The 55,000-nt window shown below is 44.3% G+C and overlaps 1 protein-coding gene across 1 annotated transcript; it reads left to right on the forward strand.

The window, feature by feature from the left end:
* Positions 1-27,014: 27,014 nt before the first annotated feature.
* On the forward strand, positions 27,015-49,257 carry LOC311118712 (hatching enzyme 1.2-like; the record flags this gene model as incomplete). Its single annotated transcript, XM_084193496.1, has 2 exons — positions 27,015-27,178; positions 48,471-49,257. The coding sequence occupies 2 exons, from the start codon at positions 27,015-27,017 to the stop codon at positions 49,255-49,257; spliced, it is 951 nt and encodes a 316-aa protein (XP_084049622.1).
* Positions 49,258-55,000: the final 5,743 nt, after the last annotated feature.

Genomic DNA, 55,000 nt, shown 5'->3' on the forward strand with positions numbered 1-55,000 from the left:
TAGTTCGTTGGTGATGTGGACACCAAGGAACTTGAAGCTCTCAACCTGTTCCACTACAGCCCCGTCGATGAGAATGGGGGCGTGCTCAGTCCTCTTTTTTTTCCTGTAGTCCACAATCATCTCCTTTGTCTTGGTCACGTTGAGGGAGAGGTTGTTGTCCTGGCACCACACGGCCAGATCTCTGACCTCCTCCCTATAGGCTGTCTCATCGTTGTCGGTGATCAGGCCTACCACTGTTGTGTCGTCGGCAAACTTAATGATGGTGTTGGAGTCGTGCCTGGCCATGCAGTCATGGGTGAACAGAGAGTACAGGAGGGGACTGAGCACGCACCCCTGAGGGGCCCCCGTGTTGAGGATCAGTGTGGCAGATGTGTTGTTACCTACCCTTACCACCTGGGGGCGGCCCGTCAGGAAGTCCAGGATCCAGTTGCAGAGGGAGGTGTTTAGTGATTTGAATCTTGTTTGTAATTGTTGATTTTAATTTTCTTGATTTTATCTCTTATAATGTATGGCCAGTTCAAAGTTGTGGTGCTGGAAATGGTTCTTTCATGAGATTGACCACTCAGAAAATAAGCTCTTTTAATGGCACGAACCTGAGGTAGAAGACTACCATGTGACGATAAGAGACTATCCCATGGACTCTAAACTATTTATAATGGCTTCAATGCTGAAGATGGCTATCTATCTTTTAACACAATGGAGAATGTCTTTAAGCTGTTTTATGGAAACTTCATTACATCAGCCTAGAGTGAATTTCTTGTTTGTCTTGATGAAGTATATAAAAAAATATTTGCCTACTGAATATTCAAAATAACTGTGCTTTTGCAACAACAAAAAAACATCATCTTGATGTATCTATCCTTTGATTAAAATGAAAAGGGGGGGAAGAAAATATAACACATGGGGGGGGGGTAATAATTTCAGGATGTAAATTAATGTCGCATTTTTTCTTACTTGTTTCTTGATGTTAATATTGATGTAAATACAAATTTATATTTAAACATTACATGGTGTGTGTTGTGTTTTTCATAGTAAGTGTGTTTCTAAGTAACAAAATAGCTTGGCCAGAGAAAAGGGAATGACAACTTGGGTTAGAGGGTAAGGCACTGGACTAGATGATGAAGAATAGGGGCACTTATCATCTGGGTACAAATTATGTCTGGAGACTGGGGGTCTGCCAAAAATAACCTCCTTATGGAAAATCAAGAAACACTTTTAGCTGACTATTATAAAATTGGGAACATAAGCAACTTAATCTTCCACACAGACCATTCCACACATACTACCCCTCTGTTAAGAGGTGGGGGTGTTAGCGATGGGTGGAAACTCAGGATACTAGACAACGAGGACTCTGAGTCAGCCAATATAAATCTGTACAAGTCTGCAACAGTATTTGATACAGGGCAGCTGGACTTTCACCTAATCAAAGAAATAGCTCAGCAGGAGAAGCTCTTCCATGAGAAAGATTCCCCCACCCCGAGCAGGTCAGACCAGACCTCTTCATTATATAACCCCACAGACGAGCAACCCCAAGCAGAAAGTCAACCTCCCAGCTCAGAGTACTACTCCCTCATTGAAATGAAGGATACATTCACCCAGCTGGAGGTAAGGCAGGTGGAGCTGGAACAGCAGGTGAACACACTCCAGTCAGAACAAAAATATTCCAGCTCAACAACACCCCCTCAACCAGACCCGGAGAGCTGGAGGTGGAGAGCGACATATCTGCACTCTGGACTGTGGTGAGACAACATCAACAGGAGAAAGAGCGGGAGCAGGAGAAGAACAGAGCACTAGAGAAGAATATCAGAGTGCTGGAGGAGAAGGTGAGAACGATGACGGGTGACAGAGAACAACCCATTAGAGAGCTGGCCACCCCCGCAGAGAAGCCAGCAGAACAGCCCACCTCAGATCCTGATCATAGCCTCAACATCACAGCCAGACAAACAAATGAAGAACCCCAAGCCCAGGGGATCCCAACCCCTCTGAGCACCCCCCCTGTCAGCCACCCCGATAGCCCTCCTGACGAACCCCCCCCCCCCACCCACCCACTGAGGACATACACAAGCCACAGATTGTACTCCTTATGGACTCAAATGGGAAATACATACAAGAAAATAAACTTTTTCCCAAACACACAGTGTCTAAACTCTGGTGTCCAAACACCCAGCGCGCCCTAGACCTTCTGTCTGAGGACCGACTAGGATCACCCAGCCACATAATAAGACACACAGGCACAAACGACCTGAGAACACAGCAGGATAGGGTGAACACAGCACTCAAGGGAGTGATTGAAAAAGCTTCTTCTACTTTCTCCAACGCACAAGTGGTTATCTCCACCCTGCTACCACGAACACAAGTATTTCCCGTGAATGTGCCTCAAAACCAAATGTCTACCTGGCCCACCACTCCACCCTGGGCTTGAACAGCCTTTACGACCAGGTCCACCTATACAAAGCAGCAGTGCCCACCTTCGCCCGGAACCTAAAGGATATTGCCCTAAACCGCAGCCCCAACACCTCACACAGGATCAACATATCAACAGACACCTCGCCCAGACCAGTGAGACACTCTCCCAAACCTGCAGGACCCCATGCCCCCCCCCCCCCCCCCCCCCCCCCCCCCCCCCCACACCCCCACCCAATCAACACCCCCCCAAGTCAACCATGCCCACACCCCATTTAGGCCCCCTCAGATCAGACCTATGCCCCTCCTGCCCACCCCATGCCCCCCACTCCCGCAAAGAGGGCCTCAACATGAAAGTCACACATATGCCCAGGCCGTGAGCAGGCAAACAGGCCCAACACCCACTCTTACACTAGCCCAAGCCAATGGCATGTACCAGATGCTCAGCAGGCTCTGCTCACACTTACTGGTCAGAGGCCAAACCACACGACTAACAACATTGGACACTTTATGGAGCACAAAGCCTCATCCTGGAATATCCAAGGCTTGAGGTCATCTGCCTTTGGCCTAAAGAGCAGGAACCTGGACTTAACCAAATAAATCAGAAATACAGACATTGTCATCCTACAAGAAACATGGTATAGAGGAGATGGACCCACTGGTTGCCCTCTAGGTTACAGAGAGCTAACCTGAAAGGCCGCTCAGCAAGGAAGAAGCCACTGCTCCAAAACAGCCATAAAAAAGCCAGACTACGGTTTGCAACTGCACATCGTACTTTTTGGAGAAATGTCCTCTGGTCTGATGAAACAAAAATATAACTGTTTGGCCATAATGACCATCGTTATGTTTGGAGGAAAAGGGGGGAGCTCGCATGCTGAACAACACCATCCCAACCGTGAAGCATGTGGGCGGCAGCATCATGCTGTGGGGGTGCTTTGCTGCAGGAGGGACTGGTGCACTTCACAAAATAGATGGCATCATGAGGAAGGAAAATTATGTGGATATATTGAAGCAACATCTCAAGACATCAGTCAGGAAGTTAAAGCTTCGTCGCAAATGGAACAGTGAGAGACAGAATAGCAACAAAAAAATCCAGAAAAATGCATGTAAATTTTTTTATAAATTGATTTGCATTTTAATTAGGGAAATAAGTATTTGACCCCCTCTCAATCAGAAAGATTTCTGGCTCTCAGGTGTCTTTTATACAGCTAATGAGTTGAGATTAGGAGCACACTCTTAAAGGGAGTGCTCCTAATCTCAGTTTGTCCTTCTTCGCGAGGCATTGGAAAACCTCCCTGGTCTTTGTGGTTGAATCTGTGTTTGAAATTCACTGCTCGACTGAGGGACTTTACAGATAATTGTATGTGTGGGGTACAGAGATGAGGTAGTCATTCAAAAATCAAGTTAAACACTATTATTGCACACAGAGTGAGTCTATGCGTATAATGTGACTTGTTTCAAAGAACCAACGTTTTTGTAGAATTAAGATAGACTTTATTGCAAATAGACAAAGCCGAGGTGATTTGCAAAGCATCTCCTTGTCCACCTCCCAGCTCTCAGTTTATATAGTAATTTTCACATACATCTCCGCTTAAAGCCCCTCCCTCTTGGATTCCCCCACAACTATCCTCAGTTTCCCCCTCTCGACCGCTCCGCCCACTTCCTTAGTCTATGATAGCGGCTAAATTTGACTTTATTCAGTTTAGAAACAATAGTAGTACAATCACTGATGCCCTTGTCATGCAAAAATAATCATGTTCAGTTTAAACTTTGTTCAACCCCGGCTCACCCTGGCTTGACCTGGAGATTGATTGTTGGACATAACAGGTCCATACTCAGTCTCTCAAACATACCCAAACCCAACTCCTCTCTTCCCTCCCGTCATGCTGTATTTACTCATGTTTAGTCTGAACTCTGTTCAACTCTGGCTCTGCTCTCAGGACTTTGTTTGAGGAGAGAGGCAAAAGGCAATAGTCTGGTTTCAGGCTCTGATAAGGTAGGACAGCTGTGGATTAGGTAAGAGCAAGGAATTTGACCCGAGGTCAGATCCCCATTTCACACACACACAAACCCAGTGAAAGGAACCAATTAAGTTCTTGCCCAGCAACAGAGAGTACCCATGTTTAATTCTGACTCCATGTTCATCATATTTGTGATAAACTTTGTTTATCTCATAGTTTACTGAAAAATCCTCATCACAATCAGCCCCAATAAGTCCTGGCCGGAGGACCCGTCGAGACCTGGCACGTCCAGCAGAGGGACTGAATTTGAATTCCCTGCTTCGCGTGCATTAGTTTATTTACTAAACAGCTGCGAGCGCATGCAGGGCAGTGTGGTGTGCTTCATTAGAAGGTGGGGGAGCAAGTGACGAGGAAAACAAGGAGTGTGTGTGTGGGGGTGCTTAGATACAGCTCGATGTGAATGTCAGCATTCGTGGTCTCTCTTAATTAGATTTTTAATTAAGGGATGTGGCTCAATCGATGCAGGGCCGGCCCATCTACCTCTGGAATGACTGCAGTTGATTTGGTGGGAAAAGTGCATGTTGTGAAATGGGATAGGGTTAAGCAGTGTCTTGGTTGTAATTGCAGGTGCTGAAGGTCAAACGCTTTGCTGCATTCCAACGTCTTGTTAGAGAAAATATTCAAGTAGTGACTGTAATGTTATGGAGGAAAACAGCAGTGCAGATTTTTAGATTGAAGTGTGATTCTCATCTGATAAATGTAGGTTACATAGTATACTGTTTACAGTGTATACCAATGTGAAGTCTCCATTTGTCTGTCATTCCACTTGGAATATTCAAACAAAATGGGTTTGACTGTCAAAACAGACCACTGATCTCACTTTGCGGAGTCCCATGGCACACACTTTGCCTTGACATGCACTAAATCGATTTTTCAGACACCTGTCACTGGGGTTTACTTTGAGTTGTCTGCCAGGGACCGTCTCAAGTTGACTGTTTGAACAAGGCACACCAAGATCGTTACTTGTCATTCAGTGGCCCGACTGACAGAATGGAATTAATGGAAGTTTCCAAAGAATACAAAGACCGACAGGAAAGGTGAAAAGACTGGTAGAAATAGGACAAATGTTGATACCATGGTGATTACCAAAGAACTGTGGGAGAATTGAATTTAGCTTCCTCTGGAAAAAGTGTCTAAAAGGTAAATGATCAGAACAATTTGTCTCTCACTCTCAAAGGAAACTCAATGCATTTCATAAAGGGGTGGAATCTTACTCAACACATTTCTGAGAGGGGTGGTATCTATGAAAATCTATATTTCACACATCCAGCCTTACAGAGCTACAGTGGGGAAAAAAAGTATTTAGTCAGCCACCAATTGTGCAAGTTCTCCCACTTAAAAAGATGAGAGAGGCCTGTAATTTTCGTCATAGGTACATGTCAACTATGACAGAGAAAATGAGAAAAAAATATCCAGAAAATCACATTGTAGGATTTTTAATGAATTTATTTGCAATTTATGGTGGAAAATAAGTATTTGGTCCATAACAAAAGTTTCTCAATACTTTGTTATATACCCTTTGTTGGCAATGACACAGGTCAAACGTTTTCTGTAAGTCTTCACAAGGTTTTCACACACTGTTGCTGGTATTTTGGCCCATTCCTCCATGCAGATCTCCTCTAGAGCAGTGATGTTTTGGGGCTGTCGCTGGGCAACACAGACTTTCAACTCCCTCCAAAGATTTTCTATGGGGTTGAGATCTGGAGACTGGCTAGGCCACTCCAGGACCTTGAAATGCTTCTTACGAAGCCACTCCTTCGTTGCCCTAGAAGTTCCACTTCAGAAACCAAGTTGGAGCTATTACCATAGATCATATACCTATTGAATCCTTCCAGATCTACATGATGTGCTACAGTAGCTACGTTCATCACTGGCTAACGTGTCTGTCTTAGCTTCCTCACCAGCTGTAGAATGAACTAGTATCAACCAGCAGACAAGGCACAAAAATGTATGCACGCATGACTGTAAGTCGCTTTGGATAAAAGCGTCTGCTAAATGGCATATTATTATTATTATTATTATGATGAAAAACGCTAACATGCAAGTGATACAGTTAAATTAATGTTATAATGAACGTGTTATAACTGTTTTAACTGCATATTTTCATCATACCTGTTTGATATCCAGTTGATCACCATGGACCAGAAATCGACCCTTGCATTTCTAACACACTGACCCATTTCATTCCTTGAGGCCCCCACACCAGCCCATTTTTTTTTTCTAGGCTCCCACACCGCCCCATTCTTTCCTTGAGGCCCCTATTTTTAACCAAATAATGATCATTTTGCACAAAGAAATGCCTGAAATGCCAGATGGCCAGTCCAGCCCTGCTTACTAAAACACCAATGCACATTGATACAATTGAAAGGAATACAATGTATCATGGCTACTATATACAGTGGGGGGAAAAAAGTATTTAGTCAACCACCAATTGTGCAAGTTCTGCCACTTAAAAAGATGAGAGAGGCCTGTCATTTTCATCATAGGTACACGTCAACTATGACAGACAAAATTAGATTTTTTTTCTCTCCAGAAATCACATTGTAGGATTTTTTATGAATTTATTTGCAAATTATGGTGGAAAATAAGTATTTGGTCAATAACAAAAGTTTCTCAATACTTTGTTATATACCCTTTGTTGGCAATGACACAGGTCAAACGTTTTCTGTAAGTCTTCACAAGGTTTTCACACACTGTTGCTGGTATTTTGGCCCATTCCTCCATGCAGATCTCCTCTAGAGCAGTGATGTTTTGGGGCTGTCGCTGGGCAACACGGTCTTTCAACTCCCTCCAAAGATTTTCTATGGGGTTGAGATCTGGAGACTGGCTAGGCCACTCCAGGACCTTGAAATGCTTCTTACGAAGCCACTCCTTCGTTGCCCGGGCGGTGTGTTTGGGATCATTGTCATGCTGAAAGATGCAGATTCTGCCAGTTTCGGTGTGTGCTAAGTTGAGGATCTTAAAATTCGAGTGATAGACTCAATGTGAAGCACTAAGGACTGTCATTCAAATTTCGAATTTGGGGGTGGCATTTTGACAATTCACTGCCGCCCTCCCGCTCCCCTGATCGTCTGCTACACCGCCGACCGCACCCCAGCTACCAGCTCATGGAGGAACAGGGAGAAGACCATGCAGAGTAAAGGCATGCTGCCTACTGGCAGTTAATCTGTTCGCAGCATGGCACGCTTCGGCAGGGCCACAGAAATGTTATTCCAAGCTGTTGCGTGTGGCACATCAGAGACACTTTCCCTGACCCTTATGGCCAGTATAAAGGAATCACTCCTGGAAGACTGACCTAGAGAATTCAGTCCATGTATTTTGAACTGTTTTGTTTGTTTATTTTTGTGTATGTGTTCGCTAACTCTAACCCACTCTAAAACAACTGATGTTACAGACAAAGGTTGAAGTGCAAAATTATTTATTTGTTCTACAATAAAAAATATATGAAACAGAATCATAGAACAACTAATTTGAAGGTGTGTAACTACATATTTTTAGACATAAGACAACATTCATGAGTGACAAAGTATTCATAAGGAATATATTTACATTTTAGTCATTTAGCAGACGCTCTTATCCAGAGCGACTTACAGTTAGTGAATACATATATATATTTTTTTATACTGGCCCCCCGTGGGAATCGAACCCACAACCCTGGCGTTGCAAACGCCATGCTCTATCAACTGAGCTACATCCCTGCCGGCCATTCCCTCCCCTACCCTGGACCAATTGTGCGCCGCCCATGAGTCTCCCGGTCTCGGCCGGCTGCAACAGAGCCTAGATTCGAACCAGGATCTCTAGTTTCACAGTCAGCACTGCGATGCAGTGCCTTAGACCACTGCGCCACTCAGGAGACCATATATCAGGATCTTCTTTTAGAAAGTCAACCCCACTGTAAAATAATATGACACTTTTGTGTAGGTTACCACTGCATACAAGTTTAAAAAATAGGCTATTATTAGTTCGAAGTCATGCCATCTTACTTGACCGACACAGTCGAGCTTGAAGCAATGCCAATGCTAGACAGAGCATGCACTTAGAATGCTCCAATCTTTGGCAGGGGTGGATGTGGATGGACCTCTTAGTCCCTTCTGGTAACTATGAGGAAAATACTAAAGGTTTTGCCGCTGCAATATCAACCACATATTCTCAAAATTAGACACTATTTGGCTAACTTTCCTGGACTAAATGGGTTGCTCAATGTTTACATAACGTGAAATGAGTCTACTTCTCAATAACACAACTTACAGTTGACCGGGTCAGCTCTAGCAGGGCAGAAATTTGACAAACTGACTTATTGGAAAGGTGGCATCCTATGATGGTGCCGCGTTGAAAGTCACTGAGCTCTTCAGTACGTATATATAGTGTAAATTGTACCATAAAGGTACTTGTAGAAGTATTGTAGTATTTGGCATTGCAAAAGAACACAGACACTGGATAGAGGAAGATTGGAAAAAAGTGTTACGGACAGACAAATCGAAGTTTGAGGTGTTCAGATCACAAAGAAGAACATTTGTGAGACACAGACCAAATGAAAAGATGCTGGAGGAGTGCTTGATGCCATCTGTCAAGCATGGTGGAGGCAGCATTTCAAGGTCCTGGAGTGGCCTAGCCAGTCTCCAGATCTCAACCCCATAGAAAATCTTTGGAGGGAGTTGAAAGTCCGTGTTGCCCAGCGACAGCCCCAAAACATCACTGCTCTAGAGGAGATCTGCATGGAGGAATGGGCCAAAATACATTTACATTTACATTTACATTTACGTCATTTAGCAGACGCTCTTATCTGGAATCTCCCATTTGAAAGTGCTAGAAAGGCCACAATTATATCACAATATCTGAGAAGCAATATCTGTTAATCCAAATAGTTTCATTGATTTCATAAATTATTCTTTGTGTTGTCTCTTAAGCAAAAATGATTGAATACAACCAAAACATGCATGACGCAGCACTCTTGAGGTGTTATTTCAGACAAAATACAGCAGAGGGAGCTATTGTGGGACTGCTTTGTAGTTGTTTGAATCCCAGATTCCTTCTTGAAACCTTTTGTCATAGCATTTCAGACAACATGGTGTAACTTCTATTAGCCATTACCAAATGCTTCCAATTACAGCAATATAGTCCCCCCTCCCCTGTTGTGTTGTGTTCATCACTGATTGTCTAGTATAGCATCCATGATTTGTATCATCGATCGGACAGTCTATTTTGTTGATATGTTTTTTTATCGGAAATGACTAGCTGATTTGGTGGTTCTATTTCCATTGTATTTTTTAGATGCTACTCGTTGAGATAAACGTCAGCTTCAACTGAGAACAAGTGTTTTTTTAACATAACATTTGTAGAACGAGGATGGCGGAAAGTATTTCTACAATATTCCTACCTCCACCAGAGCAGTTCTTGCCTCATGCGGGCAAACCAACAATCCCATTGGACAGGTGGAAGTTGCCATTTGAGACGTACATGCTAGCTACCGGACTGGATGTGGTTAACCTTGAGAGGAAAAGGTCCATTCTTCTCCACTGTCTTGGCGCTGAGGGCCTGCGAATCTTCCAAATGCTCGGGGAAGCGCACACATATGATGCAGCTGTTGAAATTTTGGATGGACATTTCGCAAAGAAATAGAGTGTGCTTCTGAAGAGGCTGCATTTTCAGCAGCGCACACAGCGCGTGGGTGACTCAGTGACACAGTGCGTCACTGATCTTAGGGCTAGCGCAGTCATGTCCGTTTGCTTATCTTAGAAATTAAATGATCAGGGACCAGTTAATTGAAAGAACCTCAAGCTCACTCGTGCAGGAGAGGCTTCTACTTGAAGATGATGATCTGACTTTAGCAAAAGCTGTAGCTATAGCTTCCCAAGTAGAATATGCAGCTCACTGTGCAACTAAGATCTCTGAGGCACAGACATATGCTTCCAGTGCTGTTCAAGCTGTGCAGCAGTCTCAGTGCTCAGACTGTAGCTGTCACTCAGACAGTGACATGAGTGCCTCAGTGCAGTTGATGAGAACCCAGGCTCGTCAACAGTGTGCCAACTCCAAAAGACACAATTCACGTGCCCCTGACTGCCCCACTCGTGGACAGACATGTAGACGGTGTCAGAAAACAAACCATTTTGCAAAGTGGTGTAGGTCAGCTCCAGCCCAGGCCCCTGTGCACCAACGCTCACGCCCCATGGACACACCCGCTGCTGTCATTCACACTGTTGAATAAAACCCAGCTGGGTTTTACACTTGTGCTGTATACCTGGGTGACTCCTGCATTCCTCTTGTGCTAGACACAGGAGCAAAGGTGTCGCTCCTCAACATGGCTACCTACGAGCAGTGCTTGTTCCACCTGCCCCTTCAGCCGCCCAGCGCTCAGTGACTGATGTTGTCGGCTTTATACACTCACCTGTGCAGTATGGCAACAAGGCCCTCACTCAGTTCCCCTTCCACATCACACGGCAGGGCACTAATATCTTAGGTCTAGACCTGTTCACCAGCCTGGGGTTCTCTCTGTTGGACAACAGTGGCCAACAATTCTGCACGTCGCCTCCCCTTGGCAAGAGCAATGGCCCACCCTCTTCAACGGCGTAGGTGCCCTGACAGCATTCACACATAAGCCCCTCCTCAACCCTACGGTGACTCCAGTCATTCAACCTTTACGCCGTATTCCACTGGCTTTACGCAAGGAGGTCACTAAATCTACAGAAGCAGCTGGAAGATGTATTCATCGAGCCAGTGGATGCCTCCCAGGAGACAGGCCAGTACATCAGGAGACGTGGAGGAGGCCGTAGGAGGGCAACAACCCAGCAGCAGGACTGCTACCTCCGCCTTTCTGCAAGGAGGAGGAGCACTGCCAGAGCCCTGCAAAATGACCTCCAGCAGGCAACAAATGTGCATGTGTCTGCTCAAACGGTCAGAAACAGACTTACGCCGCCAGGGACTCAAATCCTGCAGTGCCAGACGTGTCCCCCTGCTTAAACCAGTACATGTCCAGGCCCGTCTGAAGTTTGCTAGAGTGCATTTGGATGATCCAGAAGAGGATTGGGAGAATGTCATATGGTCAGATGAAACCAAAATATAACTTTTTGGTAAAAACTCAACTCGTCGTGTTTGGAGGACAAAGAATGCTGAGTTGCATCCAAAGAACACCATACCTACTGTGAAGCATGGGGGTGGAAACACCATGCTTTGGGGCTGTTTTTCTGCAAAGGGACCAGGACGACTGATCCGTGTAAAGGAAAGAATGAATGGGGCCATGTACCGTGAGATTTTGAGTGAAAACCTCCTTCCATCAGCAAGGGCATTGAAGATGAAACGTGGCTGGGTCTTTCAGCATGACAATGATCCCAAACACACCGCCCGGGCAACGAAGGAGTGGCTTCGTAAGAAGCATTTCAAGGTCCTGGAGTGGCCTAGCCAGTCTCCAGATCTCAACCCCATAGAAAATCTTTGGAGGGAGTTGAAAGTCTGTGTTGGCCAGCGACAGCCCCAAAACATCACTGCTCTAGAGGAGATCTGCATGGAGGAATGGGCCAAAATACCAGCAACAGTGTGTGAAAACCTTGTGAAGAGTTACAGAAAACGTTTGACCTGTGTCATTGCCAACAAAGGGTATATAACAAAGTATTGAGAAACTTTTGTTATTGACCAAATACTTATTTTCCACCATAAATTGCAAATAAATTCATTAAAAATCCTACAATGTGATTTTCTGGAGAAAAAAAATCTCATTTTGTCTGTCATAGTTGACGTGTACCTATGATGAAAATGACAGGCCTCTCTCATCTTTTTAAGTGGGAGAACTTGCACAATTGGTGGCTGACTAAATACTTTTTTCCCCCACTGTATACACCTGTTCTGAAAGGCCCCATATTCTGCAACACCACTAAGCAAGGGGCACCACCAAGCAAGCGGCAACATGAAGACCAAGGAGCTCTCCAAACAGGTCAGGGACAAATTTGTGGAGAAGTACAGATCAGGGTTGGGTTATAAAGAAATATCTGAAACTTTGAACATCCCACGGAGCACCATTAAATCCATTATTAAAAAATTGAAAGAATATGGCACCACAACAAACCTGCCAAGAGAGGGCCGCCCACCAAAACTCACGGACCAGGCAAGGATGGCATTAATCAGAGAGGCAACAAAGAGACCAAAGATAACCCTGAAGGAGCTGCAAAGCTCCACAGCGGAGATTGGAGTATCTGTCCATAGGACCACTTTAAGCCGTACACTCCACAGAACAAAATAAAGAACACAGAACATAGAACACAGAACATAGAACACAGAACACAGAACACCAGTTGGAAAGAAAACCAGAGTAAAAACAACTGGCAGTTTCATTAAATAGTACCCACAAAACACCAGTCTCAACATCAACAGTGAACAGGCGACTCCGGAATGCTGACCTTCTAGGCAGAGTTGCAAAGAAAAAAACATATCTCAGACTGCCCATCTTAATCTTTTATTTTTATTGGCCAGTCTGAGATATGGCTTTTTCTTTGCAACTCTGCCTAGAAGGTCAGCATCCCGGAGACGCCTCTTCACTGTTGACGTTGAGACTGGTGTTTTGCGGGTACTATTTAATGAAGCTGCCAGTTGAGGACCTGTGAGGTGCCTGTTTCTCAAACTAGACACTAATGTATTTGTCCTCTTGCTCAGTTGTGCACCGGGTCCTCCCACTCCTCTTTCTATTCTGGTTAGAGCCAGTTTGCGCTGTTCTGTGAAGGGAGTAGTACACAGTGTTGTACGAGATCTTCAGTTTCTTGGCAATTTCTCGCATGGAATAGCCTTAGTTTCTCAGAACAAGAATAGACTGACGAGTTTCAGAAGAAAGTTCTTTGTTTCTGGCCATTTTTAGCCTGTAATCGAACCCACAATTGCTGATTCACCAGATACTGAACTAGTCTCAAGAAGGCCAGTTTTATTTGTTCTTTAATCAGCACAACTGTTTTCAGCTGTGCTAACATAATTGCACAAGGGTTTTGTAATGATCAACTTGGATTAGCAAATAAAACGTGCCTTTGGAACACAGGACTGATGGTTGCTGATAATGGGCCTCTGTACGCCTATGTAGATATTCCATTAAAAATCAGCCGTTTCCAGCTACAATAGCCATTTACAACATTAACAATGTATACACTGTATTTCTGATTTATTTTATTTTATTTGAATGGACCAAAAAATTGCTTTTCTTTCGAAAACAAGGACATTTCTAAGTGACCCCAAACTTTTGAACGGTAGTGTACATACATACACATACACATATATATACACACACATACATACATTGTTTTGGGTCATTGTCATGCTGGAATACCCATCCACGACCCATTTTCAATGCCCTGGCTGAGGGAAGGAGGTTCTCACCCAAGATTTGACGGTACATGGCCCCGTCCATCGTCCCTTTGATGCGGTGAAGTTGTCCTGTCCCCTTAGCAGAAAAACACCCCCAAAGCATAATGTTTCCACCTCCATGTTTGACGGTGGGGATGGTGTTCTTGGGGTCATAGGCAGCATTCCTCCTCCTCCAAACATGGCCAACTTATTGTGGGAAGCTTGTGGAAGGCTACTCGAAATGTTTGACCCAAATTAAACAATTTAAAGGCAATGCTACCAAATACTAATTGAGTGTATGTAAACTTCTGACCCACTGGGAATGTGATGAAATAAATAAAAGCTGAAATAAATCATTCTCTCTACTATTATTCTGACATTTCACATTCTTAAAATAAAGTGTTGATCCTAACTGACCTAAGACAGAATTTTTACAAGGATTAAATGTCAGGAATTGTGAAAAACTGAGTTTAAAGGTATTTGGCTAAGGTGTATGTAAACTTCCGACTTCAACTGTACATACTCCATCATGAATTTTCATTGAAAAAGTTTTTTATCCAACTCAACTCAGGGGTGACAAACCCAACAAGTTCATGCCCCATCAACCCATCTGACCCTATTGCCCCAAGCTGTTGACTTACCCACCTGCCCCCTACTTTATTGCAGTGCATTACCAATTCAACCACTGACTGTCCCATCAGACCCACTCAGTAACAACCCTGAGTCTAGAGTGCAGCCTGAGGACAGCGCTGACCTCACTGCAGTAAAACCCTAGTGAAAGTCGAACCTTCAGCTCCCTCCACACATTTTCTATGGGATTAAGGTCTGGAGACTGGCTAGGCCACTCCAGGACCTTAATGTGCTTCTTCTTGAGCCACACCTTTGTTGCCTTGGCCGTGTGTTTTGGGTCATTGTCATGCTGGAATACCCATCCACGACCCATTTTCAATGCCCTGGCTGAGGGAAGGAGGTTCTCACCCAAGATTTGACGGTACATGGCCTAGCTTTAGGGTCAATTAGGGCTGACCCAATTTAGTCGACTGGTCGACTGTTTGGTTGATAGGCTGTTGGTCGACCGAGATTTCTTTAGTTGAGCAGTAGCAAAAAATATGTATAAAAAATCATGGTGTAAAAGATACCGGTCTGATTGGTGCCTGCACTTTAACTCCTGGCGAATACCAGTGTTACAGACATAGAAATGGCACCCGTAACTTGGGTGATTTTGATGGCTGTAAGGAGATAATTAATGTGACTGATTTAGGAAGGAAGGAAAAAAATAATTAGGAACCTAACCATCCCTTTGACTGATGTGTGGTGGGCATGCACCCTTTCAGCAGGACAATAACCAAAAACACAAGGCCAAATATACCCTGAAGTTGCTCACCAATACGACTTTGAATGTTCCTGAGTGGCCTACTTAAAGTTCTGACTTAAATCGGCTTGAAAATCTATGGCAAGACGTAAAATGGCTGTCTAGCAATGATCAACAACCAACTTGACAGAGCTTGAATAATTTTAAAAATGAATAATTTGCTAATATTGCACAATCCATGTGTGCAAAGCTCTTAGAGACTTACCCAGAAAGACTGACAGCTGTAATCACTGCCAAAGGTGATTCTAACATGTATTGACTCAGTGGGTTGAATACTTATCTAATCAAGATGAGTGTTTTATTTTTCATAAAACATTTTCAAATGTTCCAATTTTATCTTCCAATTTGACATTAGTATTCTGTGTAGATCGTCGTTAAATCCATTTTAATTCCACTTTGTGACACAATAAAATTTGGAAAAAGTCAAGGGGTTCGAATACTTTCTGAAGTATGCTATTATAATAATATGCCATTTAGCAGACGCTTTTATCCAAAGCGACTTACAGTCATGCGTGCATACATATTTTATTTTTTTGTGTATGGGTGGTCCCGGGGATCGAACCCACTACCCTGGTGTTACAGGCGCCGTGCTCTACCAGCTGAGCTACAGAGGACCACCATACATCAGGGACAGGCAACCCTGCTCCTGGAGTACCGCAGACACTTCATGTTTTTTATTTAACCGACCTGGAAGACCAGGTGTGTTGTATTTAGTCAATCACTGAACTTATCAATTAGCTCAGTTGGTCTGGTCTGGTGCGGTGCCCAGTTGGAGCGAAATCCTGCGGCACTCCAGGAAAAGGGTTGCCTACCACTGGCCTCTATAGTACACTATAGGACTTGGGGCTCCAGTTGAAAGTAACGCACTATATAGGGACTGGGCTGCCATTTGGGTACCCTGCGTATGGCTCTGGGGCATGTATGGACTGATAAGGCCTTACTATATCCCCTAGCGCCCCTTTACCAGGCTCTGGCTGAGACAATGCTTCCTCTGTTACCAGGCTCTGGCTGAGACAATGCTTCCTGTTACCTGGCTCTGGCTGAGACAATGCTTCCTCTGTTACCAGGCTCTGGCTGAGACAATGCTTCCTGTTACCAGGCTCTGGCTGAGACAATGCTTCCTGTTACCTGGCTCTGGCTGAGACAATGCTTCCTGTTACCTGGCTCTGGCTGAGACAATGCTTCCTGTTACCAGGCTCTGGCTGAGACAATGCTTCCTCTGTTACCAGGCTCTGGCTGAGACAATGCTTCCTGTTACCAGGCTCTGGCTGAGACAATGCTTCCTCTGTTACCAGGCTCTGGCTGAGACAATGCTTCCTGTTACCAGGCTCTGGCTGAGACAATGCTTCCTGTTACCTGGCTCTGGCTGAGACAATGCTTCCTCTGTTACCTGGCTCTGGCTGAGACAATGCTTCCTGTTACCTGGCTCTGGCTGAGACAATGCTTCCTCTGTTACCTGGCTCTGGCTGAGACAATGCTTCCTCTGTTACCTGGCTCTGGCTGAGACAATGCTTCCTGTTACCTGGCTCTGGCTGAGACAATGCTTCCTGTTACCAGGCTCTGGCTGAGACAATGCTTCCTCTGTTACCAGGCTCTGGCTGAGACAATGCTTCCTCTGTTACCTGGCTCTGGCTGAGACAATGCTTCCTGTTACCTGGCTCTGGCTGAGACAATGCTTCCTGTTACCTGGCTCTGGCTGAGACAATGCTTCCTCTGTTACCAGGCTCTGGCTGAGACAATGCTTCCTGTTACCAGGCTCTGGCTGAGACAATGCTTCCTCTGTTACCTGGCTCTGGCTGAGACAATGCTTCCTGTTACCTGGCTCTGGCTGAGACAATGCTTCCTCTGTTACCAGGCTCTGGCTGAGACAATGCTTCCTGTTACCAGGCTCTGGCTGAGACAATGCTTCCTGTTACCTGGCTCTGGCTGAGACAATGCTTCCTGTTACCAGGCTCTGGCTGAGACAATGCTTCCTGTTACCTGGCTCTGGCTGAGACAATGCTTCCTGTTACCAGGCTCTGGCTGAGACAATGCTTCCTCTGTTACCAGGCTCTGGCTGAGACAATGCTTCCTGTTACCTGGCTCTGGCTGAGACAATGCTTCCTCTGTTACCAGGCTCTGGCTGAGACAATGCTTCCTCTGTTACCAGGCTCTGGCTGAGACAATGCTTCCTCTGTTACCAGGCTCTGGCTGAGACAATGCTTCCTCTGTTACCAGGCTCTGGCTGAGACAATGCTTCCTGTTACCTGGCTCTGGCTGAGACAATGCTTCCTGTTACCAGGCTCTGGCTGAGACAATGCTTCCTGTTACCAGGCTCTGGCTGAGACAATGCTTCCTCTGTTACCTGGCTCTGGCTGAGACAATGCTTCCTGTTACCAGGCTCTGGCTGAGACAATGCTTCCTCTGTTACCTGGCTCTGGCTGAGACAATGCTTCCTGTTACCTGGCTCTGGCTGAGACAATGCTTCCTCTGTTACCAGGCTCTGGCTGAGACAATGCTTCCTCTGTTACCAGGCTCTGGCTGAGACAATGCTTCCTCTGTTACCAGGCTCTGGCTGAGACAATGCTTCCTCTGTTACCTGGCTCTGGCTGAGACAATGCTTCCTGTTACCAGGCTCTGGCTGAGACAATGCTTCCTCTGTTACCAGGCTCTGGCTGAGACAATGCTTCCTCTGTTACCTGGCTCTGGCTGAGACAATGCTTCCTCTGTTACCAGGCTCTGGCTGAGACAATGCTTCCTGTTACCTGGCTCTGGCTGAGACAATGCTTCCTCTGTTACCAGGCTCTGGCTGAGACAATGCTTCCTCTGTTACCAGGCTCTGGCTGAGACAATGCTTCCTGTTACCAGGCTCTGGCTGAGACAATGCTTCCTCTGTTACCAGGCTCTGGCTGAGACAATGCTTCCTCTGTTACCAGGCTCTGGCTGAGACAATGCTTCCTCTGTTACCAGGCTCTGGCTGAGACAATGCTTCCTCTGTTACCAGGCTCTGGCTGAGACAATGCTTCCTCTGTTACCAGGCTCTGGCTGAGACAATGCTTCCTCTGTTACCAGGCTCTGGCTGAGACAATGCTTCCTCTGTTACCAGGCTCTGGCTGAGACAATGCTTCCTCTGTTACCTGGCTCTGGCTGAGACAATGCTTCCTGTTACCAGGCTCTGGCTGAGACAATGCTTCCTGTTACCAGGCTCTGGCTGAGACAATGCTTCCTGTTACCTGGCTCTGGCTGAGACAATGCTTCCTGTTACCTGGCTCTGGCTGAGACAATGCTTCCTCTGTTACCAGGCTCTGGCTGAGACAATGCTTCCTCTGTTACCAGGCTCTGGCTGAGACAATGCTTCCTCTGTTACCAGGCGGTGGCTGAGACAATGCTTCCTCTGTTACCTGGCAGTGGATGAGAGTTTGTATTCTTTACGCGGCGCCCAGCAGCTCACTCCAACCCCAACGCCCCCAGACAGGTATGTGGGGTCCAGGTAGGGTTGGTAGCAACAGGCAGCGTAGAGCTTGCAAGTACAGGCACAAGCAACTTTCCCGCTATTTCCAGACCCTAATAATAATAATAACCCTGGTGCCCCCACTGCGCATTGAGGCCCTTGCTATCCCTGCACCACAAGTCACTACTGACACGGTGATCCCAAATGGCACCCTATTCCCTATATAGTGCGCTACGTTTGATCAGGGCCCATAAGTATCTGGTCAAAAGTAGTGCACTACATAGGGAATAGGGTGCCATTTGGGATTCAGCTCTTAACCACCAAAACCCTCAACTGCATCTAAGCTCCAAGGCTAATTGAGTCTGTTGAAACCAAACCTCAGAGATTCCATGGGGACTTATCCTAACGTTATCTTTTTAAAAAAGGTTCCTGTCACAGGTAATATTCCCTACACAGTCAGCCGTATGGACCCTGGTCAAAAGTAGTGCACTACATAGGGAGCCATTTGGGACATACTCTGGTCTGGAAACTTTGATTCCCAACTTTCTTCCCTGAATAAATAGACAAGTGTGGCATATGCAACCAAAATCTACTTTATTTCTCATTGTTTCAATTCACGAGATAGAATGAAAGTGTGCGTCAGCCGTGAAACACTGAACTCTGCGATTCTTGAGCTTGTATGCTGCCATTGGCAGAATACGGGGTTCTTCTCCCTTACTTTTCTCCCTTTGTCTTTCCAACTATCTAAATAAATATCAAATATGAGAAAGAGAGGAGGGATTCGTATATCAATCTTTGTCAAAACAATCCCATCGATGCTCTCTGGAACATGGATCCCTGAACTTTTTTCCTAAGCCTTTATTCGTAGTTGCTGTATTTATATGATGTTACTCCCCAGGGTTTAAGAGTGACATCCAGGCCAGGGCATGCTTCCCATTCTATCCCCAGCCCTGGCTAATCACTGATGACAGGGCCTGAATGCCTGGCTGTGATTGAAAGAGCGACACCGCTCATACCACACGCCTGGTTCATGGCTGGGGCAGAGAGACAGGTGGACAATGGACAGAGGGACATGTAAACCTACAGGCTTACAGAGATGCTGGATTCACACTACTATAGGGCCAAGCTGTGCTGGCCTGGTTACAAATCCACCATAGTTGCTGGAACTGTGCTGGAAAGGACAATATTAAAATAAAATGTCTGCGCTAGCAGAGTACAGGTCGGGTTGGCCCTATAGTGTGAATCAAGCAGTACAGTAGAGGTAGAATGGGTTATGCACTAGGACCCAGACAGAAAGGGGTGCAGGTATATTCACTGTTGCTATCAAAGTCATTCCAAAAGGTAGGTTTAACAGAGCAAATGAAATACAACCATACTTTATTAATCATATATCATCAATGATGCTATTTAGGCCTATATAGCATTTGGGAAGTCATCAACAGCTATTGTTTAAATTCAACCCAGGATTCAACTAAAAATAAATACTGCACAACTTATTCACTGCTTGCATCTCAATCAGCACACCGGTTATGACAGCACACCAGTGTGGAGACAGATCCCAAAACTGTGCTAAAGTGACAATCAAAAGCCTAAATCAGAAAGGAATCACTTATTTTTCTCTGTCTGTGAATGAGGTTATATTCATAAATAAAATGTAACCAGTAGTCATAAACACTCTCTCATTGAAACATTCTGCTCTTGGGCAAATATCTAAGAAAATTAAAAAGAAGCAATACTTCATAAAAATGAATGTGGGGAACATTGCATTACATTTACATTTACATTTACGTCATTTAGCAGACGCTCTTATCCAGAGCGACTTACAGTTAGTGAATACATATTTTAATTTTTTTCATACTGGTCCCCCGTGGGAATCGAAACCACAACCCTGGCGTTGCAAACGCCATGCTCTATCAACTGAGCTACATCCCTGCCGGCCATTCCCTCCCCTACCCTGGACAACACTAGGCCAATTGTGCGCTGCCCATGAGTCTCCCGGTCGCGGCCGGCTGCGACAGAGCCTGGATTCGAACCAGGATCTCTAGTGGCACAGCTAGCACTGCAATGCAGTGCCTTAGACCACTGCGCCACTCAGGAGTGGCGACATTATTATGGAGTGATGACATTATTATGAGTTACTACATTATCTGTTAGTTATTACATGATCATTTGCTGGAGACTATGCCTCTCCTGGCTGGAGGTCAATGGCGCAGTCGTATGGCCGGTGAGGAGGAAGAGAAGTAGCTCTGTGTTTGCAGAAAACGGATGCCAGGTCATGATACACGTCAGGGACAGCAGAGAGATCCATGGACTCCAGTGGAGGTTGAGGAACAGTGCTGGCAGGGGTCTGAGCAGAACACAAACAGTTAACATGACAAAATGTGCTCCATGAAACAATTCTACCTGTCACCCAATCAATGTGTGGATTGTGTCTTCTGAGCCAGGGGATACCAAGGACCAGGGGGGTCTGTGGGCAGTCAATGATGTGAAACTGAATGTTCTCCTGATGATTACCCGACACTCTGAGACAAACAGGCACAGTCTGATGAGCAATACGGGTCAACAATTGTCCATTTAGACCCTTAGCCTGCAGCGGACGGTCCATAGGTACAGTTTCTAACTCTATTTGTTGAGCCAACTCTCGATCTAAAAAGCTTTCATCGGCACCAGAGTCAACCAGCGCACTAACAGGGAAATTCTGGGACTGCCACTGGAGGGATGCCTGGAGCAGAATGCGGAGAGAAGAGGAAGAATCCGCTGCTCGGCTCACCAAAACTTCTCCCATTAATGATGAGCCGGCCCTTTTCCCGGACGAACTGGGCAGGAAGGAACGAAATGACCAGCTTCTCCACAATACAGGCAGACACGAGCCTGAATTCGACGTGCACGCTCCTCTGAGGACAACCGTGCATGACCCACCTCCATGGCTTCGGGTTCAGTGCTCCTAGTATTGACTCGGGAAGACTCGGCCTTCTCCGTAGGGAAGAGGCGGGGAGGAGTTGGTTGACGACAGACAGGTTGCTTGGAACTAACACTCCTCTCACGGCGGCGCTCCCGAATCCGATTATCCAACCTGATGGTGAGTGAAATAAGATTATCCAGCGTAGGCGATTCATCATATGACACCAATTCATCTTTCAAAGTCTCAGACAAAGCATTAATGAACACTCCTTGTAATGCCTCGTCATTCCAACCACTCACTGCCGCTAAAGTCCGAAACTCCACTGCCATCTCCACCACACTGCGAGACCCCTGCCGAAGAGAAAACAACCGTTTAGCAGCCTCCTTGCCCCGTACGGGGTGGTCGAAAACCTTCCTCATCTCAGTGGTGAAGGCAATGTAAGAGTTGCAAACGTCCGACTGACTCTCCCAGACCGCTGATCCCCAAGAACGAGCGGAACCGCTAGTAGAGTCGATAAGGACAAAATGAGAATTTTTTTTCCAGAAAATCACATTGTAGGATTTGTAATGAATTTATTTGCAAATTATGGTGGAAAATAAGTATTTGGTCAATCACAAAAGTTTCTCAATACTTTGTTATATACCCTTTGTTGGCAATGACACAGGTCAAACGTTTTCTGTAAGTCTTCACAAGGTTTTCACACACTGTTGCTGGTATTTTGGCCCATTCCTCCATGCAGATCTCCTCTAGAGCAGTGATGTTTTGGGGCTGTCGCTGGGCAACACAGACTTTCAACTCCCTCCAAAGATTTTCTATGGGGTTGAGATCTGGAGACTGGCTAGGCCACTCCAGGACCTTGAAATGCTTCTTACGAAGCCACTCCTTCGTTGCCCGGGCGGTGTGTTTGGGATCATTGTCATGGTGAAAGACCCAGCCACGTTTCATCTTCAATGCCCTTGCTGATGGAAGGAGGTTTTCACTCAAAATCTCACGATACATGGCCCCATTCATTCTTTCCTTTACACGGATCAGTCGTCCTGGTCCCTTTGCAGAAAAACATGTTTCCACCCCCATGCTTCACAGTAGGTATGCACTTTAACTCTAACCACATGTACATATTCCTTCAAGTTTACTATTTTTCAAAAACGGAATCTATGGCATTATTTAGGATGCTTAAGACAGAAACTTATGCTATACAAAATAAAACAAATTAATTGAACAACAGTGCAGAAAGTGTGATTTCACATAAAACAATTTTCGAAATAGTGTGTCTTCAATGGTATTCGACCACATACCCTCCCGTCACTGTATGTTCCATATTTCCCTACTCTACCTCCTAAGCTAGTTCTCTCTAAATGTCATCTTAAATAATTCAAAGAAATTTTTGGCAGTGGTGTTAGTCGATTTAGGCTCTGGTGACGGTGTTAGGGAGGCAAAAGCTTCAACGTCAGGCTTCGTCAAGGGTTTAACTTCAGCAGAAGGGTTTAACCACGGTCTAGTGGGACTGAAGCAGTTTCTTGACGCCATAAGCTTTGCAGAAGTTCCAGCTTCAAAAGTAGGGCTGAAGCCGGATCTACTTTCTGTAGTAGGATCTGTGGAAGGTTGTGCATTAACGGTAGGCATGTTAGCCGGTTTAGGTTCAGGTGCAGGTTTTGTGAAGTCTCTAGTTTCCGTATTATTCCGTGTGAAGGGTTTAGCTTCGATAAAAGGGCTTAAGGCGGTTTCTCTTTCTATAGGCTTTGGGGAAGTTTGTATATTAACGGTAGGCTTGTTAGCTGGTTTAGGCTCTGGGGATGATTTAGCAAAGACTCTAGTTGCCATATTATGCTGTGTAAAGGGTTTTGCTTCAACAGTAGGGCTGAAGCAGGGTCTAGTTTCTGTGGTGGTTGTCGTCGAAGGCTGTACATTTACGTTAGGCTTATTAGTTGCGAGGCCAGGTTCTGTAACAGCTTTAGGTTCCGTAGGTGCTGTTGACCATGGTCTGTTATGTCTACGTGACGGTGTAGAAGGTAGGACCTTTACGGTGGGTTTGTTAGGAAGCTCTGAGACAGGTTTTGGAGAGGCGCTAGCTTCTATGACAGGCTTCATAGAGGGTTTAGCTTCAATAGTAGGGCTAAAGGAGTCTGCGGTAGGTGTTGTTGAAGGTTGCACATTTACGGTAGTTATAGTAGCCCAGATAGGTTTGGGGGATTTTGGGGAGGCGCTAGCTTCTATGACAGGCTTCATAGAGGGTTTAGTTTCTAAAGCAGGAGTTGAGGGAGGTCTGGCCTCTATTATGGGAGGTGTGGGAGGTGGTATAACTATAGCAGGCCTGTTAGTAAGAACGGGAAGGCCAACAATGAACTCCACAGCAGAAGACGCAACTGTAAAGCTACCTATAGCCATCAATAGCACATTAGAGGCTGCTGCTGCCTATTGAAATCAAGGCCCAAACAATTGTTTGTCAGACTGGAATATAAAGTGACGGCCATATTTGCCGGTGCTGCTCTGCTGTAAACAAAAAGTGTCTGAGGGAGACAGAGGCGCTTCATTGGATTTTAGGACGATTTTTATTTCTTTCAGTTATAATGTCTCTAGGAATGTCTTACAAGCCCAACCTCCATCAGCATGTTCTCGGAACTTCCGTGAACCAAGGTGAGGAGGACATTTCGGTTAATATTTAGTCTAGACTCTGTTTTATCGGGTGTAAAATTCGATGTTGTAATGAATACCTGGGGGAAGCCCGTGACTGTAGTTTTTGTCCAGTTATATGTATAGGGTCAGATCCTGAGAGCTGATTCATATCCGCCATTATTACTAATCATAAAACCGTTTCCCTCTCGTGCATCCGTAAAGTTTATAATTCGGTTGTTCACTCGTCTACCTAAACAGAACACGCGTACTCTATTGTCGGATTTTCACGTTGGTTTCTTAATTCTACGCGTACGGCTTCCTCCATGATTGTTTCCCCAAGGCTAATGATTGATCTGGATGTGGACAGTTCTTTGACCCTTTGATGACACCCAGTGTTCGCTTAGTTGAAACAATAACAAAGCGGACACCCCGCCTCTGTTTTGGTAAAAAGCTGAGGGATGGGCCTGGAGAATTCATAGACAGAGCTACAGTATGGATCCAAGGACTGACCATCCATGATATTAACACTATAGTTTGAACCATATACAGAGGCTATACAGTGTTTGTTTACATGTACTTTGTTTACAAATATTGGAGTATAACAAGTTTATATCTTGCGTTCTGACAGTTGAACTAAGCATTTATAAGATGAGGTAGTTGGGTGGGCTAATTTCAGATGGGCTGTGTACAGGTGCAGTGATCGGTAAGGTGCTCTGACAACTGATGCTTAAAGTTAGTGAGGGAGATAAGAGTCTCCAGCTTCAGAGATTTTTGCAGTTCGTTCCAGTTATTGGCAGCAGAGAACTGGAAGGAATGGCGGCCAAAGGAAGTGTTGGCTTTGGGAATGACCAGTGAGATATACCTGCTGGAGCGCAGACTACGGGTGGGTGCTGCTATGGTGACCAATGAGCTAAGATAAGGCAGGGATTTGCCTAGCAGTGATTTATAGATGGCCTGGAGCCAGTGGGTTTGACGACGAACATGTAGTGAGGACCAGCCAACAAGAGCGTACAGGTCACAGTGGTGGGTAGTGTATGGGGCTTTGGAGACAAAACGGATGGCACTGTGATAGACTACATCCAATTTGCTGAGTAGAGTGTTGGAGGCTATTTTGTAAATGACATCGCCGAAGTCAAGGATCGGTAGGATAGTCAGTTTTACGAGGGCATGTTTGGCAGCATGAGTGAAGGAGGCTTTGTTGCGAAATAGGAAGCCGATTCTAGATTTAACTTTGGATTGGAGATTCTTAATGTGAGTCTGGAAGGAGAGTTTACAGTCTAACCAGACACCTAGGTATTTGTAGTTGTCCACATACTCTAGGTCAGACCCGTCGAGAGTGGTGATTCTAGTCGGGTGGGCGGGTGCCAGCAGCGTTCGATTGAAAAGCATGCATTTAGTTTGACTAGTGTTTAAGAGCAGTTGGAGGCTACTGAAGGATTGTTGTATGGCATTGAAGCTCGTTTGGAGGTTTGTTAACACAGTGTCCAATGAAGGGCCAGATGTATACAAAATGGTGTCGTCTGCGTAGAGGTGGATCTGAGAGTCACCAGCAGCAAGAGCGACATCATTGATATACACGGAGAAAAGTGTTGGCCCAAGAATTGAACCCTGTGGCACCCCCATAGAGACTGCCATAGGTCCAGACAACAGGCCCTCCGATTTGACACACTGAACTCTATCTGAGAAGTAGTTGGTGAACCAGGCGAGGCAGTCATTTGAGAAACCAAGGCTATTTAGTCTGCCAATAAGAATGCGGTGGTTGACAGGGTCGAAAGCCTTGGCCAGGTCGATGAAGACGGCTGCACAGTACTGTCTATTATCAATCGCGGTTATAATATCGTTTAGGACCTTGAGCGTGGCTGAAGTGCACCCATGACCAGCTCGGAAACCGGATTGCATAGCGGAGAAGGTACGGTGGTATTCAAAATGGTCGGTGATCTGTTTGTTAACTTGGCTTTCAAATACTTTTGAAAGGCAGGGCAGGATGGATATAGGTCTGTAGCAGTTTGGATCTAGAGTGTCACCCCCTTTGAAGAGGGGGATGACCGCGGCAGCTTTCTAATCTCTGGGGATCTCAGACGTTACGAAAGAGAGGTTGAACAGACTAGTAATAGGGGTTGCAACAATTTCGGCGGCTAGTTTTAGAAAGAAAGGGTCCAGATTGTCTAGCCCAGCTGATTTGTAGGGGTCCAGATTTTGCAGCTCTTTCAGAACATCAGCTGTCTGAATTTGTGTTAAGGAGAAGCGGGGGGGCATGGGCAAGTTGCAGCGGAGGGTGCAGAGTTGGTGGCCGGGGTAGTGGTAGCCAGGTGGAAAGCATGGCCAGCCGTAGCAAAATGCTTGTTGAAATTCTCGATTATTGTAGATTTATCGGTGGTGATAGTGTTTCCTAGCCTCAGTGCAGTGGGCAGCTGGGAGGAAGTGCTCTTATTCTCCATGGACTTTACAGTGTCCCAAAACTTTTTGGAGTTAGTGCTACAGGATGCAAATTTCTGTTTGAAAAAGTTAGCCTTTGCTTTCCTGACTGCTTGTGTATATTGGTTCCTAACTTCCCTGAAAAGTTGCATATCGCGGGGGCTATTTGATGCTAATGCAGTACGCCACAGGATGTTTTTGTGCTGGTCAAGGGCAGTCAAGTCTGAGGAGAACCAGGGGCTATATCTGTTCTTAGTTCTGTATTTTTTGAATGGGGCATGTTTATTTAAGATTGAGAGGAAATTACTTTTAAGGAACAACCAGGCATCCTCTACTGACGGAATGAGATCTATATCCATCCAGGATACCTGGGCCAGGTCAATTAGGGAGGCCTGCTCGCTAAAGTGTTTTAGGGAGCGTTTGACAGTGATGAGGGGTGGTCGTTTGACCACGGACCCGTTACGGACGCAGGCAATAAGGCAGTGATCGCTGAGATCCTGGTTGAAGACAGCTGAGGTGTATTTAGAGGGTAAGTTAGTCAGGATGATATCTATTGTGTCTCCAGCCAAGGGGAAGAAGGGAAAGGCCCAAGAGGAGCCTGTGACGTCCCAGCCAGAGGAGGAAGAGGCAGGGCCTTCACAGGAAGCTGGGGCAGAGGGGGACAGCGACTCAGATCATGACAACAGCAGCAATGAGGATCACGAGAGGTCAGGGCTCATGTCACATTACTTATTAATAAATAGACTTAGTTTATTGTCCCATTTGTCAGCGAGCTGCCGAACCCTTTTCTCTATCTCTCTCATTTAAATGTGTTGACGTTGACTTTGACATTGTCATGTACGCCACACTTGCGCTGCATACCAATGCATCCTGTACTCCTCTCTCCACCTCTTCCCCAATCTCACAGAGGACCCTGGTCACCTCAACCTGGGTCATTTAAAATGTATATGGTTGCTTGTTCTACATTAAAGTGCAAAAGAGTGGAGAGGAGAGGTATGCTACTTAGCATACACTTTTATACAGAGTAATTTAGAATACAATGAATCCAGTGGATTGAGGCTAATTCCTAGAGGCTTGTGACTAAAGACTAAAGGGGTTTTACATTTACATTTACGTCATTTAGCAGACGCTCTTATCCAGAGCGACTTACAAATTGGTGCATTCACCTTATAGCCAGTGGGAAAACCCCTTGTAGGATGGCAGCATTACGGTGACTAAAGCATTACGGTGACTAAAGAATTACGGTGACTAAAGCATTGCGTTGACTAAAGCATTACGGTGACTAAAGCATTACGGTGACTAAAGCATTACGGTGACTAAACCAATGGAGGCCAGAGGGAAAGAAAGTGGTAAGAAATCTGGAAAATACCTTTGAATCGTGTATTATGCATCTATTTCATTGCACTGTATGCACTGTTCCCCAAGTAGGCTAAATGAGTCAATGGGGAGGTTGAGTAGTGTGATGAGGTTGAGTTTGTTTATATGTATATATATATATTTTTTTTTTTCACCATTATTTAACCAGGTAGGCCAGTTGAGAACAAGTTCTCATTTACAACTGCGACCTGGCCAAGATAAAGCAAAGCAGTGCGATAAAAACAACAACAACACAGAGTTACATATGGGGTAAACAAAACACCCCAAAAGTCAATAACACAATAGAAAATCTATATACAGTGTTTACAAATGTAATAAGTTATGGAGGTAAGGCAATAAATAGGCCATAGTGCAAAATAATTACAATTTAGTATTAACACTGGAGTGATAGATGTGCATAAAATGATGTGCAAATAGAGATACGGGGGTGCAAATGAGCAAAATATATAACAATATGGGGATGAGGTAGTTGGGTGGGCTAATTACAGATTGGGCTGTGTACAGGTGCAGTGATCAGTAAGCTGCTCTGACAACTGATGCTTAAAGTTAGTGAGGGAGATAAGAGTCTCCAGCTTCAGAGATTTTTGCAGTTCGTTCCAGTTATTGGCAGCAGAGAACTGGAAGGAATGGCGGCCAAAGGAGGTGTTGGCTTTGGGCATGACCAGTGAGATATACCTGCTGGAGCGCAGACTACGGGTGGGTGTTGCTATGTTGACCAAAGAGCTACGATAAGGCGGGGATTTGCCTAGCAGTGATTTATAGATGACCTGGAGCCAGTGGGTTTGGCGACGAATATGTAGCTCAGTTGAACATTTCACTTTGTTGCTGTTGTTCTTTGTTGTTTCTCCTTTGTTATTGAATAATAAACAGAATTATTTCACAAAAAATAACTAGTTGGAGGCAGTAAACAGTGACAATTGCTTCCGTGTACTTCCCATCCTTCTAAACCCATAGGGGTCCTTGTGTTGCTGTCTGTCAGTGTAATTTCAATGATTCTGAAATGATTCTGTATTCCAGAACCATGGGACGTGCTTGTACTGCCATATATCAAAAACGTAAACTATGCTTGCCTACTTATTAAGCTTGCCTGGTGCAATGGAACCAATGTTATAGTCCCAAAAGTGCAAACCTCACCCATCTCACCCAAACACTCAAAGTATTTGAAAGTAAACAAATACAATTTGAACCCCAGAACTGTCTGATGTTGTGAAGTGGTCAGAGAGGCACAATTGGCTTGACGGTTACTCCTTAAAGCCGTAAGAAGCATTTCAAGGTCCTGGAGTGGCCTAGCCAGTCTCCAGATCTCAACCCCATAGAAATTCTTTGGAGGGAGTTGAAAGTCCGTGTTGCCCAGCGACAGCCCCAAAACATCACTGCTCTAGAGGAGATCTGCATGGAGGAATGGGCCAAAATACCAGCAACAGTGTGTGAAAACCTTGTGAAGACTTACAGACTCCTCATTTTGTCTGTCATAGTTGACGTGTACCTATGATGAAAATTACAGGCCTCTCTCATCTTTTTCAGTGGGAGAACATGCACAATTGGTGGCTGACTAAAAACGTTTTTTCCCCACTGTATTTGAACTGAATATGCTTGTCAACAACAGCCAGTGTTTATTTTTTTGAATTTGTTTTACCTGTAGCCTAATCTGACTACTGTTACCGCCAATCTAATGTGTTCATAATAACACAAGGCTACAACAATAAACAGAAGTTATAGGCTATTTATTACGTTGATTTGCCAGCTCCAGGTAGGCTACACAAACCCGCAACCCGCAACCAATACATTTTCACCCGCAACATTGTTTTCAAAGTAGCCCAATTTCACAGGAAAACCGCGAACATGGCAACACTGACTGTGTTTACACGTGATGAGGGGTGAATTCATTCCGCCGATTCTGTTGAAAAATGTTAAACGGAAGCAAACGAAACAGGGATAAAAATACCTGAATTTGTCCAATTTAAACTCTCGTTGGACTAATGATTACACCCTAGATAAGCTAGATGCAGGCAAGAGTGTGCAAGTCGGTATTGAATGTCAGGTCCTTCCTACTGAATGCACCACAGCTTCGCGCTCTTCCGTTTTCTCAGCATTATTGGGAGTGGCGACGAAGCTGTACCCTCTCCCGCTGGGTAGACCAGACGCTGGAGAAGGGTTATGCCATCCAATTTCATCGGACCGTGATGAAAACGCCGGAAAAAGTCGCCGCTCTCGTTACAGAGATTACGGAACTTTTGGTCACAGTAGTTCCCCGGGAGCAAAGGAACAGGGGGTTATATTCGCCCTATTTTCCTGGTGCCCAAAAAGACGGGGGGAATGAGGCCAATATTGGATCTACGCGTTCTCAACGAGAGCGTAGCCAAACGGCCCTTCCGAATGCTATCGACAAAACGTATACTGGAATGTGTCCAGACGGGAGACTTTTGTACAAGCATAGACATAAAGGGCGCGTCTTTCATGTGCCGGTGCAGCCGCGTCACAGGAAGTTTCTGCGTTTCGCCTTTCAAGGGGTGGCGTACGAGTTCGCGAGGATGCCATTCAGGTACGCCCTGGCACCTCGCACGTTTTCCAAATGTGTGGAGGCGGCAATAGAACCGTTGCTTCGTCAGGGAATAAGGCTACTAGCCTACCTAGACGACTTACTGGTTCTCGCCCCGTCAGCAGAGCTAGCGTTCTGATCTACTGATGCTGTCTCTTACCGTCCTGATCTGTTGATGCTGTCTCTTACCATCCTGATCTGTTGATGCTGTCTCTTACCGCCTTGATCTCTAGATGCTGTCTCTTACTGTCCTGATCGCTAGATGCTGTCTCTTACCATCCTGATCTGTTGATGCTGTCTCTTACCGCCTTGATCTCTAGATGCTGTCTCTTACCGTTCTTATCTCTAGATGCTGTCTCTTACCATCCTGATCTGTTGATGCTGTCTCTTACCGTCCTGATCTCTTGATGCTGTCTCTTACCGTCCTGATGTCTAGATGCTGTCTCTTACCGTCCTGATCTGTTGATGCTGTCTCTTACCGTCCTGATCTCTTGATGCTGTCTCTCACTGTCCTGCTCTCTAGATGAGGTCTCTTACCATCCTGATCTCTAGATGCTGTCTCTTACCGTCCTGATGTCTAGATGCTGTCTCTTACCGTCCTGATCTGTTGATGCTGTCTCTTACCGTCCTGATCTCTTGATGCTGTCTCTCACTGTCCTGCTCTCTATATGAGGTCTCTTACCATCCTGATCTCTAGATGCTGTCTCTTACCGTCCTGATGTCTAGATGCTGTCTCTTACCGTCCTGATCTGTTGATGCTGTCTTTTACCGTCTTGATCTCTAGATGCTGTCTCTTACCGTCCTGACCTCTAGATGCTGTCTCTTACCGTCCTGATCTGTTGATGCTGTCTCTTACCGTCCTGATCTCTAGATGCTGTCTCTTACTGTCCTGATCTCTTGATGCTGTCTCTTACCGTCCTGATCTCGTGATGCTGTCTCTTACCATCCTGATCTCCTGATGCTGTCTCTTATGTCCTGATCTCTTGATGCTGTCTCTTACCGTCATGATCTCTAGATGCTGTCTCTTACCGTCCTGATCTCTTGATGCTGTGTCTTACCGTCCTGATCTCTAGATGCTGTCTCTTACCGTCCTGATCTCTAGATGCTGTCTCTTACTGTCTTGATATCTAGATGCTGTCTCTTACCGTCCTGATCTCTAGATGCTGTCTCTTACCATGCTGATCTGTTTATGCTGTCTCTTACCATCCTGATCTCTTGATGCTGACTTCAAGGTCACATGGAGTAGGCTGAGGAAGATAATCTTATTTTGAAACCGATCTTTATATCTATAAATACATATCCATTGCAGTAATAAAATACTACACATTGATTTCTGACAGTAACTCTATTATACACCCAACCAATATCCATTTTACATTCATCCAACATTCATCTAATGTGTTATGGGACCAGCACGCAACCTAGCAACAACAGGGTTTTGTGAGGGGATATTTAGCAACATTTTAAACGTTTTGTTAAAGTGGTAGTGAAAACTGCTGAATTGGAATGAGTAACAAAAGGAATACATTTGAAGCCGACAAACTGAAACCATGCAGTTTCAAGTTTCTTTGAAAGATGATCAGGTTTGCCATTTGAAGAATTGGTTGCACCAGATCTTATTTAGGGCTGTTTGTGAATACCCTGGTAGGTTGACTGATAACCTGAACCAGGTTGCAGGTACTGGTTAGAGTTTGAAGCTTTTTCTAAAGTGGACAGCTTGATGAAAGCCAGTCAATATTTAAGTCTCCCAGAAAATGTACCTCTCTGTTGATATCACATACATTATCAAGCATTTCACACAAATCATCCAGATACTGACTGTTAGCACTTGGTGGTCTACAGCAGCTTCCCACAAGAATGGGCTTTAGGTGAGGCAGGTGAATCTGTAGCCATATTACTTCAACAGCATTTGACATGATATCCTCTCTAAGCTTTACAGGAACATGAATCTGAACATAAATGGCAACACCTCCACCATTGGAATTCCTGTCTTTTCTGAAGATGTTGAAACCATGTATTGCTACCACTGTATCATCTAAGTGAGTTTCAGAGATAGTCAGTATATGAATGTTATCTGTTACTAGCAAGTTATCGATTTCATGAACCTTGTTTCTTAGGCTACATATTTTAATGTGGGCTATTTTTAGCACTTTTCTGGGATTCTTGGAGAGCTTTGTATGCGTCTCTGTGTGTGGAGTAAAGGTGGTCTAGAGTTTTTTTCCCTCTGCTTGCACATTTAACATGCTGGTAGAAATTAGGTAGAACGGATTTAAGTTTCCCTGCATTAAAGTCCCCGGCCACTAGGAGCGCTGCATCTGGATGAGCGTTTTCCTGTTGATTAATGGCCTTGTACAACTAATTCAGTGCAATCTTAATGCCAGCATTGGTTTGTGGTGGTAAATAGACAGCTATGAAAAATATAGATGAAAACTCTCTTGGTAAATAGTGTGGTCTACAGCTTATCATAAGATACTCTACCTCAGGCGAGCAAAACCTCGAGACTTCCTTAGTATTTGATTTTGTGCACCAGCTGTTGTTTACAAATATACAGAGACCGCCACCCCTTGTCTTACCAGAGTCAGACGTTCTGTCCTGCCGATGTAGCGTATAGCCTGCTAGCTGAATGTTATCATTGTTGTCTTTCAGCCACGACTCCGTGAAACATAAGATATTACAGTTTTTAATGTCTCGTTGGTAGGATAACCGTAATCTTAAATCGTCCATTTTATTCTCAAAAGCTTGAACGTTGGCTAATAGGATTGATGGGAGAGGCAGTTTACTCGCTCGCCGTCGGATCCTTACAAGGCACCTGGATCTGCGTCCGCGATATCTCCGTCTCTTCCTCACGCGAATGACGGGGATCTGGGCCTTGTCGGGTGTCTGTAGGATATCCATCACGACCGCCTCGTTGAAGAAAAAATCTTCACAGTTCTAGGTGTCTTTAACCTCCCTACGTCTGCCTTTGACTCATTTCTCTCTGCCTCCTTCTTTCCACTCCTTTCCTCTTTTGACCTCACCCTCACACCGTCCCCCCCTACTCACAAGGCAGGCAATGCGCTTGACCTCATCTTTACTAGATGCTGTTCTTCTACTAATCTCACCTTTATGGTTGTGAGGTCTGGGGTCCGCTCACCAACCAAGAATTCACAAAATGGGACAAACAACACATTGAGACTCTGCATGCAGAATTTTGCAAAAACATCCTCTGTGTACAACATAAAACACCAAATAATGCATGCAAAGTAGAATTAGAACAGCACGCTATACTGATTTATGACGCAACATATAAATGAGGAACCACTGTAGCCTTGCTATTGAGAAAGGACACCATAGCCAGACCTGGCTCTCAAGAGAAGACAGGCTATGTGCACACTGCCCACAAAATGAGGATGAAACTGAGCTGCACTTCCTAACCTCCTGCCAAATGTATGACCATATTAGAGACTGTCACGGTTTCGGCCGAGACTGCTCCTCCTCCTGGTTCGGGCAGGCAAAGGCGTTCGCCGTCCCCGGAGTACTAGCTGCCACCGTTGGATGTTTCATGTGCGATTGCTTTTGTCTGTCCGTTGCACCTGTGTCTGGTTTGCGTTGATTACTTGTCCTATAAGTTCCCTGTGTTTGTATGGATTAGTTGTGTGTTGTTTTCGCCAGTCGTCTTGTGTTTCGTGTCGTGTTTTGTGTATTTTTTTAATTACGCTTGTGTGTGCGTAATTGCGCTTAGTCGCCACCTTGTTTGTTTTGTGGCCGTGCATAGTGTTTGTACTTTGTTCAATTTTTGGACTTTAGTAAACATTTTGGACTAAGCCTCGGTGTCCTGCGCCTGACTTCAACCCCACCTACACCTCACATTATGACAGAGACACATGTTTCCCTCAGATTACACACACCCACAAAGACTTCGAAAACAAATCCAATTTTGATAAACTCCCATATCTACAGGGTGAAATACCACAGAGTGTTAACTCTTGTTAACTTACCATCTGTAACTATGAGATGCACCTCTTGGTATGTGTCCTTTATAAATCTGTCCACTCCACACCAGTAGGTCCCAGAGTCTGACATCTTCAGGTTCTTGATGGTCACATAGAAGACTCCATCTCTGTTGTCTTCTATACTGTATCTACCTTGAGATACATTCTTTCTCCCATTAGTTTGAACCAGAATGTCTTCATCAGAACATGTCCCCTTGCAGAAGCGTTTGATGGTGTTCCCTGCCAATGTGAATGAGCAGCCCACAGTGACTTGTCCTCCCACCACATCCTTCACATTAATGACAGCTGACTCCACAACACACAGAGCTGTCAAACAGAAACACGCAGTACAGTCACAACTGATGACCTGTGAGATATACATTAACCTGCTAAAATCTTACTTTAACCCCGCATAAATCTTACTTTAACCCTGCAGAAATCATACTTTAACCAAGCACAAATCTTACTTAAACCATCTACAAATCATACTTTAACCGTGCAAATCATACTTTAACACATCTTCCTTTAACCCTGCCTTTCTTACTTTAACCCTGCACAAATCTTACTTCAACCCTACTCAGAACTGTAAATCTTTCTTGCTCCTTACAGACAAATACATATCTTATACCTTCTGTACTATATGATCCAGACAGTAGTATAGAAACTGATACAGACAGACAGGAAGGCAGACAGGCAGACAGACAGAACTCACCTGAGAGGAGACAGCAGGAGATAACATAGAGTATCTTCATTACTATACTGTTAAAGTTACTTGACTATACTACCAGCTAGCACAGGTCCACAACAGCTTGTCTGTCAGCTACTCGTTTGACAGCAGGGTGTTTCTGAAATGATCTGTCTTCCTTAGTTGAAGCTCCTCCCTCCTCTAACACCCTCTCTCTCTCTCTCTCTCTCTCTCTCTCTCTCTCTCTCTCTCTCTCTCTCTCTCTCTCTCTCTCTCTCTCTCTCTCTCTCTCTCTCTCTCTCTCTCTCTCTCTCTCTCTCTCTCTCTCTCTCTCTCTCTCTCTCTCTCTCTCTCTCTCTCTCTCTCTCTCTCTCTCTCTCTCTCTCTCTCTCTCTCTCTCTCTCTTTCAATTCAAAGGCTTTATTGGCATGGGAAACATGTTTCCATGCCCAAAGCAAGTGAAATAGATAATAAACAAAAGTGAAATAAACAGTATAAAATGCATGTCAGAGAGATTGAGATAGTGATGGTGGTGGTAGAGTGGGTGGACATTAGCTGATACATCCTAATTTCTCTGTAGTGACCTCAGCGTCTACAGGTCTATATGTCCTGCTGAGTGAAACTTGTTTGCTGAGCTTCTGCTGTTCTTTCCCCTTCAAAAAGTTTAATTAGTACGACGACGAGACACCAAAAGCCTATTTTCTCAACGCGCCACCGCATCTTTTGTTTCTCAGAGTGTTCTGCTGTTTTAAAGAGGCGGGGAGAGGTGACTTTGATCACAGCGGCCGTCATATTTGAAAGGCGACAAGGTTCAAATCGGGACAAGTGTCTCATAAGTAGTGTGGATCGCATCCCCGAACTGAAGGGAAGAAGCGTGGCTTGATAACCCGACGAGATGATGCCTGTTTGTAGCTGTCGCTCAGAAGAATAAAGACAAATGAGAGAGAGAGAGAGAGAGAGAGAGAGAGAGAGAGACAGAGAGAGAGAGAGAGAGTGACACTTCACTGCCCCTGGAAATATTAGATCATCTATGAAGAGAGACTTCACTTCTAGAAAGGGTTTCTCTGCCTGAATGTCTGTAACTCAGTGTGTCGCTGCTTAAAAGAGGAAAGATCAGAACCCCAGCCTGGAATCAGTCAGGTGCTGCCATCGTTAACAGGGGAGGCTGTGTGAAACACACACACACACACACGCTGTGATTTCTGGCAAAAATAAAACATGCAAATGTATTTCTAACAGTTAAAGGAGTGTGTGGAACACAGCGCAATTGCTGTTACGCATAGGCCTTGTTGAGTTCACATGTTCTTGATCATCTTTGGATGATATATTGATAATCTTTCCATAATATTAATATTTATTTGATTCAAAATAATTAGCTTGCTATCAAATGTCTTTAGACTGATATTAATATTTTAGATTGTATTCATTTTTATGCTTCAACATATGAATTATATTGATTGTACTATTACACTACCAGATATGAATGGGATTATGTACAGGCTAGGGGAACTGTAATAGCAAGAGCAGTCATGGGAAATGAAACCTTAACTACCTGGAGCTCCCTTGGAGCACACTCATCAACCTGTATGATCTGTATTTCTGTTCATAGGGGTTGTAGAATGTGACCCTTGACCTTTGGGTGGTTGCCTTCACGATGTCTGTTTGTTGACCTCCAATCGATTGAGGACTCCCAGGGGAGCCTTGGCCATACCGTCAAGGTCAAGGGTCAAGATCACTGGCCATTGACCTGCCCCATGCCCAGTCATGCTCACAAACAGTGTTTAGCATTTAGCGTGTTAACACACTATTGGTAGTTTGTTGTAACCGAGTATTGGTGCTAAACAGTGTTATTGGAAACTAGCATGCTAGTTAGCTATGGCGTCATAGGATACGGTGCCTGGGTGGTTTTCACGGAAGAATACTGTACCAAGTTAGCTAGCTGAATAAACTAAGTTAGAGTCTATTCCTAGAAAACATTGAACCACTGTAGTTTACAACAATTATAATTTCTAAAGTGGAAGTTGGGAGAGTTATATTTGAGTGTTTCAGTGAAACGTAAGTGAGGGAGGCCCCGCTCTCTCGCTTTCCCAGATGTTTCCCAGATGTTTCCCAGATGTCCCAGATGAATGCCGCAGCCCGTCTGGTGTTCAACCTTCCCAAGTTTTCTCACGTCACCCCCCTCCTCCACACACTCCACTGGCTTCCAGTTGAAGCTCGCATCCGCTACAAGACCATGGTGCTTGCCTATGGAGCAGTGAGGGGAACGGCACCTCTGTACCTTCAGGCTTTGATCAGTCCCTACACCCAAACGAGGGCATTGCGTTCATCCACCTCTGGCCTGCTGGCTCCCCTTCCTCTGCGGAAGCATAGTTCCCGCTCAGCCCAGTCAAAACTGTTCGCTGCTCTGGCACCCCAATGGTGGAACAAGCTCCCTCACGACGCCAGGACAGCGGAGTCACTCACCACCTTCCGGAGACATTTGAAACCCCACCTCTTTAAGGAATACCTGGGATAGGATAAAGTAATCCTTCTACCCCCCCCCCCAAAAAAAAAAAATTGTAAAGTGGTTATCCCACTGCCTATAGGGTGAATGCACCAATTTGTGAGTCGCTCTGTTTAAGAGCGTCTGCTAAATGACGTAAATGTGCCCTTGAGCAAGGCACTTAACCCTAATTGCTCCTGTAAGTCGCTCTGGATAAGAGCGTCTGCTAAATGACTAAAATGTAAATGTAAATGTAATGTTTAGTTAATTTCATTCCGATATCATTTGCATTATTGTAGCCTTTTCTGTAGCCTGTCAACTATGTGTCTGTCTATCCCTGTTCTCTCCTCTCTGCATAGGCCATACAAACGCTTCACACCGCGTGGCTGCTGCCACTCTAATCTGGTGGTCCCTGGCACGACCCACGTGGAGTTCCAGGTCTCCGGCAGCCTCTGGAACTGCCGTTCTGCGGCCAACAAGGCAGAGTTCATCTCAGCCTATGCTACCCTCCAGTCCCTCGACTTCTTGGCGCTGACGGAAACATGGATTACCACAGAAAACACTGCTACTCCTACTGCTCTTTCCTCGTCTGATCATGTGTTCTCGCATACCCCGAGAGCATCTGGTCAGCGCCGCGGTGGCACAGGAATCCTCATCCCTCCCAAGTGGACATTCTCTCTTTTTCCCCTGACCCATCTCCTCATTTGAATTCCATGCTGTCACAGTCACTAGCCCATTCAAGCTTAACATCCTTGTCATTTATCGCCCTCCAGGTTCCCTTGGAGAGTTCATCAATGAGCTTGACGCCTTGATAAGTTCCTTTCCTGAGGATGGCTCACCACTCACAGTTCTGGGTGACTTTAACCTCCCTACGTCTGCCTTTGACTCATTTCTCTCTGCCTCCTTCTTTCCACTCCTTTCCTCTTTTGACCTCACCCTCTCACCGTCCCCCCCTACTCACAAGGCAGGCAATACGCTTGACCTCATCTTTACTAGATGCTGTTCTTCTACTAACCTCACTGCAACTCCCCTCCAAGTCTCCGACCACTACACTGTATCCTTTTCTCTCTCGCTCTCCTCCAACACTACTCACTCTGCCCCTACTCAGATGGTAATGTGCTGTCGCAACCTTCGCTCTCTCTCTCCCGCTACTCTCTCCTCTTCCATCCTATCATCTCTTCCCGCTGCTAAATCCTTCTCCCTCCGATCTCCTGATTCTGCCTCCTCAACCCTCCTCTCCTCCCTTTCTGCATCTTTTGACTCTCTATGTCCCCTATCCTCCCAGCCGGCTCGGTTCTCCCCTCCTGCTCCGTGGCTTGACGACTCATTGCGAGCTCACAGAAGAGGGCTCCGGGCAGCCGAGCGGAAATGGAGGAAAAGTAGACTCCCTGCGGACCTGTCATCTTTTCACTCCCTACGCTCTACAGTCTCTTCCTCTGTTTCCGATGCTAAAGCCACTTTCTACCACTCTAAATTTCAAGCCTCTGCCTCTAACCCTAGGAAGCTCTTTGCCACCTTCTCCTCCCTGCTTAATTCTCCTCCTCCTCCCCCTCCCTTCTCCCTCTCTGTGGATGACTTCGTCAACCATTTTGAAAAGAAGGTTGACGACATCTAATCCTCATTTATTAAGTCAAATGACACCACTAGTCCTAATCACACTAAACCTACCCTATGCTTTGACTTCTTTCTCCCCTCTCTCTCCAGATGAAATCTTGCAACCTGCCCGCTTGACCCTATCCCCTCCTCTCTTCTCCAGACCATTTCCGGAGACCTTCTCCCTTACCTCACCTCGCTCATCAACTCATCCTTGACCGCTGGCCATGTCCCTTCCGTCTTCAAGAGAGCGAGAGTTGCACCCCTCCTCAAAAAACCTACACTCGATCCCTCCGATGTCAACAACTACAGACCAGTATCCCTTCTTTCTTTTCTTTTCAAAACTCTTGAGCATGCCGTCTCTAGCCAACTCTCCTGCTATCTCTCTCCTTTAAACAACTTGGAAAATTCCAGAAAAGTATGTAATGCTTTAGAAGCTTCTGATAAGCTAATTGACATCATTTGAGTCAATTGGAGGTGTACCTGTGGATGTATTTCAAGACCTTCCTTCAAACTCAGTGCCTCTTTGCTTGACATCATGGGAAAATCAAAAGAAATCAGCCAAGACCTCGGAAGAAAAATGGTAGACCTCTACAAGTCTGGTTCATCCTTGGGAGCAATTTCCAAACGCCTGAAGGTACCACGTTCATCTGTACAAACAATAATACGCAAGTATATACACCATGGGACCACACAGCCATCATACCGCTCAGGAAGGAGACGCGTTCTGTCTCCTAGAGATGAACGTACTTTAGTGCGAAAAGTGCAAATCAAAAAGTATTTTTCAAAAGGCTCGTCATCTAAAATGATGTAGAATTGCATGAAATCCATTTATAAAAATAACACATTTTTCACGGACTCTAGGCTACAAAAAATGTACTCCATGTGTGTAACTTCTGCAAGCGGCTCCACACCACTGCTCTATGCCCGTACGCGAAAGCCATTGATAATGCATGCAATGCTTTGTTATAAAGGATGTTTTTATCCGTTCTGGTACCTCAGAGCCCCCCAGGTCACCCCCCTCTCGGGCTCACTTTTGGTTCCGGCACCGCCCAATTTACAAATGAAGCACTGGAGAAGTGGGTAGCTGCTGCTGCCTCCTCCGGGACACTTCTCCTTTGCATAAAGTTAATCAGGCTGTTGATTGTGGCCTGTGGAATGTTGTCCCACTCCTCTTCAATGGCTGTGCAAAATTCCTGGATATTTGTGGGAACTGGAACAAGCTGTGGTACACGTCAATCCAGACCATCCCAAACATGCTCAAAGGGTGACATGTCTTGTGAGTATGCAGGCCATGGAAGAATTGGGACATTTTCAGGATGTTCAATTGTGTACAGATCCTTGCGACATGCTGAAACACGAGGTGATGGAGGTGGATTAATGGCAGGACAATGGGCCTCAGGATCTTGTCATTGCATCTCTGTGCATTCAAACTGCCATCGATAAAAAGCAATCGTGTTAGTTGTCTGTAGCTTATGCCATCCCATTCCATAACCACCATGGGGCACTCTGTTCACAACATTGACATCAGCAAACCGCACACCCACACAACACCATACACGGTGGTCAGCAGCTGTGAGGCTGGATGGGCATACTGCAAAATTCTCTAAAACAACATTGGAGGCAGCTAATGGTTGAGAAATTAACCTAACATTCTCTGGCAACAGCTCTGGTGGACATTCCTGCAGTCAGCATGCCAATTGCATGCTCCCTCAAAACTTGAGACATCTGTGGCATTGTGTTGTGTGAAAAAACTGCACATTTTAGAGTGGCATTTTTGTATTTGTTAGGGAACCCCATTAGATGCTGCCAAGCACCTCCTCAGCTACTCTTGTCCCCAGCACAAGGTGCACCTGTGTAATGATGATCATGCTATTTAATCAGCTTCATGATATGCCACACCTGTCAGGTGGATGGATTATCTTGGCAAAGGAGAAATGCTCACTAACAGGGATGTAAACAAATTTGTGCACAACATTTTAGAAATAAGTTTGTGTCTGGAACATTTCTGGGATCTTTTATTTCACCTCAAGAAACATGGGACCAACACTTGACATGTTGCGTTTATATGGTTGTTCAGTGTAAACAGTATTTCTAAAAAATCATACAAACTATCAATAACTAAATTAAAATTGAACTAAATCAGCTTGTCTGTTCTAATCAGGTCCATTCACAGGCTCAGAAGGATCCTGTGAGGGCGGAACATTTTCTGGCAACAGTAGACCTTGCAGGGCTTCTGCCGTGAAGTCTTGGAGGCCCAAAAACTTCTCAGCTGCAGATATAATGATGTCCAGCATCTTGGACTTCTTGCGCAGTACAATTAATAACTGTGGCTATAAATACTAAAAAAATCCACCTTCCAAAATAAGTGTTTTCAGATCACTTGCCTAAGTGGACCATAAGGTTAAAAACCAAACCAAACTAAACTAAAAAACAAAATAAAATAAAAAACTAAGTAACTCCGCCAGAGTGTGTATTTTGGGTCACTTTTTCCGGTCCCAAGCCCGGATAAAGGAGGAGGGTTGGAATTGTGACATAAAAAAAAACAAGAATCGACAGAAGAAAGTTAATTTGTAGTTCAAAACATATTTAGGGTGTTTTTTACTGACTTTTTGTCTCTCCCACGACGTTATTCCTCTCTCCTACAGCGTCCATCACAATTACATGCACATGGCCAATTATGCAAATTAGATGATGACGGCATTTAGCGACTTTTAGGACCACCAATAGCTACTTTCCTTACTGAGGAGTTGGCAATACTGCCGGTGACCAGTGTTGCCAACTTAGCGACTTTGTCACTATATTTAGCCAGTATTCAGACCCATCTAGCGACACATTTTAAATAAAGCGACTAGCGTCAAATCTAGCAACTTTTTCTGGTATTATTGGAGACTCTGACATGAAAGCACGTATCGTTCTTACTCTTCTCAACGAGCAGCGGGTGCTGCGGGCCCCACCCCCGTCCCAAAGCACTCACTGGCGGCCCAGTCCTCGCGCAGCTGTTTACTCACTTTTTGTCTCTCCCACAACGTTATTCGTCTCTCCTACAGCGTCCATCACAATTACATGCACATGGCCAATCATGCAAATTAGGTGATGACGTCATTTAGCGACTTTTAGGACAGCCAATAGCTACTTTCCTTACTGAGGAGTTGGCAACACTGCCGGTGACAAGCCTCACCAGCCAGATGAAGTTTACTGGCTGCTTATAACATTAGCTTTGGGCAACAGTGTTAAGTAGCTGGCTAGCTAGTTATTTTCATGAACTTAAGTTAAATTTCAAGTTCAAGTGGCTACCTAGCTAATACTTACTCACATGGATTCCTAAATCATTGCTAAGAATATTGAAAATGACTGCAGTTTCTATTGGTCATTGTTTTCAGGCTAACATTAGTTGCATTGGTGCTGGCTAGGTAACGTTACCAAGCTAAAGCTAGCTAGCTACCCCAGAAGTTGCTAATAACATCTGTATCAAAGATATTTGCAAACATTTCTGATTCTGCGCGTTTGATCCTGATCTTATTTCAAATGCTCACACAGACATTTTCCCATTCGGTCGAACAAATAATGCATTATTACCAACGTAAACACATCGTTGGTGGCCGGTGTGTGCTTGTTTGCAGACTTCTTTTTTTTTGTCCAGCTTTGACAGTGCTACTGATCGTAGTGGTGGCGCTTGGCTTGCACATGCAAATTCACAACACACAATATTCTATAATAGAATTGTATTATTTGAAGTGTCAAATTAAAAGCTAATTTGACTCGTCAAATAGTGTTATTTGACGTGTATCTTTTTTTGACACGCAAAGACCCAAACGGCATTCCATAGTTAACACTAGAAAAGCCTGTGACGTAGAGTTCAGCCAGGAGTTGATGGATAAACGAAAGACCGAATGAAATGGTAGGAGGGACATCCCGACTTCAAGTGGTTTCTGCAGGAAAAGGGAACATACTTGTAACGAGTGTAATGTCTGCCATTCTGTATGAACAAAAGTTTCCTTCCAAGCCCTTTACACTCCTGGAGAAACTCTTGCTTGGTTGGTAGTGGGACAGGAGGGACGAGGCCACGTCTGTGGGAGTTGTTAGAACTGTGTGGGAAAACATAAAACAAATTGTTACTTCAATAGTACATGGTAAAATGCAATGTCATATTCCCATATACACCACACTGTATCCTGTATATATGCCAAATAAACTTTGATTTTGATTTGATAACATAATATTGATGGAATCCAGGCTCTGTCGTAGCCGGCTGCAGCCGGGAGACCCATGGGGCGGCGCACAATTGACCCAGCGTCGTCCAGGGTAGGGGAGGGAATGGCCGGCAGGGATGTAGCTCAGTTGGTAGAGCATGGCGTTTGCAACGCCAAGGTTGTGGGTTCGATTCCCACGGGGGGCCAGTATAAAAAAATTTAATAATAATAATGTATGCACCTACTAACTGTAAGTCGCTCTGGATAAGAGCGTCTGCTAAATGACTAAAATGTAAATGAATATGAGTAAATTATAGAATGTACGCACCGTTTATGAATTGAACCATCAATTCGCCATCAATAATTTCATGGTTGGTAACATACTGGCCATGGTCTCACCTGAGTAGATGATGGGGTGATCCAGTATAATAGTGATAGTTAGGTATGACAATGTTGATTGAAGGGTGATGGTGAGTCAGATCTTGAGGCTCTTCAGCGAATCAGCTCTCTTCCTCAGTAGATCTCCCAGCTCCTGCAGCGAGCCAAGATAACTACTCTGAACCTTGTCCATGGCTGCTCTGGGAGACTTTTGTAGCTGTTTCCTCCAGCATCTTCACAAGGTCCTTTCCTGTTGCTCTGGGATTGATTCGCACTTTTCGCACCAAAGTACGTTCATCTCTAGGAGACAGAACGCGTTTCCTTCCTGAGCGGTATGACAGCTGTGTGGTCCCATGGTGTTTATACTTGAGTACTATTGTTTGTGCAGATATTGCTGCGTTCAAAACAACTGGGACGTCGGAAAAATACGAGGTCAAATCATGACGTCAGTGATCTTCACGTCGGAAAGTCGTAGCTCTAGAAAGAGGCCAGAGTTCCTGAGTTGGAATTCAAGTTGGATGACTGTTCAAATCGATTTTTCCCAGTCTGAGCTAATTTTATTCAGAGTTCCCAGTTGTTTTTAACACAGCATTAGAGTTGGGATTATGGTTCATTGTTTAGCTAGCTAGCTAGCTACATGTCTAAACAAAAGACACTATGCAAGTAACCATTTCACTGTACCGTTTACACCTTCTGTGTCCTGTGCATGTGACAAATAAACTTTGATTGTATTTGATGTAGTGTGTGTTTACCAGAGATGGTAATATGAAGAACAACATGACCTGCACCAAAGTCAGACTAGATCAAATGTATTTTTACTACTTTTTGCTTCTACTTTCACCACTTTTAGTCTTGAAATCTTTGGTTGTTTACTACACTGTGAATCCTTAAAGAGATGGGTGGGCTAAGGCTTAAGAGGGTGTGAACGATGCTGAATGGGTGTACACAAAGAACAGCTCCCCAGTAGGTGTACCAAAACATTCACGGACCATTTTCTCAAAAGTGGGGTTACAAGTTTATCAACTTTCAAATCAGAATTACTTTCCCATTGTTCCTCAACTACAGTGTATAATATACAATTTTCTAGCTCTCTACTTTTATCCGATGTAAAAAACACAATTTCCAATGTTGCTACATAGGACCGAATCCAGGAGGTGGGTCACAATTTATATAATTATACATATAGGGTCTAATATAGAACCCCACACACCCTAAAAAGCATGCAAAAAGTGTTAAAAGTCGGCCATTACCACTAAGAATTAAAAACAAAAATGCCTTTGCCAATGCATTGATATGCCAAATATTATTACATTCTAAAATAGGTGAGAATAATGTGGACATTGCCTGACTAAATAGATTGGATGCATGCATGGCGATTTCTCTGTACCTATGTGGCCGACGCAGACACACTTAATAAATCCATGAATAGTGGTAGCATTAATCTCACCATTTGAATCTCAGCAAGAGAACTTATAAATTGGCTACAATAATTAAAATGACTTTTCAAGCACCAAATTGAGGAAATGTCAGATTTTCAAGGTAGACCTATTTGAGTACTTGAATTTCTGAGCTCCAAATTCAAATTCAAGTAGGCTACTTCAAGCCCCTTGTATTGTTTAAAATTGCAGGTGTAACATGGAAAACAAAATGTATTTGTCATGTTATTTCATTACCAGGTCATATTGTGAATAAGCCCACTAGGCTATGTAATTTGTTGTCATTATATCCAGAATAATTCATAGGAATACCGTTGGGTGTTGCGCAATAGTCTATCCTACATACAGTGGGGGGAAAAAAGTATTTAGTCAGCCACCAATTGTGCAAGTTCTCCCACTTAAAAAGATGAGAGAGGCCTGTAATTTTCATCATAGGTACACGTCAACTATGACAGACAAATTGAGAAAAAAAAATCCAGAAAATCACATTATAGGATTTTTAATGAATATATTTGCAAATTATGGTGGAAAATAAGTATTTGGTCACCTACAAAAAAGCAAGATATCTGGCTCTCACAGACCTGTAACTTCTTCTTTAAGAGGCTCCTCTGTCCTCCACTCGTTACTTGTATTAATGGCACCTGTTTGAACTTGTTATCAGTATAAAATACACCTGTCCACAACCTCAAACAGTCACACTCCAAACTCCACTATGGTCAAGACCAAAGAGCTGTCAAAGGACACCAGAAACAAAATTGTAGACCTGCACCAGGCTGGGAAGACTGAATCTGCAATAGGTAAGCAGCTTGGTTTGAAGAAATCAACTGTGGGAGCAATTATTAGGAAATGGAAGACATACAAGACCACTGATAATCTCCCTCGATCTGGGGCTCCACGCAAGATCTCACCCCGTGGGGTCAAAATGATCACAAGAACGGTGAGCAAAAATCCCAGAACCACACGGGGGGACCTAGTGAATGACCTGCAGAGAGCTGGGACCAAAGTAACAAAGCCTACCATCAGTAACACACTACGCCGCCAGGGACTCAAATCCTGCAGTGCAAGACATGTCCCCCTGCTTAAGCCAGTACATGTCCAGGCCCGTCTGAAGTTTGCTAGAGTGCATTTGGATGATCCAGAAGAGGATTGGGAGAATGTCATATGGTCAGATGAAACCAAAATATAACTTTTTGGTAAAAACTCAACTCGTCGTGTTTGGAGGACAAAGAATGCTGAGTTGCATCCAAAGAACACCATACTTACTGTGAAGCATGGGGGTGGAAACATCATGCTTTGGGGATGTTTTTCTGCAAAGGGACCAGGACGACTGATCCGTGTAAAGGAAAGAATGAATGGGGCCATGTATCGTGAGATTTTGAGTGAAAACCTCCTTCCATCAGCAAGGGCATTGAAGATGAAACGTGACTGGGTCTTTCAGCATGACAATGATCCCAAACACACTGCCCGGGCAACGAAGGAGTGGCTTCGTAAGAAGCATTTCAAGGTCCTGGAGTGGCCTAGCCAGTCTCCAGATCTCAACCCCATAGAAAATATTTGAGGGAGTTGAAAGTCCGTGTTGCCCAGCGACAGCACCAAAACATCACTGCTCTAGAGGAGATCTGCGTGGAGGAATGGGCCAAAATAGTGTGTGAAAACCTTGTGAAGACTTACAGAAAACGTTTGACCTGTGTCATTGCCAACAAAGGGTATATAACAAAGTATTGAGAAACTTTTGTTATTGACCAAATACTTATTTTCCACCATAATTTGCAAATAAATTCATAAAAAATCCTACAATGTGATTTTCTGAATTTTTTTTCCTCATTTTGTCTGTCATAGTTGACGTGTACCTATGATGAAAATTACAGGCCTCTCTCATCTTTTTAAGTGGGAGAACTTGCACAATTGGTGGCTGACTAAATACTTTTTTCCCCCACTGTATATATATATATATATATATATATATATATATATATATATATATATATATATATATATATACACACACTACCTTCAAAAGTTTGTATATATGATTACATGTTTTGGGTCGGGCCCCCCTAGCGCCCAGGACCCTAAGCGACCGCTTATGTTGCTTATGCCTGGAGCCGGCCCTCTGTGTGTGTCTTTCCAGTAGTCCTAATGGACTCCAGCCTAGTAAATGAGTCCAGCCTAGTAAATGAGTCCTTGTGTCATTTGTAGGTGGAGTCCTCCCTTCAGAAGTTTATTTAGAACTAACAACATGGACCCCAACCCTTAACCCTCCTGCAGACACACCTGTAGAGGACTGTATAAAAGCCCAGGACTGACCAGACAGAATCACACATCAAGACTCAGTGCCAAGGAGCCTCTCCAAAGCATCTCTAGGACCAAGAAGCCATCTAGAGGATCTCCACTGCCAGATCCAAGAAGCCATCTAGAGTATCTCCACTGCCAGATCCAAGAAGCCATCTAGAGTATCTCCACTGCCAGAACCAAGAAGCCATCTAGAGGATCTCCACTGCCAGATCCAAGAAGCCATCTAGAGTATCTCCACTGCCAGATCCAAGAAGCCATCTAGAGTATCTCCACTGCCAGATCCAAGAAGCCATCTAGAGGATCTCCACTGCCAGATCCAAGAAGCCATCTAGAGGATCTCCACTGCCAGATCCAAGAAGCCATCTAGAGGATCTCCACTGCCAGATCCAAGAAGCCATCTAGAGTATCTCCACTGCCAGATCCAAGAAGCCATCTAGAGGATCTCCACTGCCAGATCCAAGAAGCCATCTAGAGGATCTCCACTGCCAGATCCAAGAAGCCATCTAGAGGATCTCCACTGCCAGATCCAAGAAGCCATCTAGAGTATCTCCACTGCCAGATCCAAGAAGCCATCTAGAGTATCTCCACTGCCAGATCCAAGAAGCCATCTAGAGTATCTCCACTGCCAGATCCAAGAAGCCATCTAGAGGATCTCCACTGCCAGATCCAAGAAGCCATCTAGAGTATCTCCACTGCCAGATCCAAGAAGCCATCTAGAGTATCTCCACTGCCAGATCCAAGAAGCCATCTAGAGTATCTCCACTGCCAGATCCAAGAAGCCATCTAGAGTATCTCCACTGCCAGATCCAAGAAGCCATCTAGAGTATCTCCACTGCCAGATCCAAGAAGCCATCTAGAGGATCTCCACTGCCAGATCCAAGAAGCCATCTAGAGTATCTCCACTGCCAGATCCAAGAAGCCATCTGGAGTATCTCCACTGCCAGATCCAAGAAGCCATCTAGAGTATCTCCACTGCCAGATCCAAGAAGCCATCTGGAGTATCTCCACTGCCAGATCCAAGAAGCCATCTAGAGGATCTCCACCCTGAAGATGGAGCAAAGCCATCCTGCTGCTGGTACTGTGCCTCTCTCAGGCCCAAATGGGCCACAGTGGACCAGCCATCTGGATAGACCACTTTGAGGCTGTAGACATCACTGAGAGAATTCTGACCGCTAATAACGGCTCTGATGAGATGCTGATGGAGGGAGACCTGGTGGTACCAAGAACCAGAAACGCCATGCAGTGCATGCATGGAGGAAACAGCTGCCTGTGGCACAAAGTCTCTAACGGATATGTTGAAGTGCCCTACATAATAGAAGACAGTAGATTCACTCCCTCCGACAGACAGAAGATTAAGGACGCCGTCCAGTCGTTCCACAGCAAGTCCTGCATTCGCTTTGTGCCACGTGGAAACCAGAATGACTACATCAGCTATGAGAGTTTGAACGGCTGCTACTCCTCTCTCGGGAGAATTGGAGGCAAACAGACGGTCTCTGTTAACAGCGTCGGCTGCATCTTTCTCGGCATCATTCAGCACGAGACCCTCCACGCTCTGGGCTTCCAGCACGAGCAAACCAGGAGCGACCGGGACCAGTACGTCAGGATCAACTGGAGTAATATCGATTCTAGCATGGCCTATAACTTTGATAAACAAAACACCAACAACCTGAACACTCCCTATGACTACAGCTCTGTCATGCACTATGGAAAAACAGCCTTCTCCATCAATGGAAAGGACTCCATCACCCCCATCCCCGACCCCAACGTGTCCATCGGCCAGAGACAGGGGCTGTCCACCACTGACATCCTGAGGATCAACCGACTCTACGGCTGCTAAGAGGAAGACATCAAGTCATAGGAGGAGAGTGGGTTAGGGTTAGGGTTAGGGTTAGGGTAAAAGCCACCCCCTATCAAAAAATTAAACAAAGAAAATATTCAAAATAATTCTTTCAAAAAATAATCTAATATAGACATTAGACATACTCCATTTCAGAAGTTAACCCTAACTCCCCCTCCTCCCTCCTCCATAGACACTAAAGTACTCCCCTTTATAAACATACTTTCAAATTTCTCTAGTTTTGCATTATACATTAATTCCACCTGCTTTCTTAAACCTGCTTTAAAGATTACCCAGACATTCACCTTTTTCCCTTCAAAATGTTTCATATTCCTTCTACAGTAAATTGCATACCTCACAAAACTCAAAACAATATTCAACAGGTACACATTCACACCCAAACATTTCCCCATTACTCCAAATAATATTAACCTATCCCATACAAAACTTTCTAAAAACTCTTTTCTCCAGTGCCTTCACAGCAAAATTTTTACTTCCTTAAAAAAACCTGTCAGACTTGGACATTCAACAAATAAATGCAACAAAGACTCTGGCTTCATCATACACACATCACATTCCCGCCTTACATCACGGTTTATCTGATGTAAAATAATATTTGTGTATATACGATTATGCCGTATCATAAAATCCATGTTCTCACAATTTCGTTTATTCCCAAACAAAACCAAATTCTCCCACATCAAAGAAACATCCAAATCAATAAACATTTTTCTCCACATCCTCTCAGCCGCAGGCCTCACACACACAGACTTCAACATACACTTGTACAATCTTTTCTGTGTAACTTTTGATAAAACTTGTTTCTCCGATCCTTTACCCACATAGAGACTTGGCAGCACATACAAGTCCTCATATTCCCCCTCCCCATTTATCACTTTTATCCACTCACCCGGAATGCATAATTTAATTCTTTCGTATATCTGCAATACTAATTTTCTCTCCACTGTATCATCAACCTCCCACACAGTATCCAGAATTGCCTGCCCCCTTAAAAACCCCGGTATAACCTCGTAAAGAAAATCTTTTACCAATATTAACCCAGCCTTCATGAACATTTTGTTGTACAGCACCTTCCCACCACTCTCTATTTTCGGATTCAAAAACACAGGCTGATTAAATATGTTGTCCTTATTTGTACATGTGTACTCAATCTTAGGAAGAAATTCCCCCCATGCCAAGAACACCTCTTTATAGAACTCAGGCAAACCCTCCAACATATCCTTCTTCCATGACATCAATAATCCACTTTCTTCACAACCCCCACTTCTGTACAAAAAATGTTTAAAAAACCTTTTCCATCCATAATCTACCTCCCCATATAAGTATTTTTGCACAGTTTTTATTCTCATTGCTTTTCTCTTCACATCCAAATCCACCAATTTCAACCCCCCATCCTTTAAATCCGAGATAAGAGTTGCCCTTGCAATCCTAGTCCCCTTCCCCTCCCATAGGAAATCTGTAACCAAACCATTGAATTATTTTAACACCCATTGTGGCATATCCAACGAACCTAGAACATAGATACATTTGGATGCCACCAAAGAATTAATCACCACCACCTTCCCCCTCAAGAACAGTTTTCTTGCCTTCCAATAGGATAGAGTATGTTTTATTTTATTCAAAACCCCAGTCCATGTCTCATCTCTCGTCCCTTCTTTATCCACCCCCAAAACCACCCCTAAAGTCTTTATATAACCTTCAGCCTTTTTGAAAGGGAATCCACAGTCCACTTTTTCATCTATCCCCACATACATTATTTCAGATTTTTCAACATTAAGTTTTGCCCCTGATGCCTTGCCATATACCTCAAAACACTCCATTACATTCTTCACACTTTCAACATCTATCACAGTACATGTAGTATCATCCGCATATTGCTGTATAACACTCTCCCCCCCATCCGGTATCCGTATACCTCGAATTAATTTGTTTGCTTTAATCATTGCTGCAAGCGGCTCCACCGATAAACTATAAAGAGCAGCTGATAACGGACATCCCTGCCTAACAGATCTCTCCAGAGGAAAAGAATCTGTTAAAATCCCATTACATTTTACTCTGCTCCTTGCATATCCATTCAGTAATCTAATCCAACCTATCATTCTTTCACCAAACCCAAATTTCCCAAGTGTACGCAGTAAAAAGGAATGATCAACTCTATCAAAAGCCTTATTTAGATCCAAACTCATCACAAACCCCCCTTCCTCCCCCATATGCTTTATCACATCCCTTATTGTTCCCACTGTGTCAGAAATATCCCTCCCTGGTACACTATATCCTTGTGTCTCTGCTATTACTCCTCCCATAACTTTTTTAACTCTATTAGCTAAGACCTTGGCTAAGATCTTATAATCACAATTTAAAAGTGTCAACGGTCGATAATTATCCAGATTTACACGACTCCCTTTATTTTTATACAGTATGGTTAAAACTCCTGTGGCCAGCGACTCTGGCACCACTTGAGTCTTTTCAATATATTCATACAGTTTTCTTAAAATTGGAGCCAACAAATCTGCAAAAGATTTATAAAATTCCGCAGTTAGGCCATCAGACCCCGGACTCCTATTGCAATTAGCATCTAATATGGCCTCCTTAATGTCAGTTAGACTCATATCTTCCTCACACATGTTTTTTCCCCCTTCTGTTAACTTAGTATCCACGTGTTCAAGCACCTTATCCATACAGGAATCATTAACCTCTTCTTTTTTAAATAAGCATTCATAATATCTCTCGACCGTATCCAGAATCCCAACCAAATCATTAACCTTTTCCCCTTTTTCATTAATTAACTCCGTAATATAAATCTTCTCTTGTCTTCTTTTTTCTAAATTCAAGAAAAATGAAGTACACCTTTCCCCCTCTATCGCATATTGCACTCTACTCCTTACAATCGCCGCATTACATTTCTTCTTCTCATATTCATCAAGTGCATCCTTAGCCAGTAAATAATCCTCCACCCCATGACCTTCATCCTTTTCTATACACTCAAGTTCATGTTTAACCTTCTTACGTAGTTCCCTCTCCTTCTTTTTCAAAAAATAATTCCTCTTAACAGCATATTTTATAGTCAATTCCTTACATTTGGTTTTCAGCTCCTCCCACCACAACCCCATATTCACCTCCATTAACTGTTGTCTTTTGGCCTCCCCAATACATTCTGATATCATCTCAATATAATTTTCCTCCTCTAGCAAGCTATTATTTAAACACCACATCCCACCAGATTTAGTATGTGTCCTTACTCCACAAGAAAATACCACCGCCGCATGATCACTAAAAGCTGTAAAAACATACTTAATTTCTTTCATAAAATTCCTTAAACCCTAATTTACTAAAACCAGATCTATTCGCGTCTGTTTCAACTCCCCTAAAACCACCTGCCTTCTAGAAATTCCTCTCTTGTTCGGATTCTCCTCCCTCCATATATCAATCAAACTGTTTTCAAACATAATCTTCCTTAAGACCCCCCTAGATACGTCATTTCTAAAAATAGCTCCCCTTTTCATATCTAATCTATTCATTTTTACATTAAAATCCCCTACTAAAATACAGTTACCCTTGCACCATTTCCCTAATTCTAAAAATTAATTATTTCGCTCTATCTCAATATTCGGCGCATAAATATTTATAATCCTAAAAACCCTATTCATATATTCAAAATCCAAAATTAAAATCCTCCCATTATTATCATTATATATCTTCTTCACATTTTCTACTACATCCTTCCTTAATAAAATTGCAACCCCACTTGAATTTCCCCTGCCATTGTTAACATAAATAAAATCCCTCCATATTTTTTTAACTCCTAAAACACATGCATTATCCCAGTGCGTCTCTTGAATACATAAAATATCTGAATTCTTCATTTGTACTATTCTATTAAATTTTCCCATAGTTCTCAAACCATTTGCATTTATTGACATTATATTTACCATTCTAATAAATAATAAAATAGTAAAATATAATTTCATTATCCTCTACCTGTTATCCAGTTTCTTTCCTCTTCCCCCCTTTCCCTCTCCATCTTCCCCCCGCTTTCCTCTTCCTGTATCCTTCCCTCGTTCTTTCACTCTTTTCTCCATCATCCGTGTCCGATATCTCCTCCAAGTCCATGTTATCCAGCCAACTCAACTTCTTGTCACCCTCATCCGTTGTGCTCCCCATGTTCATCTCCGTCTCTGGTATTGTCATCGTTGTGCTCCCCGTGTTCATCTCCGTCTCATGTATAGCCGTCGTTGTCGTTTCTGTTATTGTTCTCAAACTCGAACCCCTCTCCATTTCTTCACCCCCCGAGGTACTTGTTAGTACTGTGCTATCCCCCAAAACCTGTGAGTCCCCCGTGCTTCCCCCCAGTCCACCCCCCCCCTCCTCCTGAAAACTCCCTCTTCTTATTTCTGAGTCCATACTACTCCCAATTTCATTCATCTTCTGGTCCTTCTCCCTTCTTCCTTCCTCCGTCTCTCCACTCTCCACCACGTCCTCTCCTCCATCTTCTTCTCCTTCTTGCGACAATACAACTGCTTCCTCGAATAGTGCTTGACTCCCCTCTTCAGCCATACCCTCTCCACAGTTGCACTCTGCCAATCTCTTTCTGCATCCACCACAGAAATTCCTTTCCTTCTCTCCGACACATTCTCTCGCATAGTGTCCTTGCTTGCCACATTTGAAACACTTAAATTCAGGGCAGTCTTTAACTATGTGCCCGGGTTGAATACACAACCGACACACTCTGACCTGTTTGTCATGAAGGACCCTAAAATATTCTGCTCCCTCCAACGTCTCAATTCTTGTAGAGTAAGGCAATGATGTCACTTTTTCTGTGAACTTGACTTTGCAAAAACGTGTCCCATCAACCACCTCCGTTCCTGGCCAAACTCTCCTCCTTATCTCCGAAACGGCTTCCACTCCCCATCCACTCAGCTTGCCCAGTATCACATCATCTTCTACATATACTGGGAGATTCATAAAAGACACCACCAATTCCTTCACATTAACATCTCTCGCCAAAATCCTGGTGTCCTTTATCCGTATTCCATCCATTAAACATTCTTTTCCTTCTCCGTTTCTCATCGTAATTTCATACTTCTTTTCTCCTTTCATTCGGCATCCCACCACCTCTCCACACACCTCCTTAATTGCTCGTAGTAGTTCCATTGTCGTCACTTTGTCTTCTCCTTCCAACTCAATTGCCACCGTGTATTCTTTGCCATATTTCATTCCTTCTTTATCTTCATTTTTCTTCCGTTGCGCCCTTTCGTTGTCTTTGTCCATTCCGTTTGTCATTTCCATGTTGTCCATCATAGTGCTTCAAACAAAAAACTCTCCCCCAAGCAGCAAAACTGCAAGGGGGGAAGACTAAAACAAAAAATATATTTCGAAATCCAAATACTTAACAAAAATAGCTCTCACGCAAACACTCTTCAGCAAACACTCACTCACAGCTCAAAACTCGCACCTGTCGTCACTTCTCCAATCAGGATGTGTGTATTCAGGCTGGTATGGCCTTAAGCGAGGGAACAACTCTTGGTACACTATATAAAGTCAATGTGTCACTCACTCTGAAAGAGACACAGAAAAGTCTCCACTTTATGACACAGACTGAAGAAGCTCAAACCTTGCTTACATTTCCAAGATATATATATATATATATATATATATATATATATATATATATATATATATATATATATTTGAGTCCTGTGGGGGGGGGGGGGGGGGGCATATC

This window comes from Coregonus lavaretus (genome assembly GCF_964263955.1).
Source record: "Coregonus lavaretus genome assembly, contig: HAP1_SCAFFOLD_1460, whole genome shotgun sequence".
NCBI classification, from domain to species: Eukaryota; Metazoa; Chordata; class Actinopteri; order Salmoniformes; family Salmonidae; genus Coregonus; species Coregonus lavaretus.